Source organism: Sesamum indicum, linkage group LG11 (assembly GCF_026168435.1).
Source record: "Sesamum indicum cultivar Baizhima isolate 11 linkage group LG11, ASM2616843v1, whole genome shotgun sequence".
Taxonomy (NCBI): domain Eukaryota; kingdom Viridiplantae; phylum Streptophyta; class Magnoliopsida; order Lamiales; family Pedaliaceae; genus Sesamum; species Sesamum indicum.
In genome coordinates, this window is record NC_142667.1 from 7,973,645 (window position 1) to 8,026,996 (window position 53,352).

At 34.8% G+C, this 53,352-nt stretch overlaps 5 protein-coding genes and 1 pseudogene across 10 annotated transcripts; 3 read left to right on the plus strand and 3 right to left on the minus strand.

Moving 5' to 3' along the window:
* The first annotated feature begins 8,601 nt into the window (after positions 1-8,601).
* On the plus strand, positions 8,602-9,495 carry LOC105173390 (Bifunctional inhibitor/lipid-transfer protein/seed storage 2S albumin superfamily protein). Its single transcript, XM_011095103.3, has 2 exons — positions 8,602-9,012; positions 9,190-9,495. The coding sequence occupies exons 1-2, from the start codon at positions 8,669-8,671 to the stop codon at positions 9,197-9,199; spliced, it is 354 nt and encodes a 117-aa protein (XP_011093405.1). The 5' UTR covers positions 8,602-8,668; the 3' UTR covers positions 9,200-9,495.
* Positions 9,496-14,479: 4,984 nt separating this feature from the next.
* Positions 14,480-15,287, minus strand: LOC148785071 (uncharacterized; annotated as a pseudogene).
* Positions 15,288-15,609: 322 nt separating this feature from the next.
* LOC148785072 (uncharacterized) lies at positions 15,610-16,051 on the minus strand. Its single transcript, XM_088875217.1, has 2 exons — positions 15,903-16,051; positions 15,610-15,715 (listed from the first exon to the last, which is right to left on the minus strand). Exons 1-2 carry the CDS (start codon positions 16,043-16,045, stop codon positions 15,610-15,612), a joined length of 249 nt encoding a protein of 82 aa, XP_088731343.1. The 5' UTR covers positions 16,046-16,051.
* Positions 16,052-30,968: 14,917 nt separating this feature from the next.
* Positions 30,969-33,260, plus strand: LOC105173391 (large ribosomal subunit protein uL3c). Its single transcript, XM_011095104.3, has 2 exons — positions 30,969-31,631; positions 32,885-33,260. Exons 1-2 carry the CDS (start codon positions 31,100-31,102, stop codon positions 33,172-33,174), a joined length of 822 nt encoding a protein of 273 aa, XP_011093406.1. The 5' UTR covers positions 30,969-31,099; the 3' UTR covers positions 33,175-33,260.
* A 688-nt stretch (positions 33,261-33,948) lies between these two features.
* Positions 33,949-37,979, minus strand: LOC105173392 (chromo domain protein LHP1). 6 transcript variants are annotated; one of them, XM_020698138.2, is made up of 6 exons: positions 37,583-37,979; positions 37,387-37,400; positions 37,165-37,251; positions 36,237-36,998; positions 34,430-34,490; positions 33,949-34,300 (listed from the first exon to the last, which is right to left on the minus strand). In XM_020698138.2, the coding sequence occupies exons 1-6, from the start codon at positions 37,919-37,921 to the stop codon at positions 34,256-34,258; spliced, it is 1,308 nt and encodes a 435-aa protein (XP_020553797.1). In that variant the 5' UTR covers positions 37,922-37,979; the 3' UTR covers positions 33,949-34,255. The 6 variants fall into 6 exon arrangements, with proteins under 6 accessions (XP_020553797.1, XP_088731996.1, XP_011093410.1 ...); XM_088875870.1 differs by having other exon boundaries at positions 37,144-37,251; XM_011095108.3 differs by having other exon boundaries at positions 37,387-37,412.
* An 8,149-nt stretch (positions 37,980-46,128) lies between these two features.
* Positions 46,129-49,096, plus strand: LOC105173394 (tRNA (guanine-N-7) methyltransferase). The gene is made up of 9 exons (XM_011095111.3): positions 46,129-46,410; positions 46,532-46,588; positions 46,779-46,854; positions 47,215-47,294; positions 47,420-47,469; positions 47,547-47,631; positions 47,782-47,880; positions 48,310-48,530; positions 48,634-49,096. Exons 1-9 carry the CDS (start codon positions 46,195-46,197, stop codon positions 48,635-48,637), a joined length of 888 nt encoding a protein of 295 aa, XP_011093413.1. The 5' UTR covers positions 46,129-46,194; the 3' UTR covers positions 48,638-49,096.
* The last annotated feature ends 4,256 nt before the right edge of the window (positions 49,097-53,352 follow it).

The following is a 53,352-nucleotide window of genomic DNA, read 5'->3' on the forward strand; positions in this document are numbered from 1 at the left end:
ATTTTGATGACCCCTGTATATGACATTCTGTTAAATGAAAATGAACTTTTGTCAGCTCGCTTCCTTTGCTATATTTGCACATTGTGTTCTTTCAATTCGCCTTTTTGCTTGAGTGCGTCTTTTTCAGATCGCATATTGGACGCGTCTTTTTCAGTTCGCGTATTGCTTGAGTGCGTCTTTTTCAGATCGCATATTGGACGCGTCTTTTTCAGTTCGCGTATTGCTTGAGTGCGTCTTTTTCAGATCGCATATTGGACGCGTCTTTTTCAGTTCGCGTATTGCTTGAGTGCGTCTTTTTCAGATCGCATATTGGACGCGTCTTTTTCAGTTCGCGTATTGCTTGTGTGCAAGTGGTGATAATAACGTACGCACGAATCATAAGCACAAAACAAGTATAAGCCCAAAAACAAAGAAACTTTGATAAATATCGTCGCGTAAATTACAAGAGTGGTAACTATCCAGTAATACAATGTTTAAAACGGATGCGATCTTCCTAACCTTTGAGAATATACAATTAACAATCTGCTAGAACTCTCCCCGTGTATTTTTGTTCGATCAGTCACCTTGTTCGACCCTCTGGGTGATGGCCTTTCACAGGCTCCTTGCTCGATCTGTTGACGGCCTTCCACAGGCTCCTTGTTCAATTTGTTGATGGCCTTTCACAGGCTCCTTGTTCGATCCTTCGGTTGATGGCCTTTCACAGGCTCCTTGTTCGATTTGTTGATGGCCTTTCACAGGCTCCTTGTTCGATCCTTCGGTTGATGGCCTTTCACAGGCTCCTTGTTCGATTTGTTGATGGCCTTTCACAGGCTCCTTGTTCGATCCTTCGATTGATGGCCTTTCACAGGCTCCTAGCTTCAGGCGTAGAACTTCTTCAGGTTTTGTATATTCCAAGGGCGTGGTAGATCGCGACCTTGCATGTCTTGCAACCTGTATGTACCCTTCTTTCTGATTTCGGTCACTTTGTAAGGGCCTTCCCAGGGTGGCTCTAGCTTACCCACATGTTTTGACGCCTCCACCTTCTTCAGAACGAGATCCCCTACCTGCAGCTGGCGCGGTCGAATTCTACGATCATGGCTCTTCATCATTAGACCCTTGTGATGCAGGATTCGGGCATATGCAGCTTCTCTTTTTTCTTCGATGACAGTGAGGTCGAAGTTTCGCTCGGCTTGATTCGCCTCGGGTTCATATTGCATAACTCTTTGCGATTCCTCCCCTATTTCGGCAGGAATGATGGCCTCAGTTCCATACACCAGACAGAAAGGGGTTTCACCCGTGGCGGTCCGCGGTGTTGTTCGGTAAGCCCACAAGACGCCGGGCAGCTCGTCGACCCACGACCCCTTGGTCTCGAGACGAGTCTTCAAATGTTGCAGGATCGTCCGGTTCGTCACTTCGGTCTGCCCATTCGCTTGAGGATTTGCGACTGCTGTGAAGTGTTGCGCGATCTTCAACTCCTTGCACCATTCTGTAATTTTTTTGCCCTGGAACTGCGTGCCGTTGTCAGATATTAATATCCGTGGTATACCAAATCTGCATATGATATTCTTCCAAATGAAATTGATGACTTCCCTCTCCGAGATTTTGGCTACCGCTTCTGCTTCGACCCACTTTGAGAAATATTCGACCGCTACAATGATGAATTTCTTTTGGGCTTGTGCGGGTGGAAATGGTCCTACGATGTCAATTCCCCACTGGTCGAACGGGCATGCTATCTTGATCGGCTCCATCGGTGTCGCCGGTTGATGTATCAAAGAAGCGTACTTCTGGCAACTCTCGCATTTCCTGACCAAGTTCTTGGAATCTTCGACCAAGGTAGGCCAGAAATAACCTTGCCGCATCACCTTCTGAGCCAGCGACCTCGCTCCCGAATGATTACCGCAGCTTCCTTCGTGTATTTCCCGCATCACGTACAGGGCTCTCTCTCCCTCCAAGCATTTTAGGAGGGGGCCATCCACTGTTCGTTTGTAGAGTTGACCATCCAACAACGTGAATCGGGTCGCGCGAAATTTGACTCTTTTTGCTGCTTGCGGGTCGTTGGGCAGGATGCCCTCTCCAAGGTACCGTATGATCTCACTCGTCCACGATTCGGCCTCTGATACGACCTGAATTTCTGTTCCCCTCGTGAGTGCCGACCGGTCGCGCACTACTGCAGTGATTTTGCGATCTCGGATTCCATCCATTGCTGCCCCAAATTTTGACAGAGCATCTGCTTTGTCATTTTCTGCTCGAGGAACTTGTGAAACAGTACATCCGTTAAACTTTCCCATCAATTGCTGCGCGATCTCTTTGTACTGTGTCATGGTTCTTTCTCTTGTCTCGTATGCCCCTTCAATTTGCATAGCGATCAGCTGAGAGTCGGTGAAAACCTCTAGATCGCGAGCGCCTGCCTCATACGCTAGCTCCAGCCCTAATACCAATGCCTCATATTCCGCCTCATTGTTCGTTACCGGGAACGATAGTCGAGCAGCTACTTCTATCACGATGCCCTCGGGTCCTTGGATCAATATGCCCGCTCCTCCGTTATTCGCATTCGAAGACCCATCTACATGCAGCATCCACTTCGAACAGGTATGGTCGGGAGCCTCAGATTCTTTCGGATCGCTGGATAACTCTGTGATGAAATCCGCGAGCACCTGTGCCTTCTGGGCCGTCCTGGGCTGGTACTCGATATCATGTTGCCCCAATTCAACCGCCCATTTGATTAATCTTCCGGAGGCCTCCGGTCGAGACATCACATGCTTGAGGGGGTGGTTCGTCAGCACTACTATTTTATGCGACTGGAAATATGGCCGCAGCTTCCGGGCAGTCACCACTAATGCCAGAGCGAGCTTCTCCATCTCTGAATATCGCAATTCCGCCCCTTGGAGCATTTTACTGACATAGTAGACTGGATTCTGATTGTTAGCCTCTTCCCTTATCAGCACGGAGCTAACCGCGTTTTCGGACACTCCAAGATACAAGAATAGTGTCTCGCCCTCTTTAGGATTTGCGAGCAGAGGGGGTTTGGTGAGGTACTCCTTCAATTCTTGCAAAGCCTGTTCGCACTCTTGAGTCCACGCGAAACTCTTGGGTTTCCTTAAAGCTTTGAAAAATGGTAGGCTTCTATCTGCCGATCGCGATATGAACCTGCCCAAAGATGCAATTTTTCCGGTAAGCTTCTGCATGTCTTTGATCGAACTCGGCGACCTCAGGCCCATAATGGCTTGTATCTTTTCTGGATTCGCTTCTATCCCTCTTTCGCTGATCATATACCCCAAGAATTTTCCACCTGTCACCCCAAATGTGCATTTGTCCGGGTTGAGTTTCATTCCATGCGACCTCATTATGCTGAATGCTTGAGAGAGATCTTCAATGTGGTCCTGCGACCTCTTACTCTTGACCAACATGTCGTCAACATATACTTCCATGGTTCTTCCGAGCAGGTCCCCGAACATCTTATTAACCAATCGCTGGTAGGTTGCCCCTGCATTCTTCAGTCCAAAGGGCATCATGTTGTAGCAATAAATCCCTTTATCTGTGACGAAGGAGGTTTTGTCTCTATCCTCTTCTGCCAGTTGGATCTGGTGATATCCCTGATATGCGTCCATCATTGAAAAGAGTTCGAACCCAGCGGTCGAATCCACCATGGTGTCGATCCGGGGCAGCGGGTACGGGTCTTTAGGGCACGCCTTGTTCAGATCCGTGAAATCCACACACATTCGCCATTTTCCTGAAGATTTCGGGACGAGCACTACATTGGAGAGCCAGCTCGTGTATTGGATTTCCGATATATATCCAGCTTTCAGCAGCTTCTCGACCTCTTGCCGTATAGCATCGTTCTTTTCCTTACTGAAATTTCTTTTCCTCTGCTGCACAGGTCGAGCAGTGGGGTCTACATTCAACCGATGTACGATCACCTCCGGGTCGATCCCGGTGAAATCCGACGGGTTCCACGCGAACATATCCGCATTTTTTCTTAGAAAATCTATCATGGCCATCTCCCCTTCTTTCATGCTGGACCCTATCCTGGTCGTCTTGCTGGGGTCCTCTGTGGCGAGCTGAATAGCCTTGTATTCCTCGCTGGGTTTCAGGTGTTCGGCTTCATACGGTCGGGGCTCCGCGTCCTCCCTGACCTTCTGTTTCTTCGACCTCGGCTCTCCCTTTATCGACAAGTTGTAGCATTTGCGAGCCTCCTTCTGGTCGCATGATACCTCCCCGATTCCATATTCGGTGGGGAATTTCATCTTCATATGGTATGTGGAGATAACCGCCCTGAACGAATTTAACCCCGGCCGACCCAGTATGACATTGTACGTAAATGGGGTATCAACCACTAGAAATTTGACCATCAGCGTTTTTCTCTTCGGCTCCTCGCCCATGGACACCGGCAGCTCTATCGTCCCCAGCGAGGCCACTTCACTTCCTCCGAATCCGACCAGCGGGGTTTTCACGGGCTCGAGCCTCGCATTCTCCAGCCCCATCCGATCCACGACATTTTTGAAAATGATGTCTGCCGAGCTCCCACTGTCTATCAACACTTTATGGACGGTGAAGTTCGCGATGTCAAGCTTGATGACCATGGGGTCGTTCTCTCCTCCTCCGTCCTCCAACCGATCCGAGCTATTGAATGAGATGGCCTCTTCACCCTCCACCTTCAGCACGAATTCTTTCTGTCGCACCGATCCGGCTGTTCGGGCGCATCTTTTCCGTGTTCGACTCGAATCGCCCGCAGTTGATCCTCCCGCGATGGTGTATATGATGCCTTTAGTGGGTGCGTTGTTTCCACCCATCGGGGGTTTGTCTGTCCTGGATGGGCCCGGATTTCTGTCTCGGTCCGGGCTTCTCGATCTGCTTCTCCTTCCTCCCCCACCAATTTTACAGTTTGGGGGCACGCGATCTCGGAAATGCCCCTGCCGAACGAGCCTTTCGATCTCGTCTTTTAGTTGGTAGCATTCTTCTGTGCTGTGTCCTCTCTCCCGATGGAAGCGGCAGTACTTGTTAGATATCTTCTTGGTGGGAGTGTACCTCGTATGTCTAGGCCATTTCAGCACATCAGCATTTTCTACCATCATCAGAGCCTTCTCCCGGGACATGGCTAAGGGAGTGTAGTTGTGATATTTTGGCACGTACTTAGGCTCCTTCCGTTTCTCCATTTTTGGTTTGTCATTTCCTCCCCCTCTTCCTTCGTGAGGTCGTCTGGGAACATACTCACGCTCCCTTCGCTCCGAATCTTTCATCGCGTTCATCTCCTCCTCGTCAATATATTTCTGTGCTATCGCCATCAATTGCTCAACATCGTAGGGCGGGTCGCGCGCGAGGGCGGAGGCGAAAGATCCCTTCCTAAGTCCATGTATGAGGATACTCACAAGCATGTCAATCCTCAGTTCTTGCACCTCCAGGGTCTCATTGTTGAATCGGCCCATGAAATTTTTCAGCGTTTCATCTTCTCTTTGTCGGATGTTGAACAGATGAGTAGCCGACCTCTTCTGTTTCTTCTTGCTTGCAAAATGAAAATTAAACTTTTGCACGAGTTGTTCGTAGGACTCGATGCTTCCACGGGGTAGGTTCGTGAACCATTCCTGGGCTTTCCCCGTCAGTGTGGTCGCGAACAATTTTGCCATTATCGGGGCAGATTGTCCGTAAAGATTCATCACCATCTCAAAGGCAGCCACATGCTCCTGGGGGTCTCTCATCCCATCATACCTCCTCAGATCGGGTACTCTGAATCCGGGCTCAACGGTCTGAACGAGGATTTCGTTACAGAAAGGGGAGTTCTTGTTTTGCGCTACGATCTCCCCTCGTTTCTTCAACTCGTCTATCTGTTTGTTCAAGCTATGTATCTGTTTGCCCACGCTCTCCACTTCGGCCCTGGATATGACCGGCTCTCTTCTTTTTGCGCGTCCATGGCTGCTGGAACCTGCATCGGATGATGCCGGTCGCTTACTGCGGTGCTCATGTTCTCCCTGGACTCTAGACTCTCTTATTGGCTCCACGTTTTCAAATAACTGCCTTCTAGCAGTTTCTTTAACCAGGGGGGTTGCTGTTCTCCGTTCATATTCTACTATAGCCTTTCTGCTTGCCTCGTCTATCATCCTCTACAGCTCATCCTGTGTGATTTGGATGGTTGCACCTGCTCCTCTCCTGGGTGTTTCTTCCTCGGCGGCATTTCTCCTCGATGAACCCTCCATAACGGTAGAATTCTCAGAATGTTCCCACAGACGGCGCCAACTGATCCGGGTCGAATTATTCTATCTCCTGCAACGATCTCACAGCTGTTCGACTAATTCTTCCGGAACAGGTTTTGGGTCCCCTGAGAATAAAACAAGAACCGTGAGCTCGTCGGGTATGTCCCCGACAATGACCCTCCGACGCTCAAGTTAGGTTGATCGAGAGAAATGTATTCTATCTCAAAGTTCGATCTCAATAAATGTATAGCAGTCACCTTATTTATGGCGTATCGGGGTCTATTTATAGTACACAGTTGTACGGAAAGTACTGGGCTACGTGGCCTCATCTGGTTGATCCCATTCTAATCGAACGACCGTCATTGTCCGGGTCTTCTGTCAACTCCTTTGACTCGGGTCGGGTCCTCTGCGACCCGACCGTTGTGAAGTACGCGGATCCGGTCGCGGAAATGACCATGCTACCCTTAATGAAGGGCTTTTCAGTCTTTTTGCGGGGGGGATTATTCATATACCCATCAAAAATACTTTTCAACTTTTATTATTAGACAAAAAAAGTATTTTTTAAGTGTTTGAAATACTAACTTTCGATTTTGAAACTGCTTTTAGATTTTTTCCAAATATATAATAAATGACAAAATATTGACAGAAATTAAATATGAGATATACTAATTGGAATAAAAATTATTATTTTATGATAAAATAGTTATTATTATTAACAAAAGACAAGCGCAAAAATTAAGCAAAAATAGTATTTGTTTAACAAATTGGACAAAATAGTTTTTAATTAATTAAGTTTGTTTCAGAAGTGATTTTTTCCAAACACTATTCAATTCAGTTTTTATCGACTTCACGTATTCTTTTTACAAACACTACCCACTTTTTGTTCTGCTACAAGTTCCATCATTTTCTACAAAAACCACTAGTACAAAAGTAAAAATCTTTTCATCTTCTAACTTCAGACAAACACTTTCAAAGTGTTTGGGATGCCGACTGTTTCAAATCGTAAATTGAATTTGACTTCCTCCTAGACTACTTTTTACCTTATTATATTAATCTTAATTCGATTTTATTTTTTTTAATTTATTTTAAAAATTATTCTTTAAAAGTTGATGTTAGAATTTTGTGCAGTAGTGATTCTGTGATAAAGTAGCAGTTAATTAGTCTCATGGTCATTGTACAGTGAAACACTTTTCTTGTCTACTTTGTCAGAAATGGCAAGAAACCAACTTTGCATAACAGCTGGGCAAATATGCATGTTTAATTACAACACATACATAAGCCTCTACCCCTTACTTTGTTTACTCAAATCAATATTTCATTTTAATGTTGATGATGTTGGACAATGTTGTTTCTCATCTTGTATTAATTGCAAATAAGAAATGTCTGTAGTTTATAAGCTTTTCAAATTTTTTCGTTTTTTGTAATAAAATCATGGGTTCTGATCGAAATGAATAGTACTTCGATAGAAGCTCCAGTTATGATGTACGAGTATATGTTAGGTCATTTGGTGCAATTCGTAGAAATAATGCCATGTCTGCTTCTGAAGCACCTGGCATGGAAGGTTGATAATATTGGAAAGTGCTATATCCGGTTCTATGTCATTAGCAAACGAGGGATTTGTGCAGTTTATAGAATAAGCCCAAAGCTACGTCTCCCTTGGGAGATGCCATTTTCAAGATAAAACCATGTGGCTCCAACTAGTGCATACAATACCTTGCACACCGGCTTCGATCACAATGAACGAGTACACACCAAATCAATTTCATAATTGTGACATATTATTTTTTAAATAAAAGACATGTGAACATACGTTCGATGTCACTTGATCTCCAATCTGCAACCATAGAATGCAATAATGAGTCATCTGATTTAGCCCAAAAAACGATCTTTCGATGCTCAAATTAGTGAATTCATATACATAAAAAGTATAATTCAAAAAGCTAATAAGAATTTCATACCTATTAGACTATTTGTACGAGTCATCCACTTGGATTGATCGTATCAAAATGACGTATAAAGACCTCGCTCCATCAATCAATATACAAATCCACGAGTAGATGGGCTTGTCGGCTTTCCTCCAACCCCATCCGATAAAATTGCGCAGATCCTGTGGCCTATTAGGGTATTTTCTCGATTACTAGGGGCCTTTTTGTAATTATGAATAAATATCACAACAATTAATTGAAGGTGGAGTAGGTTTATGCCCAGTGCTGCAAGTTAAGCAGCACAGCTGCATTAGCTTAAGCTTCCAAACTTTCCACTCTGTCCTTAAACTACACTGGAATTTGACTTTATGATCATTCACTTGAACACCAAATTCAAGAAACCACAAAATTCAACTTTCTTGCACTCAACCACTTCACATTGCCTTAAAATATTCTCCCCAATTATTTTTCCCTCAAAATTTACCTCTCCAACTACCCTATAAAAGCCACAATCAGTTCAAACACTACACCACCCTAAAATTCCATCTGCAGCTTTCAACAAACTCTTCAATTTTGATCATGGCATACTCGACCCCAGCAATCCGCCTTCTGGCGACAACTCTTGTTGTCGTCCTTTTAATCGCACCGGCAACCGCTATCACATGCAGCGACGTGATCAAGGACCTGCAGCCTTGCGTTAACTATCTGAAGAGCGGGAGCGGAGCGCCACCAGCCGCATGCTGTGCTGGGGCCTCAAACCTAGCGTCGTCCGCCACGACCACGGCCGATAAGCAGACTGCTTGCAGCTGCCTCAAGACTGCTGCAAAGAACATCAGTCTCAAGCCTGAGTTGGCAAAGTCTCTGCCTGGGAATTGTGGGATCTCCCTCCCATTTGAAGTCTCACCCAATGTTGATTGCTCCAAGTATTGATACACTACTCTTATTTTCGAATCTTATAAGCTCGTCATATGCATAAAAAAATACAAACTTCTTATAAGCTCTCAAACATTCAATTATAAGACGTTTCGAAGTCTTTATAAGCTCACCCCAACACATTTCTAATCAACTCTTACATTTCCATTGTTTCTAATTCCTTGCAGGATCAGTTAAACTGCTGGACAATGAGAACGTCGGGTGTACGCGTTTCTACGGTATGATCATCGAGGCAGGACGACCAACACATATAATAACCTCGGATGTTACTTATCCTGAGTTTAATTGTATTTGTTTCATATTCGAGTTTCTACTATGTCTGGTGTTTTGTGTTGAATAAATTGCAGCTTCTCCTCTGTGGGGAGAATTTGTTCGGAGATACCTTATGTTGTCGTATGTGTTATTTCTGCTGGTTGAGTACTATTACTATATTGTCTATGTACTATGAAAAGAAATGTCTGAGGTTTCTTCTATTCGTCGTCAGCATTGATTCACAGGCCAAACCAATGTGCACATGATTAACAATTCAAGAATTCAGACACTGAAAATTGCGTGTTGAATCTTCTATTTCGAATCCCGTTATATTTTTTATTTCAATTAATATATACACGTCACGAGTACAAATAATACGCCACACACGATTAATAATCCAATTAAGAAGACTGAAAATTGTGTGATTGAAAATGGCTCTATTGAATTCATAGAGGATATGTATAACTAGAGAAAATTACATCGACATCTAGATCCAGAATTGGGTATCAAGACAAATTTCTTTCTTGTTTGAAAAATTTTTAACGCAAAGAAAATTGTGAAAATTAAAAAGATAAAAATGAGCAGAGTCTCTTTAATGTTCTGATTCTTCTATTCAAATATAAGAAATTTGATAACTCGGCCATTTAAAAGTTTTAATAGATCTCTTGCTACGGTTTCTCGTGTGTTTGCGAACTTCGAGTGGATTTGGATTCATTAATTAGAAATAAGTTAAAAATAATTAGTTGAACTAATTATATTTGATTGGGCTTAATAATTAAGTGGATTACATTTATTTAATTAATTAATTGCATTGTGGACTTATAAGTATTTAATTGGATTAAATATTCACTTGAACTGTCTTTTTTGGGTGTTTTAGTTAATTAGGTTAAATAATGAGCTCAATAGAATAAGTTGTTCGGCTCAATTTAATTTGTTGGGGCAAATTAATCGAGTCGGATCCAAGTTCACCAAGCCTAGCCCACGTTGACCTTTCTAGGTTAATTCACTTTGCATGAACGAAGAAAATCAGCCACTAAGTTTATATTAGGGGCTGAATTTCGAATTCCAGACGGAGAAGAGAGTTTTACGGAAAGTTGATAGAGATAGGGAAGTGATCTAGTTGACTAGGTCTTCCCTCTTTTACTCGCAACTTCATACCAACTCTTCCATAAATCTAATACACAAAATCTAGATGTTTTTCTCTCTCCAAGTGCTGAAAATTTGGTGCTCCATCCCTCTCCATCTCTCATAAATGATTGGATAATTTATGTAAAATTTCATGGGTTGAATTTTTTAAAAGTTAATTAATTGAATTAATTAATTTTAAATTTGACCTTTTTAATTGATTTGACTAATTTAAAATGGGCTCAGTTTAATTTATAAATTAAGAGAGAGATTGGGCTTGGATTTTTAATTAGATTAAAAGACGTGAATTTATTTTATGGGCCTAGAATTATATTAGTTTTGATTTAAGTCCATTTTATATTGGCTTGATTTATTTAAATCAAGCCTAATCTGTTTAAAATAAGCCCATAACCCGTTTGACCTAGTATAGGTCAAAAGAGAAGGTGACTCCTCTTGAAAGATATGAAGGCTGGTCTGTTGACTTAAAATGTGTGAAATTTTCGATCATTATGTGTAGGTATTTGAGGTGTTTAAGGTACCACCTTGAATAAGATCAAGTGAATACAAAAGACTAGGTCTTTTGATGTACTTGTATATCTATCCTAACAAAAGTACAACACGTTTCTTCTCCTCTCTCCAAGAGTGAATTTAGTCATCTCCCCCATTCTCTCTCTCTCTCTTTGTCGAAAATTCTCTCTAAGAACCCTAGTTCTTTCTTGATTTTGAATCAAGGAAAGAGCAAGAAGGATCAATCTGTTAATTCAATAATATGGTTTTGATCTTTCATTCTTTTCATTTCTTTTCTTGCTAGCATGAGGAAGAGACAACCTCGTAATCGTGTGGACGATTTTTAGAGGGTCTCTCTATTGAGATCTCGGTGAATGGTTGGAGAATTGGAACAACATAATACGCCGATTGAAGAGAACTACGAGACTAAGGATTTTGTTTAAATTGTGCACCTCATTTTCTCTTTGATCTTGGCCTATGAATTTGCTTTACGTCTGGGATAGATCAAGGGTACACCACTTGATCAGACTTTATCTTGCTTGATTTGATTGAATTTTGATCTTCGCGTTTTCGCTGCGCTTACCTGTTTGATCCACATCCAAGGTTACCTGCCACAAGGTCTTTTTTCATGTGAATTGTAAAAGTTGGGCATGAAAAATTGCATTTGTAGCCCACTAAAAAAAGGTTTTCCAGAATCCCATTTGAGAGTTATGGGTTTTCGTAAAAATAGTGAGAGGAGTTAATGACTAAATACCAAGTCTTAATTTGAATACAGTATTATAAATCTCGTTGTTTTTCCTTTTTAATTACAGATGTCTAAGAATCCACTAACCATAATACATGAGGCAAATAAATTTGATGGAACCAACTGTAATAATTGACTGAGAAATCTCTGGATAGTCTTTGATTTCAAGAACTAGACCTATATTCTGGATAGGTCTCTTCCTCGAACTTTGCCGGAGAGGTTCGCACGTGAAGAATGTTTGAGGTCTCTTCCTCTTACTTTTACCCATTAAAACGACGGAGTTCACATCCTAAGATTTTCATAGAAGCAGGAATCACTAGATTCGGACCAGTATATCTTAAGATAATCATGATTTACAGAGGTTGATCGAAAACAGAGCCTCTCCTAATGCCTTCCTTCCATCTTTATTAGTTTATCTTCCACAATTTCAATTCACACCCAGCTTCTGCACGAATTTGATCAAGAAGATGAAAAAGACTTATCTAATAAGCTGTAGAAATTTATTGATCTTGATGGTAGTGAAAACAAATACCAAAGTTCCTCCTCCTCTCTTCTCTTTCCTTCTCTTCTTTCTCTTCTCTTTCCTTCTCCTCTTTCTCTCCTCTTTGCATCGCCTCTCTCTTTTGTTTTCTTCTCTTTTCTTTTCTCTTTTTTTTCTCTTCCTCTTTCTCCCCTATCACCACCGTCTCTCTCTCTTTTGTCTTTTCTTTTCTTTTGATTCTCTACACTCTTTTGGAAGTTCATCTATGTATATATGTATGTATATGTAGTTAATTATATATGTATATGTTAGTAGGTGTATATATATATATATATATTATTATTAATATAGTATTAGATATATTACACATTGTCCTTATTTCACCACTTCATCCCCTTTTTCATCTTATTTGTTCTTTGTTTTACTAATTTAGTGTATAGGATGTAGATATATATATTAAAAGAAAATGGTATATTTATTTTTTCTTCATCTTTACAAATTTACACTTTGATCCCAAATTCTTATTGTTCAAATTTTCATTCACTTTCAAGAATTTATCATGTCCAATAAAATTTTAATTGACACAAAATATTATTTATTATCATACCACTCATCCATATTATTATATTAATAAATGATAATTATGTATTAATGTGAGAGGATGGTACAACAAGAGTATTTTAAGAATAAGTGATTTTCAAAATATAAGTGTATCTGGTGTTTAGTATAGAGAACCCTTTTATTGGGAGGTGAAAATAGGAGTTATAGTTTTTGTAACATCCATACCAATGGATTTTAATTTTGTAACAACAATCAAAATTATTATATTGTAACCTATATATTTATAACAATAATGAGAATTATATTTTTTTTTTGTAACATACGTATTATTGTAGGGGAAGTTAAGGTATTATAACATCCATATAAATATGAGGGCTCTAGGGGAGACTTTCATCAGGGGTATATCTAATTAAAGTCTCCTTAAAGACCCACTTATAAGAATATAATATTTTGAATACGTAAGGTATCTAGTGGAGACCTCCATACTTTCCTCAGGAGACTTGAGATTCATCATTTTATATTGTTGTTAAGGACTCTCGAGAGACCTTTTGGAGAAAGTACTCAAGGCCTGGATATTGGATCCTAAGTTACTGAAAAACTACCTTTATGTATCAAGGTCTTTGGAAGACCTTCATACTTAGTGAAAAAGACATTCGTCCTATCTGATATAAAGGTTCGTACTATCTGCACGGACCACATTTTCATTATCTTGTGCCTAATATGTATGACCCACATTGACCGTCACATCATTTTAACATCTACAACATATGTGAAATCGTACAATTAGAATCCCATATATACATTGATCCTCCATATTGTAGGTACAGGTTAATTCTCCCACTCTTTCTATTTCTCTTCTTCATCTTTTCCAACCATGGTTGTTGGGGTTCCCTCAGTTCTAATGACTGTATATTTTGCAGATCTTATATTGGAAGGCATACCCATTTAAGTGGGGGTACCGATTAATTATATTTTTCGGAACAACATTGGCGCCATCTATGGTAAAAAAATTAAGATTTTTCTCTTAAGTGCGAGAAATCTCACTGAAAACCCAAATAAGAAGACACACACACACCAAAAAAAAAAAAAAAAAACAAAAACTAATATATGACCATTAGTAATTAATGGCCTAATACGGCGCTGAAGACTCCTGGAGCCATAGGGTACGGTGTGGCGCACGCCTTTTTGAAGGATGGAGCAAATGTAAAAGATAATCTAAAGATTAATATAATTAGTATTTCCTGGTTAGAACAATGCAAAAGAAGTTAAATAAGACTATTAAACAACCAATTCAATATAAAAAGAATAAAAAAAATTAAACTTCATATAATTAAAAACGACTAATGTTAAAGAATTAAAGAATAGAAAAAAGGCCAAAAGATTCAAATAAATACAAAATAGTTTATCAAAAAACAAGGATAAAACCTAATCATCTGATTCTACTTGGAAATCTTCACTTGCCTCTCCATCATCTTCATCTCCATCTCCATGTTCGTTAGATTTATACCCAGCCTCTTCTTCATCAGTGTCATTAAACTTTTCTTCTTCTTCCTCTTCTTCTTCTTCGTCAACAAGATTTAGATGTCCACTAGATCTAGATGAAGTAGATGTTTTTTTTGCTTTTGAGTAAGATGCGTATGATGTGCCCCCTAGTTCCCCGAGATCGAAAATTATAAATATTTTCATCAACCCTAGGAGCACGAACAATATCACCCTAAGTCAACTCGTCATCCCCAAATACAATAGCATTCTCTTCGTTACTATCAATAGTCAATCTCCCTAACAATCATTCATTACTCTCTTCTAGTTCATTTAAGAGAATTGGATTTATTGCATCACGTGCATCATATCGCCTCCTCAAAGCTGTATTATGCTTAATAAAACTAAATCATTTAGGCGCTTTTACTCCAATTTATTTCTTTTCTTAGAATTAAGCTGCATAAATTTAAATTATTAAATTAGTAATATTAATATAAAAATTATATCTACCAACTACCAATATATAAATTATGGAGTATACTTAAATATGAATTACTTACATGTTCAAAAACACTCCAATTTCATACAGACAGACGAACTGCACTTAAGGCTCAAAATTTTGATGGCAAAAAGTTTGCAAATTTGGAGTTGATCCTCCAAAAGAAGACCACCATTCAACTAGTAATTTCAAAAATTAAAAAACTTAATATAAGTATAATTAAAAAAATCAACATATTTGATTTGAAAAATAATTTTCATTACCTGGTGCTTTTGTAGCTCTATATAATTGCAAAAACCATCCCAAAAAGTCTTTCCGCTTTCTTGTACTTTGGGAACTCATAAACAATCTTATTTTGCAAGTTAGTACTTGGAACCAATCTCAAAATGCAAGCATATAACCCTTGCATAACTTCTTCATCTTATTCTACATTAGGATTTGCATAGTTGAACTCCGGGTTCAAGTAGTAACCAACTGCATGTAAGGGCCTATGAAGTTGAACGTTCCATCTAGCATCAATCAACTTAAATACACCTTTGTACTTCTCTTGAATATTGGAAAATGAAGCAGCAATAACTTCCTTGGTTCTATCCAAGGCTTCATAAATGTAACGCATTGGTGGTTTTGTTTCACCATCTATCAATTGGGGCACTTTGACTAGTGGACCAGCAAATTTAATTATGTAAAGAACATAATTCCAAAGGAAGGCATCAAAATGTAGCTTGCTACTAGTTTGTGCTTCTCTCGCATATCTACTCTCAGTCCACCTTTCAAAAATAAACATCTTCTTTAAATTCCCCTTCTGAACCTGGATTCGCTTCAACGTCAAGAATACAATTGCAAAGCGAAGTTTTGCTGGTCGACCATCTCTCTATTCTTAGTAAAATCTCTCATTATGCCTATAAGAGGTGGCATATTATAAATGTAGGCATTAATCATCACACCACGCTAATATGTCTTTTCAAATTAGGAAGTTCGAAGATATCTTCAAACATCAGATCTATACAATGAGCTGCACAAGGCGACCAATATAAACGGGGGTATTTTGTTTCCAATAATGATCAATGTCATTAAATAATAATTAATTAATTAAAATAATAAGTAAAAGATGCTCTGAGTTTATGACTATAAATTATTTTTAGAAGAACTCTTCTCACCAGCTAAAATGTTTGCACTTGCACTATTTATGACCACTTGAATCACATCTTTCTTCCCAACAAGCTACACATACTTATCCACCAACTCAAATATTTTTTCGCCAGTGTGAGTATATGATGATCCATCCATGGATTTTATGAATTTGCTTCCTTTTGGGTTATTCACCAGAAAATTAATGAGTCTCATTTGTCTTGTATCAGACCAACCATCTGCCATCAGTGAGCAACCGTATTTAGCCTTAATTTCTTCATGTTCTCTCAAAATTAGACATGTATGTTCCAATTTCTTCTTCAGATACGTGACCTTAACCTCATAATAGCTAGGAGGTTTCATACCAGTGTCGTGCTAGCCAAAGGCTTCGACTGCTGGTCCAAAACTATCAGCTCTTACAGTATTGAATGAGATGCCCGTATCACACATCCACTGACAAAACTTTTGTACGACCTACTCCCTCGTTTTCTTCCTGTTCTCACCAAACAATTTCCCACCATCCTTATTTTTTATTTGTTTCACTACCTCATCAGCATCTTGCATGAAGTACAGGTCCTTAGGACCTATTGATCTTGGCTTTTTTTGTTACTTTCTTTGTGCAACAAATTCAAATGAGCCTCCAAGCTAGACATTAGATGGACGCTTGCCATGACAAATCTCTTTTTTAGCTGAGATTCCCACTGCTCTTGTTCTTCAGCAATATCATCAAAATGTGGGATCGCATCCATATGTTCTTTCAGTTTCTTTTTCGCCACATATTCTTTAATCTCAACCCTCACATGCTCTGAACATTTAGGACACGATTTGGAATTATGAAAACCACCAATAAGACGTTGTCTGTGTCTTGTAATCCCACCTTTATGTACGTTCCCACAAAATTTACACATGATATTGTTTGGAATTATGAAAACCACCAATAAGACGTTGTCTGTGCCTTGTAATTCCTCCTTTATGTACGTTCCCACAAAATTTCCACTTAATATTGTTTGTGTTGATAGGATCATGCAAGGATGCGTAATTCCATCTTGGATGCTTTCGGTTTGAAATTTCAGACATTCTTAATTGAATAAAGATTAATCTGAAAATAAAATAAAAAAAAATAAATTTGGATATATTATATGATAAAAGAATAATTTAATTTACCAGAAATAAAAAGATATAGATAGATTATAGTCTGAAAATACATATATTATTATCAAAAAAAAATTCAGAACTTAAAATAAATAAATAGTACTTATATTTTTTTTCCTTGCAAAAATTAGAGAAGCGATTTCAAAAATTAAAATTTAAAAAATACATAGTAATTATATATATGATATTTATACTAAACTAAACATATAGCTGAATTATTAATTACTTTAATAATTAAAACATATGAAAAGTGATAATTTTAATTTATATTTATACTTAATTAAAGAAGTGAAGAACATAAAGTCATAAATTACAAACAATTACATAGACATAGTTACATAAACATCAGATAAGTACTGAATAGAAAGAAAAACCAGAAAAAAAAAATAGGGGCAGTCAGTGGCATAAGAGACGAACAGTCGTGTTGGAGTTGGAATATCATGCATGCAATCAGCCGAGTATTTATTTCTGTTGAGGCTGACTTTCTTCCTTAATTAATTTTTTTTTTTAGTTCACAAAGGCAGACCTTTGAAGCCAATCCCAAAAAGAAATTATGATATTTTGCTATTGTCTCGCTTTCTCTCCTGTCCTGATAATCATTATTGAACTTTATTATGGGGCTCCTCATTCTCAGCCTTCATTATCGGGTGAATAGCAATTTAGTTCCCTGTGATATTAAAAATGAGCACGTTACTCCAATATAAAAAAAATATAACAATTTACCCCCCTATACTTTTTAAAATGAAGCAATTTACCTCCTTATGTAGGGAGGTAAATTGCTTCATTTTTAAAAATATAGGGAGGTAAATCACTATTTATTTTTTCATGAGAGGGTAATTTACTTATTTGTTATATCACAAAAGGGTTGCTTGCATTTTCCACTTCATTATCTAAAAAGATCATTCCTAAGGCTATTGAAATCATGGTTGAATGAGTTTCTGGTGAGGTGCATGACTTCATCTTTTTTCAGAATTACTATTTGGTGAGAATCAGTTTACTTAAAATTTAGAATGTGCCATCCACATAGACATTCTGTTAAAAATCATGGTGTGCATATATTTTTTATTTCCACAAATTATTTGCCTATTTTAACAACTGTTACCTTATATTTTTATCATATTTTGTTCTCATCATGTGTCTTAAGCTATAGAACGTGCTAGCCCGGAACTGTAATTGGTCATCAAGAATGGCAATGACATGCCCAATTAATTGGACGTGAGTAGAAGGGGTGCTACCAAGATAGTTTCCATAAGCAAACCCCGGGAAAACTCCCCAAAAGATCTCTCCCATGAATTTAAGGTAAATTCTACCCTTGATTTATTTGAAAAACTTATACGCGTATCACTTCTGCATGCACTGTAAGTTATATTTCAAATATTATTTTATGGATACAGTTTAACGTAGATTTTCATGGTAAATTCTACTAAAGATTTATTCCTTTTGAAGGTCCGCCCTTCCATAAAATTCATTAAAACTGTTGAAGGTTCATTGTTGCGAAACGACTGAAGTTCCATGCTTTCTTCAAATTTTTATTGCTGGAGGTCTGAAAAAAACCTCCAAGGCTGATTCAAGGTTTGGAAAATGCCTCCAAAACTTCATCCGAATTTCAAAAAGTCTTCCAAAGATTAAATTCTTTACATCTGAAAAAGACCTCCAAAAGTTGAGGAATTTTCGACATGGTCATCATTATTTTCCTCCAAAGGTTACTATTAAATCGGGTTTCATTATTATTTTTCTCCAAGGCTCTCAACATATTAAACCTGAGGTTATTATTAAATTGGATTTCATCATTGTGGATAATGAAATTAAGTATGAAGCTCTTATGTCTGGAATATGACTAGTTCTAAGATTGGAAGAATTGGATAGCCTACTCTAGCTGTCAGTAGTTAAGTTATTTGAAGAGGGTGAAAGAGCTCCAACAACAATTTATGAGGTTTCTCCAACAACAGTTTATGATGTTTCTCCGACAAAAATGTATGAGGTTTCTTCCAATCAACAAGTATGAAAAAGACAGAGGTCGTAAAAAAGACCTCAAATCTTAAAATGTCTAAAAAATATTATGTCTAAAAAAGACCTCCAATATGGAAATATTTGAAACATACATCTAGTTTTAAAGGTCTAAAAAGACCTCTAGTTCAGAAGGTCTAGAAAAAGTCTGAAAAAGACCTCCGGAATTAGAGAACGGTGAAGGTCCAAAAACTACCTCTAAACTTAAGCTGAGAAAGATGAAGGTATGAAAAGACCTCTGAAATTAGAGATTTGTTTGAAAAAAAAAAAACCCTGAAAAGATCCTCAAAACTATTGAAATGAGATAAAGGTTCTAAAAAACGCCTTCAATACTTCATCTAAAACTAACTTTTGGTATCACCATCTGCAAAGTATGCAAGATACAAATAATGGTTGGAACTTTCGTTCACTCACCATCATCACTTGGGACTTTCCTTATACATTCAACTGAGTTCTCGTCGATGACTGCTTCAAGTTCAACACTAGAGGTCCTATCCTCAGTGGCATCTTATTGTTTATTCTTTAGCACATCAATAATTTTATCCACTATTAGATTCAGCTATTTCAAGCCTAATTCAGTTGTGATTCAGCAACTTTATCTCACTCAATTGTTTGGGTCATATCTACCTTGAGAATTAGCAAAGTACTGTGTTAATAATTTTGCAGCTTCATTAAACACTTCTAATAACTTGTACATAATCATCTAAAGGAACTTTAGAAAGAGTGAAATTTTTCTAAGGCATTATTTACTCTGAAAGCAAGGGCCTTCCAAATTCCTATAATATTGAAACAGGTACTTGCTTCACATATTTTGAAACGTTTTATAAGTTTTGGCCTTTTGATATCTGCTTATAGACACAGACAAATTCCAAGACAAGAATAAACATTAGAGAATATGAAGCAGCTACATCTTTATATGTCAAAGCTAATCCACTATCTTCGTGTATTAAATCACTTTTAGAATATTATTCCCTATGAACGTCATAATAGGGGACTTTCGATGAGAAAATTATCTTGGTTTTTTCAGATTTTTCGACAATCCCTAAATTATTTATTAAGGCTAGAAATTATCTCCGGTCTACTTACCAAGCTTTGTCTCTTCTAAAACTTGATAAGTAGGGGACTTCTGATGTGGGATACTCGTAACAGTCATTAGAGACCTTCAACAACAGTCGAAACTCTAATTGTACAAGTATTTAAAAGGGTGCCCTAGGGGAGACATTTGTCAGGTGTGTATCTAATTATGCTCTTCCCAAAGACCCGCTTATAAGAACATTATATTATGAGTAGCCAACATATCCAACGGAGACCTCCGTACTTCCCTGTGGAGACTTGAGACATTCATCCGTTCATATTATTGTTAGGGGCTCCCAAGAAACCTTTTACAGAAATTACTCAAGGTCTAGATATTGGATCTTAAGTTATTGAAAAAAATACCTATGTACCGAGATCTGTGGGAGACCTCTGTACTTAGTGAAAAGGACATTAGTCCTTATCTAACATAAAGGTACGTACTGTCAGTCCGAATCATATTTTTCACTATCTTGGGCTTGATATGTACAACCCATAGTGAGTTTTCGATTAATTTAACAATTACGGCATATGTAAAATCGTATAATTAGGATCCCCTATTGACCCTCCATACTCCTCCCAACTCTTTCTATTTCAATTCTTCATCTTCTCAAACCAAGTTTGTACGAAAAATATGGTGTATTTTCATCCACATACGTATGCATATAATTATGAGTATGATCTAAGGTTAATTATAAAAATATAAAATTATATATGTATCTTTTTAAAAATTTAAAATTATACTTACAACTTTTACAAAAAATTTACCGTTTACATTTAGTCTTCTTTCATTATAATTTGAATAAGAAATACTAACGACGGTAAATAAAATATATAAATTTTTAATTTTACCACATATTTGAAATTCCTATGTAATAATATTATATTTATTTTTAAAAATATAATTATGTTCAACACTTTCTATATATATTATATTTATTTTTTAATAAATACAAAAGTATTAAATTAGGTGTAAAATTAACATTTTAGGTAAATTTTTCTTTGTTGACGGTAATATTTTTCATCCAAACTCTAATAAAAATATAATGTATAGAAGAAGAATTCTTGGAGGATTGCATAAGTATAATTTTAAATTTTCTTTAGGGTATATTTGGATTTGAATAAAAGGAATTCGAAATCCACACATATTTATGAAAATCTTAATTCAAAATTAAAATAATAAGAATTTAAAATTCTTTATATTTAGAATTATCCAAACATATTAAGAAATTTGAAATAATCCAAATACAATTTTAAGATATATTTGGATTAATGAATTTGGATTTAAAGAAATGATTTTAAATGTATATCCATCTCAAATTAATTTGAAATCTATTTATATGTATCAAAATTTAATTTAAAATAAAAAATTTTCACATTATCTAAACTATTTAAAAAATTGGTCAAGACGATTTCAAATCGTTGTATCGAAATGAGAAATATAATTTCACATACTTAAAATATGTATATGTATGAACTAACATGAGATGATATGGTATTTTGTTGTTAGGAGAAAGAAGTACTGTACAGGGGAGGGGGAGAGAGAGGAGAGGAGAGGAGAGGAGAGGAGAGAGAGAATACGCATCCTCTGTCCTCACGTCTCCTTTTTTTAATTGAGAAAAAGAGATACAATAAAACAGTATATAATAGAGAGAAAAAAGTAAGATAAGCAAACAACAAAAGGGGGATACGCTCGAAAAACTCGAACGACCGAAGGAAACGTAGAGGAATTTACAGCGAAATAATATACTATGCTGCAATCACTCAGAACCCACCCTCTATTCTTCATTCGGGTTTTCTCCTCAGAAAAAAATAATTTAATTTACCAGAAATAAAGAGATATAGATAGATTATAGTCTGAAAATACATATATTATTATCAAAAAGAAATTCAGAACTTAAAATAAATAAATAATACTCATTTTTTTTTTCCTTGCCAAAATTAGAGAAGCGATTTCAAAAATTAAAATTTAAAAAATACATAGTAATTATATATATGATATTTATACTAAACTAAACATATAACTGAATTATTAATTACTTTAATAATTAAAACATATGAAAAGTGATCATTTTAATTTATATTTATACTAAATTAAAGAAGTAAAGAACATAAAGTCTTAAACTACAAACAATTACATAGACATAGTTACATAAACATCACATAAGTACTGTAGATTGCAGAAGAAATCAGAAATAGAAAGAGAAACCAGAAAAAAAATAGGGGCAGTCAGTGGCATAAGAGACGAACAGTCGTGTTGGAGTTGGAATATCATGCATGCAATCGGCAGAGTATTTATTTCTGTTGAGGCTGACTTACTTCCTTAATTAGTTTTTTTTTTTAGTTCACAAAGGCAGACCTTTGAAGTCAATCCCAAAAAGAAATTATGATATTTTGCTATTGTCTCGCTTTCTCTCCTGTCCTGATAATCATTATTGAACTTTATTATGGGGCTCTTCATTCTCAGCCTTCATTATCGGGTGAATAGCAATTTAGTTCCCTGTGATATTAAAAATGAGCACGTTACTCCAATATAAAAAAAATATAACAATTTACCCCCCTATACTTTTTAAAATGAAGCAATTTACCTCCTTATGTAGGGAGGTAAATTGCTTCATTTTTAAAAATATAGGGAGGTAAATCACTATTTATTTTTTCATGAGAGGGTAATTTACTTATTTGTTATATCACAAAAGGGTTGCTTGCATTTTCCCCTTCATTATCTAAAAAGATCATTCCTAAGGCTATTGAAATCATGGTTGAATGAGTTTCTGGTGAGGTGCATGACTTCATCTTTTTTCAGAATTACTATTTGGTGAGAATCAGTTTACTTAAAATTTAGAACGTGCCATCCACAGAGACGTTCTATTAAAAATCATGGTGTGCATATATTTTTTATTTTCATAAATTATTTGCCTATTTGAACAACTACTACCTTATGTTTTTATCATATTTTGTTCTCATCATGTGTCTTAAGCTATAGAACGTGCTAGCCCGGAACTGTAATTGGTCATCAAGAATGGCAATGACATGCCCAATTAATTGGACGTGAGTAGAAGGGGTGCTACCAAGATAGTTTCCATAGGCAACCCCCGGGAAAACTCCCCAAAAGATCTCTCCCATGAATTTATGGTAAATTCTACCCTTGATTTATTTGAAAAACTTATACGCGTATCACTTCTGCATGCACTGTAAGTTATATTTCAAATATTATTTTATGGATACAGTTTAACGTAGATTTTCATGGTAAATTCTACTAAAGATTTATTGCTTTTGAAGGTTCGCCCTTCCATAAAATTCATTAAAACTGTTGAAGGTTCATTGTTGTGAAACGACTGAAGTTCCATGCTTTCTTCAAATTTTTATTGTTGGAGGTCTGAAAAAACCTCCAAGGCTGATTCAAGGTTTGGAAAATGCCTCCAAAACTTTATCCGAATTTCAAAAAGTCTTCCAAAGATTAAATTCTTTACATCTGAAAAAGACCTCCAAAAGTTGACGAATTTTCGACATGGTCATCATTATTTTCCTCCGAGGCCACCTAGGTATAAAATCAAAGGTTACTATTAAATCGGGTTTCATTATTATTTTTCTCCAAGGCTCTCAACATATTAAACCTGAGGTTATTATTAAATTGGATTTCATCATTGTGGATAACGAAATTAAGTATGAAGCTCTTATGTCTGGAATATGACTAGTTCTAAGATTGGAAGAATTGGATAGCTTACTCTAGCTGTCACTAGTTAAGTTATTTGGAAAGGGTGAAAGAGCTCCAACAACAATTTATGAGGTTTCTGCAACAACAGTTTATGATGTTTCTCCGATAAAAATGTATGAGGTTTCTTCCAATCAACAAGTATGAAAAAGACAGAGGTCGTAAAAAAGACCTCCAATCTTAAAATGTCTAAAAAATATTATGTCTAAAAAAGACCTCAAATATGGAAATATTTGGAAAAGACATCTAGTTTTAAAGGTCTAAAAAGACCTCTAGTTCAGAAGGTCTAGAAAAAGTCTAAAAAAGACCTTCGGACTTAGAGAAAGGTGAAGGTCCAAAAACTACCTCTAAACTTAAGCTGAGAAAGATGAAGGTATGAAAAGACCTCTGAAATTAGAGATTTGTTTGAAAAAAAAAAAAAAACCCTGAAAAGATCCTCAAAACTATTGAAATGAGATAAAGGTTCTAAAAAACGCCTTCAATACTTCATCTATAACTAACTTTTGGTATCACCATCTGCAAAGTATGCAAGATACAAATAATGGTTGGGACTTTCGTTCACTCACCATCATCACTTGGGACTTTCTTTATACATTCAACTCAGTTCTCGTCGATGACTGCTTCAAGTTCAACACTAGAGGTCCTATCCTCAGTGGCATCTTATTGTTTATTCTTTAGCACATCAATAATTTTATCTACTATTAGATTCTGCTATTTCAAGCCTAATTCATTGTGATTCAGCAACTTTATCTCACTCAATTATTTGGGTCATATCTACCTTGAGAATTAGCAAAGTACTGTGTTAATAATTTTGCAGCTTCATTAAACACTTCTAATAACTTATACATAATGATCTAAAGGAACTTTAGAAAGAGTGGAATTTTTCTAAGGCATTATTTACTCAGAAAGCAAGGCCTTCCAAATTCCTAAAATATTGAAACAGGTACTTGCTTCACATATTTTGAAACATTTTATAAGTTTTGGCCTTTTGATATCTGCTTATAGACACAGACAAATCCCAAGACAAGAATTAACATTAGAGAATATGAAGGAGCTACATCTTTATATGTCAAAGCTAATCCACTATCTTCGTGTATTAAATCACTTTTAGAATATTATTCCCTATGCACTTGATAATAGGGGACTTTCGATGAGAAAATTATCTTGGTTTTTTCAGATCTTTCGACAATCCCTAAATTATAGAAATTATCTCCAGTCTAATTATCAAGCTTTGTCTCTTCTAAAACTTGATAAGTAGGGGACTTCTAATGTGGGATACTTGTAACAGTCATTAGAGACCTTCAACAACAGTCGAAACCCTAATTGTACAAGTATTTAAAAGAGTGCCCTAGGGGAGACATTTGTCAGGTGTGTATCTAATTAAGTTCTTCCCAAAGACCCGCTTATAAGAACATTATATTATGAGTAGCCAACATATCCAACGGAGACCTCCGTACTTCCCTTTGGAGACTTGAGTCATTTATCCGTTCATATTATTGTTAAGGGCTCCCAAGAAACCTTTTGCATAAATTACTCAAGGTCTAGATATTGGATCTTAAGTTATTGAAAAAAATACCTATGTACCGAGGTCTGTGGGAGACCTCTGTACTTAGTGAAAAGAACATTAGTCCTTATCTAACATAAAGGTACGAACTGTCAGTCCGAATCATATTTTTCACTATCTTGGGCTTGATATGTACAACCCCTAGTGAGTTTTTGATTATTTTAATAATTACGGCATATGTAAAATCGTATAATTAGGATCCCCTATTGGCCCTCCATACTCCTCCCAACTCTTTCTATTTCAATTCTTCATCTTCTCAAACCAAGTTCGTACGAAAAATACGGTGTATTTACATCCACATGCGTATGCATATATTGATGAGTATGATCTAAGGTTAATTATAAAAATATAAAATTATATATGTATCTTTTTAAAAATTTAAAATTATACTTACAACTTTTACAAAAAAATTACCGTTTAGATTTAGTCTTCTTTCATTATAATTTGAATAAGAAATACTAACGACGGTAAATAAAATACATAAATTTTTAATTTTACCACATATTTGAAATTCCTATGTAATAATATTATATTTATTTTTAAAAATATAATTATGTTCAACTCTTTCTATATATATTATATTTATTTTTTAATAAATACAAAAGTATTAAATTAGGTGTAAAATTAACATTTTAGGTAAATTTTTCTTTGTTGACGGTAATATTTTTCATCCAAACTCTAATAAAAATATAATGTATAGAAGAAGAATTCTTGAGGATTGCGTAAGTATAATTTTAAATTTTCATTAGGGTATATTTGGATTTGAATAAAAGGAATTCGAGATCCACACATATTTATGAAAATCTTAATTCAAAATTAAAATAATAAGAATTTAAAATTCTTTATATTTAGAATTATCCAAACATATTAAGAAATTTGAAATAATCCAAATACAATTTTAAGATATATTTGGATTAATGAATTTGGATTTAAAGAAATAATTTTAAATGTATATCCATCTCAAATTAATTTGAAATATATTTATATGTATCAAAATTTAATTAAAAATAAAAACTTTTCACATTATCTAAACGTATCTAAAAAATTGGTCAAGACGATTTCAAATCGTTGTATCGAAATGAGAAATATAATTTCACATACTTAAAATATGTATATGTATGAACTAACATGAGATGATATGGTATTTTGTTGTTAGGAGAAAGAAGTACTGTACAGGGGAGAGGGAGAGAGCGAGGAGAGGAGAGGAGAGGAGAGAGAGAATACGCATCCTCTGTCCTCACGTCTCCTTTTTTTAATTGAGAAAAAGAGATACAAGAAAACAGTATATAATAGAGAGAAAAAAGTAAGATAAGCAAACAACAAAAGGGGGATACGCTCGGAAAACTCGAACGACCAAAGGAAACGTAGAGGAATTTACAGCGAAATAATATACTGTGCTGCAATCACTCAGAACCCACCCTCTATTCTTCATTCGGGTTTTCTCCTCAGAAAAAAATAATTTAATTTACCAGAAATAAAGAGATATGGATAGATTATAGTCTGAAAATACATATACTATTATCAAAAAAAAATTCAAAACTTAAAATAAAAAAATAATACTTATATTTTTTTTCCTTGCAAAAATTAGAGAAGCGATTTCAAAAATTAAAATTTAAAAAATACATAGTAATTATATATATGATATTTATACTAAACTAAACATATAGCTGAATTATTAATTACTTTAATAATTAAAACATATGAAAAGTGATGATTTTAATTTATATTTATACTTAATTAAAGAAGTAAAGAACATAAAGTCATAAACTACAAACAATTACATAGACATAGTTACATAAACATCACATAAGTACTGTAGATTGCAGAAGAAATCATAAATAGAAAGAAAAACCAGAAAAAAAATAGGGGCAGTCAGTGGCATAAGAGACGAACAATCGTGTTGGAGTTGGAATATCATGCATGCAATCGGTAGAGTATTTATTTCTGTTGAGGCTGACTTCCTTCCTTAATTAGTTTTTTTTTTTAGTTCACAAAGGCAGACCTTTGAAGTCAATCCCAAAAAGAAATTATGATATTTTGCTATTGGCTCGCTTTCTCTCCTGTCCTGATAATCATTATTGAACTTTATCATGGGGCTCCTCATTCTCAGCCTTCATTATCGGGTGAATAGCAATTTCTTTTCCTGTGATATTAAAAATGAGCACGTTACTCCCATATGAAAAAAAAATATAACAATTTACCCTCCTATACTTTTTAAAATGAAGCAATTTACCTCCTTATGTAGGGAGGTAAATTGCTTCATTTTTAAAAATATAGGGAGGTAAATCACTATTTATTTTTTCATGAGAGGGTAATTTACTTATTTGTTATATCACAAAAGGGTTGCTTGCATTTTTCCCTTCATTATCTAAAGAGATCATTTCTAAAGCTATTGAAATCATGGTTGAATGAGTTTCTAGTGAGGTGCATGACTTCATCTTTTTTCAGAATTACTATTTGTGAGAATCAGTTTACTTAAAATTTAGAACGTGCCATCCACAGAGACGTTCTATTAAAAATCATGGTGTGCATATATTTTTTATTTTCATAAATTATTTGCCTATTTGAACAACTACTACCTTATATTTTTATCATATTTTGTTCTCATCATGTGTCTTAAGCTATAGAACGTGCTAGCCCGGAACTGTAATTGGTCATCAAGAATGGCAATGACATGCCCAATTAATTGGACGTGAGTAGAAGGGGTGCTACCGAGATAGTTTCCATAAGCAACCCCCGGGAAAACTCCCCAAAAGATCTCTCCCATGAATTTATGGTAAATTCTACCCTTGATTTATTTGAAAAACTTATACGCGTATCACTTCTGCATGCACAGTAAGTTATATTTCAAATATTATTTTATGGATACAGTTTAACGTAGATTTTCATGGTAAATTCTACTAAAGATTTATTGCTTTTGAAGGTCCGCCCTTCCATAAAATTCATTAAAACTGTTGAAGGGTCATTGTTGCGAAACGACTGAAGTTCCATGCTTTCTTCAAATTTTTATTGCTGGAGGTCTGAAAAAAACCTCCAAGGCTGATTCAAGGTTTGGTAAATGCCTCGAAAACTTCATCCAAAAATATGATTATTTCAAAAAGTCTTCCAAAGATTAAATTCTTTACATCTGAAAAAGGCCTCCAAAAGTTGACGAATTTTCGACATGGTCATCATTATTTTCCTCCGAGGCCCCCTAGGTATAAAATCAAAGGTTACTATTAAATCGGGTTTCATTATTATTTTTCTCCAAGGCTCTCAACATATTAAACCTGAGGTTATTATTAAATTGGATTTCATCATTGTGGATAATGAAATTAAGTATGAAGCTCTTATGTCTGGAATATGACTAGTTCTAAGATTGGAAGAATTGGATAGCTTACTCTAGCTGTCACTAGTTAAGTTATTTGGAGAGGGTGAAACAGCTCCAACAACAATTTATGAGGTTTCTCCAACAGCAGTTTATGATGTTTCTCCGACAAAAATGTATGAGGTTTCTTCCAATCAACAAGTATGAAAAAGACAGAGGTCGTAAAAAAGACCTCCAATCTTAAAATGTCTAAAAAATATTATGTCTAAAAAAGACCTCCAATATGGAAATATTTGAAAAAGACATCTAGTTTTAAAGGTCTAAAAAGACCTCTAGTTCAGAATAGAAAAAGTCTGAAAAAGACCTCCGGACTTAGAGAAAGGTGAAGGTCCGAAAACTACCTCTAAACTTAAGCTGAGAAAGATGAAGGTATGAAAAGACCTCTGAAATTAGAGATTTGTTTGAAAAAAAAAAAAAAACCTTAAAAGATTTTCGAAACTATTGAAATGAGATAAAGGTTCTAAAAACCACCTTCAATACTTCATCTAAAACTAACTTTTGGTATCACCATCTGCAAAGTATGCAAGATACAAATAATGGTTGGGACTTTTGTTCACTCACCATCATCACTTGGGACTTTCCTTATACATTCAACTCAATTCTCGTCGATGACTGCTTCAAGTTCAACACTAGAGGTCCTATCCTCAGTGGCATCTTATTGTTTATTCTTTAGCACATCAATAATTTTATCCACTATTAGATTCTGCTATTTCAAGCCTAATTCAGTTGTGATTCAGCAACTTTATCTCACTCAATTGTTTGGGTCATATCTACCTTGAGAATTAGCAAAGTACTGTGTTAATAATTTTGCAGCTTCATTAAACACTTCTAATAACTTATACATAATCATCTAAAGGAACTTTAGAAAGAGTGAAATTTTTCTAAGGCATTATTTACTCTGAAAGCAAGGCCTTCCAAATTCCTATAATATTGAAACAGGTACTTGCTTCACATATTTTGAAACATTTTATAAGTTTTGGCCTTTTGATATCTGCTTATAGACACAGACAAATCCCAAGACAAGAATTAACATTAGAGAATACGAAGGAGCTACATCTTTATATGTCAAACCTAATCCACTATCTTCGTGTATTAAATCACTTTTAGAATATTATTCCCTATGAACTTGATAATAGGGGACTTTCGATGAGAAAATTATTTTGGTTTTTTCAGATCTTTCGACAATCCCTAAATTATTTATTAAGGCTAGAAATTATCTCCGGTCTACTTATCAAGCTTTGTCTCTTCTAAAACTTGATAAGTAGGGGACTTCTGATGTGGGATACTCGTAACAGTCATTAGAAACCTTCAATAACAGTCGAAACCCTAATTGTACAAGTATTTAAAAGGGTGCTCTAAGGGAGACCTTTGTCAGGTGTGTATCTAATTAAGCTCTTCCCAAAGACCCGCTTATAAGAACATTATATTATGAGTAGCCAACATATCCAACGGAGACCTCCATACTTTCCTGTGGAATCTTGAGACATTCATCCGTTCATATCATTGTTAAGGGCTCCCAAGAAACCTTTTGCAGAAATTACTCAAGGTCTAGATATTGAATCTTAAGTTATTGAAAAAAATACCTATGTACCGAGGTCTGTGGGAGACCTCTGTACTTAGTGAAAAGGACATTAGTCCTTATCTAATATAAAAGTACGTACTGTCAGTCCGGATCATATTTTTCACTATCTTGGGCTTGATATGTACAACCCATAGTAAGTTTTAGATTATTTTAACAATTACGACATATGTGAAATCGTATAATTAGGATCCCTGATTGGCCCTCCATACTCCTCCCAACTCTTTTTATTTCTCTTCTTCATCTTCTCAAACCATTGAATAACTACAAGACATCATATTATGCGAAAAAACCAGATCTTTTCAGGACATATTTTGTTAGTTTTTAGTTGTTTAAAAGGAGTGTTATGTGAAGTGAATTGGGAAGGAGCAATGATGGCTGGCATTTGGCCCAACCCAGTCATGTTGGTGATTTCATTCCTCAACATTAGAACACAGTGTTGGGCTATCACCCAGCTTGTTTCTTATGTTGTTGGTTGTAAATGTGTTCACCCATATCACACACAACACCGCAGAACATGTTTTGGCCTTACTATCCAATGTTGTCGTGTTCTTCAACCTCTTTTGTTTTAACTTTAATTTTAATGATGGGACAAAAAAATATTAATTTATAAAAAATAAAAATAAAAGTTATTAATTTATAAAAATTAGAAATCAAAATTAATTTTGGATCAAAACCGTTAAAAAAATTGCATCAACCTTCTTTCAACTCAAGTTGCTCAACAATAGGTCGAGAGCAGTACACTGTAAGCAGTGGATCACAGCTCCTGTTATCGTCTTCGTCCGGAGGATAAGATTAACCATAATCCAACACTCTTTCTCCCTCCCATTCTTACAGAAACCACCACCATGTCTCTCTCCTCCGCCTCCGCCACCATTCCCACCACCAAGCCCTTCTCCACCTCCGCCGCTCTCTCCTCCTCCTTCCTCCTTCGCCTTCCTGTCAAACGCTTTTCTGCTCTCTCCCTCAATGCTTCCTCCTCCAGACCTACGGTCGTCTCAGCCTCAATGGAGGCCGGAATAGGCGTCATGGGCACAAAACTAGGAATGATGTCATACTTTGATTCCTCCGGCACCGTTATCCCCGTCACCGTAGTCGGCTTCCGCGAGGGCAACATTGTCACGCAGGTGAAAACGGAGGCCACCGACGGGTACGATGCGGTTCAGGTTGGGTACCGGAGGGTACGAGACCGGAAACTGACGAAACCAGAGCTAGGGCACTTGGAGAAGTCCGGAATTATTCCCCTGCGCCACTTGCAGGAGTTCAGGCTGCAGTCGGTGGAAGGGTTTGAGCCGAATCAGCGGATACTGATGCAGGAGCTGTTTAACGAAGGAGATTTGGTTGATGTTTCAGGGACCACCATCGGGAAGGGGTTCCAAGGTATGAGTTTCCTATTTGTAAATGTCTTATATTGGTGTTGTATGCCTATGCTATTACTGGTAGTACTTTGTGCATTGATTCTTTTGAGTTTCTGGAAATTTGTGTTGAGATTGAGTGAGACTAGACTGGCCAATCAAATAAAAAGTGATTTACAGTTTAGGGAGATGAATTAGTGTGCAAGTGATTGGTTAGGTGTAATCAAGCTTAATCCTATCTATAAAATATAAATTACTGCATTGATGGCATATTGACTTCTATAATTATTTTGTTGTTGATGTGGGATAAAATATGCGGGAATTGATAATTCCATAAACCCCGAAGGATTTATTGCACATAATTCAAAACCTTGGGTGTTTTTTCGCTTTAATTTCTTAAAATTTTGTCATCTAGATAAGATGTGTGCAAACATCCTAGAAAAGGGAGAAAGGAGGAACAATCAAGTTGGAGGGGGGCCAAATTGGGCATTAGGTGGGTGATTCTTAGAAGGTTTCACAACTTTGAGTTCCAAACAATCATAACAATTCATGTAAACAGATTCTATATTGATCGGTTCATGTGGATTATTGTGATTGACTTGGGACTAAAAGTCATGGGACCTCTTAAGAATGATCTTTTATTAGGTTGAATGAGTCTATATGTGAAAATTCTTGAATCTCTAAGTGTATCATTAGTTATGTAAATGTGGTCTTCAGTGTGTAATACGATTGAGAAAAAACTCAATGGAAATGCACCTTTCTGGGCCAGCATTGATACCAGTGGACTCATTGATTACGGAATAGATAACAATTTTTTGTGTTACCCTGTTAATGAGTTACTAGGTTTTATGTTTGTTGCTCTAATTTCTGAAGAAATTTTCATTAAATAACGTAAGACATTATGTGCGGGCATCCTAAAGAAGAGGAGAAATCTTGAGTTTATTACGGAAACAAGGTTATTAGGCCAAGTGGCTTCACAAAAATTCTGGATTCATAAACCGTCATTCTTTATGTAATTGTGGTCTTTTGCGTCTGGTAATGCAATTGCGACAAACCTGGTTGTACATGCAGCTTTCTGAGTCGGAAATGATGCCTGTTGCTTCATTACTAGTTCAGTAAACGGATCAGTTTTTCTACTTTAGCCTGTATAATGTTCTGTATTTCCTTTTTCGCTGCAAAACACTGCTATGAATTTGTACCTAATCTGGTGAATCAGCGCCAAACATGTAAATCTGTCTCGTTGAAGTGCACTTGAAGCTCAATGGCATGTTTAACCAGGTGGTATCAAGAGACATAATTTCAAGAGAGGGCTTATGAGTCACGGGTCGAAGAGCCACAGACAGCTTGGATCCATTGGTGCCGGCACTACTCCTGGACGTGTGTACAAGGGCAAGAAAATGCCCGGGAGAATGGGAGGCACCAAGACCAAGATTCGAAAGCTGAAGATCGTCAAGATTGACAATGAACTCAACGTCGTGATGATCAAGGGGGCTGTACCTGGTAAGCCTGGAAACCTTCTGCGTATTACTCCCGCAAAGATTGTGGGCAAAAACATACCAAAAAATTAGATTTTGGCTGTTGTAGTTCTCTCCTGTATGGTCTTGATTCTTTTGTAATTCAAGTTTGCAATCAATAGTATTTCAATTCATATTCAGTTGGTATCTGATTGTCTTCTTTTTGTTCTTTTCTTATTGGGAAAAATGTAAGTTTGTGAAAACTTATAAATACCTCCTTCAATTGAAAAATATGTAGTACTAAATAGTGAAGTGAACATTACTACTTTGCCCTTACTGAAATTTTAAAAATAAGTAAATAAATAAAGTTTGAAAAAATGGAAAAAATTTGAGGATGAAAAAAATAAATAATGCATAAAAAATATTAGTCTATAAAAATATAATTTCATAATTAAAAAGAATATTTTGATCAATTTATCACAAAATAAATAAAAACCTAACAAAAGCTATCAAAATGAGTATGTGATTTGATGAATGATAAAATTAAGAAAGTATATGTAATTTCTTGAATAATAAAGACCCATTTGTAATTATATCAAACCGCAAAGGGTGGATTGTAATTGACCTTTTAATTTTTAGATCCGGACTCAAACCTGGATCCAGCTAGATTAAAATACTGTGTATATTGATCTATTATGTACCTTGATAAATATGTGACAAAAATGTAAGAATTTTCACATCAAAATAACATTATAGCTAGAATTTAATAAACATGGTTTATTATGCCCACACAAAATAGTAAATACCCCAATCAAGCCTGCATATTTATCTACTCCTGCATGTACAAAGGAAACCTAGAAAACCAGTTTCACCAACTATAGAAAGGAATTGGTTAAAAAAATGGCATTCCTTAATCAAATTCATCTGGTCCACAGCAGTACAAGAAAGGGATGAGTCCAGAAAAATGCGGGTTCATCGTTTTCACCATACTCGTTCCGTAGTAACTCAATTATATGAAGGTAAAATTGATACATAAAAGTTCTACAATCCAGCTTAACACTATTTACCAGCGTTCTTATGGATATTTTGCTACATGGCCTGCGTGCGACCTTCAGCTACAACAAACTATAACACTGTACATCAAGGATACAATATGCTGCTACTACTGCTTTTGGGCGCCAGATTAGTCAGTTTGTCATGTCGGGCTGTACCGTAAATGTTTCTCATAAAAGTCTATCAGCTGCATCACAATCAAGCAAAATAGCTGTAAGTTAGGAAATGCATTGACAACTCATTGAATTGTAGGGAAGTGAATAGTTTAAAAAACCAAAATGAAAAGCCAGAAGAACATGAAGATTGGGACGCTTACCAAAAGTGGATTGTTAGCCTTCAAAAATTTGTTATCCACTGTGACTTTGGTTCCATCAGACCTGCACGCATAACGAAGTTCGTACAATTATAACAAACAGAAAAATTTCTTGTCGTGAACTTGTTAACAACCAAAAGCATGGCAGAATCAAGCAAATGCTTAAATAAATCCAAATATTAAAAACTAACTTTGGCTTTCTACACCCAGAACAAATAACGAAAAGGAATTTGAGACAAAATCGGCCAAATATATGATCCAAGAGTGTCATTATTTTTAACAGAACATTTAAAGTACGAGAGCTTCGGAATAATTTTTCAATGTAAAAAATGAAAACAGAATCTTGAATTACTGGAACACCTGAAACAGATAGGCCAAACTCTAGATCCTATAAGCAAAAATATCTATCTCCATAATGAAAAGTTTTGGTCTCTTGAACATTTTATTCATCTTAAATTTTGAAGACTGTTCTCATTTTGTATTATGTAATAATCCATTGATAATCAGGTTATGTTCCATTGATAATCAGGATATGGGTACAACCAAATAACAACAGATAAGATAATCAGGATCTGGGATACTTCTATGATCTAGAGTGGAGAACTACAAAGAGCTGTCGGGTCCAGAACATTCCCAAAAGCGCCAATTGACATTACCCTAAATTGTTTTCATCTTATTCCATACATTTAACATTAATATCAATATTTGAGGATAATATTATTTTAACGACACTCCAACCTTATCAATGTAAGATTGCATGCTCACAGGATCAATCTTCAAAAATAAAGTTCAAAATAAACAAATAATGCCCCAGATCTAGAATTGAAATTTAAAGTTTGTTTCTTGAACAACTGACTCTGGTTTTACACTATCTCCAATGTTATTAACGAGAAATTATAATCAGCTGCAAGTAGCCAAGCATTACTCTGTATACAGATAAAACAAAATCCCGATTCATGGAATCCTTGATAACTACAGCATGAAGTGAAGAAATACTAATATGTGACAATATAAAAGCAAAATGAAGAGTCTGTTGCATGTAAAGCTTCTTATATGAAATTCTTAGTAGAATACAAGAACACTCCTTGTACATGTAAGGATTCATCATTGTAAAGAACTGTCAGCATAGTTTTTCAGATTCCCCGTCAGGCCCATTTCCATGGGTCTAGTTTGACCTAATCTTACTTTAATGTAGAAAAAATGAAAATTATGCATATATTTCACATATTACCCTCAGAAGTAGAACTTAAATATCAGTTGGCCCACATCATTATTTTACTTAAAAGGTATTTGTTGGGGAGAATTATCCATCTTAGAAAAGCGATCCTTATTCTGGGACATCCCAACATGAGCTACTTGGGGATAGGAGAGCATGCATCAGATTAAGATAGTAGATGGATGTGCATTTCCACGGAACTTAAATATCTTTACTAAAACACAATTTAAGGAAGCTAGAAAATAGTGGATTCAAATGGAGAAATAGTGGCAAAAAACAAAGTTTCAAGCAACAATATAATATGTGGAACTGAATATTAGATGTCTGAAATCCTTCGAATTAATCTAAAACCCAAAGCTCGAGAACCAAGTTTTCCTAACAACATCAACAACATTGTAATGTAAGGTTTGCTGGTATGAGATAAACTACTACTCTACCAGATTATCATCTTCTCCAGAAAAGTATTTCTTTGCCAATCTATAGCCTCCACAGAATATAAGCTCTAACTGACATTAGAACCTCAGGTTCACACAAAATATTTACGTAATTGATTGGAAAAGGATGTAGTGTAAGTATTGATATTAGATCACGAACCTCACAGCCTCAAAGGCTACTAAGACTTCTTGAACATTGTTTGATACAGAAGCTTTATAGCTTATAGGCCTGACAATTTGGGTGATCGTGCACATGCTTTTTGAATCTTCATATGTATTCTTGCAATTCGAATTGTTCTCAAGAAAATCTGGATGTTGAATACTTATAGGTACAAGTGAAGCACATCCTGGATCTCCATTTAGTGCATCATCCACAGAGCATGATGTCGGATCTTTCATGAACCTCTTAACGGAACCAGATTTCCTCTTTTTAGCTCCTATACAACGACCTAATTGGTTTGGGTCAACACCATCAGTCTTCCTTAATCCATTTGCCAAAGCATCTTCTCCTGCCAGTTGGCTTTCTTGGGATGTTATAGCAAGCCTGTTAGCATTTTCAGTACTGACCACCATTGCTCCCTTCAATTCACAGATCTTCAGATCCAACTCATTTTGCTCCTTTTCATATTCCGTAATAACAGAAACCATCCTTGCACCATTCTCTATTACTTTCTTGGAGTTTTCTATACTGTTTATGCTGTTGACATTAGTCTCCCCACTCTCATTTGTACCACTCAAGTCATTTAGCCTGGGAAAGGATAATGGCTCCTCTGCAATCCTGATCACGTGTGAGGGCACGTTATAAGTAGCAGCTGCAGGGGATCGTTGCTGCTGGTGGTGCTGCTTTTTCTTGGTTTGAACATGAGTTACTCCAGTCTTGCGCTTTCTTTTGCGGGTCGACCTACTTTTCCCAGCTTTCAAACTTCAGATCCAACAAAACCAGAAGAATCCAAAACCAAAAAGGAGAAAGAGAAACAACACGATTAATACTCACAAATTACATAATTGTCATCGTAATCATTTGATTCACAGAAACACCAGCGCTAGAAAGGACAAAACATACTGACAATAGAAGCAGAAATAAAAACCTTTCTTCAAATGCATCAATAACATCCGAGCATTGCAACAGATTCTCCAGAGGCTCCCATGTGTTTGCCGCCTCCGACCAGCCTCGCCTTCCCAAAAAAGGCCCAGCGCATTAATCAGAAGAAAAATCGTATCCATCTTATCTAAACTCAAATCAATTTCCCACCATTTTCTCCAACAGATATCGAGCACTAATTAAGTACATTGAGTTCTGGATTACTCACCATTTGATGAGGTACTGCACTTGACCCTTTTATTTTTGCCGAATTTCAAATAATCCCCGAAAATAACGAAACAACAACAGAAAAAAGATCAAGTAAGCTTCAGTAAGACCCTCCATATACAATTCTCCTTTCAGAGTTTCTTCTGAAAGGGCCCAAAAGAAAAATAAAGAAAAAGAAAAAAAAGCAAGGAAATCACCTTCCTAACGCGCTTTCTGCGGACAGCCTCAATCTCGTAGTATCCTTCAGCAAGCTTAGTCCTCTCGCCCTCAGCCTCCTCTCCCTCCTGAATTTGTATGTTTTCAAACTGCTCGTACTCTTTCTCAGCTTCCGAATCCTCCTCCTCCCCTTCTTCCTCTTCATAAGCCTCATCTCCAGTCTCAAATCTCTCACTCTCCTCTGGATTTTTCCTCCGCTCCTCTCCCACCACATCGCCTCCGCCATTGACGGAGACCACGGCGGTGGAGGGTTCAGAAGGCGGAGGTCCGGATGGTTGTACTGGGTCAGCGTTGGTATTCCTCTTTTTCCCTCCTTTCATTTTCTCTCTCTTCAGTGTTCTCTCTCTCCCCCTCCCTCCCCCTCCCGTGTCTAGAGTCTACCCTGCGAGGCTGGAGCCGAGGGCTCAGGCTATTTCAATTTCTCAGGGACATTCTCGTCATTTCCCACGTTGTTTTTCTTTCCCACTCTCCCTATTAATATATACTCTTTTGGGTGAATTTTGCTTAATTTATTTAAAATATCTTATAAATTCTTACATCTTAAAAAAAAATCATATTAAATTTTATTTTAAAAATAAATTTTAAAAGTATTAAATAAAATTAGCAGTGACAAATAAGTCAATTCGATTCGCGAGCTAGACGAGCTGGCTCGACTAAAACTCAACTCGAGCTTGAAAGAGTCGAACCATCATATTTATGTTCGACAGTTGAAGAGCCGGCTCAATTTTTTATTTTTATTTTTTTTAATATTTTTTATTTTTAAATAATTTTATATATTTAACCACACGTATAATAGTATATTAGATTAATATAAAAAAAAATATTTGTAATGTATTAGAATTATATCCAATCAATATCTCATATTTTAATTTTATATCAACATATGGTATTTCAATCTCTATCTAAAAATAAAGCATAATACCAATTTAGTATTTTTTTATAAATGATTTTAGTATATATTTGAATTTTATTGTTATTTTTTAATATCAATTTATAATTTTCTAACAATTCGAAATATTTTGTATATTTTCTTGGGAGTATATACTTGAACCAAGATTATGTCTAAGTACTTGAATAATTTTATGTATATTTTTGTAAGTTTACTAATTATATTACTACTACACAAATATTAGATATATAATATAAAATTGTATATTACTAATATTAGATTAATTTAATGTAAACAATGCTTTGTGATTTTATAGTTAATTATATATTATCATCATCATTATTTGTTATTTTTTATTTTATATTAAGTATTGATCTTTTAAATTATCTAATATTTGAGAAATTTTGAGAGTATATTTTTATTAGATGCAAAATAAATTGTGATTGTCAATATACCATAATTATTATTTTAATTTTGATTTTAATTATTATTAAAAAGTATTTATTTTTTACAAGCTCACGCTCGAAATTATGTGCTCGAGCTTGAACCTTAATTTTTTGCCGATCTTGACTGAAACTCTACTCGTTTACACCTTAAACACGATGTTATGGTGTTTAGTATAATAAGTTCTTGATTGTAATAATGACCAAAAAGCTGTTTAGATATTTTTTCTTTTCAAAAAAAAAAAACCCCGTCTATTATATGAATGGTAATAATGAAATTCTAACAAAATTATGAGAGTATTTTCATTTTTTAGAGGTTGAGAATAAAGAGTTTAAAAATCTTATTAAAAAAAACGGGTTGAGCTTATTTTTTTTAAAGAGCATATAAAATTTTAAACATCTTATTTTAAGATATTATAGTCTTTTAATATAAAAATAAATAAATAAATAACCAAACAATTTTGAAAAGCTTATAAACTCTCAAAGATTTTATACGTTTTCAAAAACCTATAAACTCAGCCAAACATAAGAATGGCAATGGGGGTGGATCTATTCGAACTCAAGACGAGTCCCCAATAATGAACCTCATACCCATAACCTACCCCGGATCAAGCCCCGCCCTTCCCATCCCTTCAAAAACCCGGGCCCCAACCCGACCCCGCCTCGATTGGATAAAAAAAGAAAAGTTTCATATGATGTTTAATTACAATTTATTTAGTTTATTGTTTATCCTCCACGTAAATTCCTCGTATATTTATTTTACATTACAATCAATTAAATCATAAGAGTTATATTATATTTGTTTTATTTTCCCATTCATAATAATTTATGCAAAAAAATTTCAAGTTGATGAAAGGATATTAAAATTTTAAAAGCATTTTAATCAATTTTTCTCTTCATCTCCATCTTTTTCTTTTTATAGCCTTCAATTAAATTTCTTTTAATTCATTTATTGCTTTATTTTTTTATTTTCTTGAATAAATAATATCATTGTAGATTGATTTAGGTACTTTACCATACTTTTTTAATTTAAAATAAATTATATAATATAAATAATACATTCAATTATTTTTATTATTTTTCGTGTTCTTTTAAAATTGTATATATACAAAATTATTCAAGGATCTAATTTAATATAATATATTTTTTAATAATTAGTATTCTATATAAATATATTAAAAATTATAATTAATTAAAAAACTAATTGAGGAGGATCTGGGGCGGGTCGACGGTAAAACCTAGATCCGGACTGAACCTAGTGGGCCTCCAAATTACGGTTTGTCCAACCCTATTATCATCCATATTCAAACACCCTTTTAAGTTATTTGTTTTTATCAATAACATTTTATTCTTGTTTATTGTATCTTTATTCTCTTTTATTTAATTAAATAAGATAATAAAATTTTAAATTATATATATATATATATATCGGGTGTGCTTTAATTACTAATACTATTTATTTAGGGTGAATCCCACGTAATAATTAACGATATTATGGTAAAATATTTATTGAGAAAAACACCTTTAAATATATTTATTTATTCACAAGATATTTATTTCTTTGATCAATTAACTTTACTACATATTTAGTATCAATTTATTTGGTCAAATATAATCAATTAGTCATTTTATGTTCATTTTTTTTAAAAAAAAGCATAATATTAATGATGAAAGTTTGAGCCATAATTTTGAAAATCATCATAATTTTGTGCATTAAATGAAAAAAAATATTTTATTGAATTACCAATTTTTTTTAAATTTAAATACTTTTTTATTTTTAATATACTTTAGTCTAAATGGCATAAAATCCCTGCGTTTTGAAAAAGCTAAAAATCCCAAATTATTTTAAAAATAGGCGAAAACCCCCTTTGCTTTCTCAAACATAGCTCAATCGCTCATCTCTATTAAATATAACTAACGGTGCTAATATTTTATAAAATAACCATTATGCCCTTGCCTATTATATATTATTCTTTATATAATAGTTGTTGGATCCTTATTGAAAGATGGGAGTTGTCAAATCTAACCAATTAATTTAAACTATTAGATTTTAAATTTATAAAAAAGATCAAGTGTTCAAATTTATTAATTTACAATATATATAAAAAATTATTATTTTTAATAAAATATACTTCCCTCCCAAAGCCCCACTGCCCTTCCCTCGCGGTGATATTATTTTAAAATGCAAAAAAAGAAAAATAGCAAAATGGAGTGATTTTCAAATTGTTGAAATTTTAAAAAGCATCGCAATGTTAAAACGCGGTGTCACTAATTTAAAAAAAAAAAATTATTCAGTCGTCACGATAAGAAATCACGGTGACTGAATTTTATAAAAAAATAAATAAATTAATATTCAGTCACCACAATGACAAATCGCAGTGACTGAATTTGTTTTAAAAAAAATTACGTTGACTGTCACCGTGCTGTGTGATCGCTGTGACAGTCAACTTTTCAAACTTAGCAAATTATTTGCAGGTAGCTTTTTGGACACTGCTTCTAAATGCAGCGGTGTCACAGTTAAATTATTTACTAACACCGTGATTTTTTATCGCGATTTTTCGCCTATACACTGAAGCCAAATATTTTTCTTACGTTCGTCGCATTCTTCTCAAATTTCTTCACTTTTTATTTGAAGATTTACGATTGAAAATGCATATAGTAAGTTATTTATTAATTTTTTGTGTTATTTATTCCTTTCTTATTATAATATTATTAAAAAAAATTATTTTGATGTGAATTTTATTTTGTTGTGAAGATATGACGGAGCAAAATATCATTGATATTGTTATATATTTTGGAGGTCAACAAATTAATTCAAATGGTTCTGTGAGTTATGATCGTCCTCCGCTCAGATTTTGCAAATTTCTCGTAGTACTACTTTTGCTAAGTTAGAATTAATTTTGTATGAAGAAATTGAATTTGATAGGAATAATTTTTAAGTTGCATATATTTTTTAAATACATAACATTTAATTTTGGACAAAGGAGGGAGACGTTGTTGGCAGTTAAGAAGGATCGTGATATGCAATTTTTTTTAATCCGGTGAATAGATATGTGTCTATTGATATTTTTTACTGTACTAAATGACCCGACTGTTGGTGAGTGGGGAACGTATATGTCTATGATAATGCAAGATTTGCAGAATTTGCTAGTAGTAACTCAAGAAATGGGGCGATTTGGTATTAATGAAGATTATACAGGTCCATCTGCATATGCAAACTCATCGGATTATGCATGTCCATCAGATTATGCGGTCCATCTGCATATGCAAGTCCATCAAATTATGCGGGTCCATCTGAATATAATAAACAAAACGCCTAGTCTGAAGTCGAGAGTTTGTTAAACACTGAGCAAACAAATTCAGAACCAGATGAGGTTGAAGAGAGCCAGATTGATAATAATCATGATGATGATGGTGATGTAAGCATACCAATTATGATGGATGTTCTTGGTGATAATGTAGATGGCTCAACAAGGCGAGTACAAGACCAGTTTGATTTGAACATGCTCGCCGTCCCTGACCAAACAAATCTATATCCAGTTTTTCCATTTTTCAGCACAACAAATTCAGAAGTGCCTGCTGACTCGATCGATATCCCTACTGGTAACTGGGGTAATTTTTACGACTCAAATACTGGAGAGCTCGCTATTATGCACATGGCACATATACGTGCCTCCTGTAATACAGCCTCGAACAGGCTATTTTCATCACACGTATTTTCAAGTAAATATTCATGTAACACTGTCGGTTTTATTTTGGACCATCTGAAAGCATTTTCATCTAGCATAAAATCCAACCATTGATAGCAATAACTTTTCCACTACTGAGTACTATACATTGTATCTACTCCGGTAATAAGATTACCTTCCGCCGAGAGTGTCCAGATGATAGCGATGTCCTGCAATGTTACAGTAGCCTCGCCAACCAAGAAATAATAAGTATGCGTCTCGGGACGTCATCTCTCAACTAATGCAGTTATTAGGTGGGTGTCAATCTTAATATGCCCATACTGTAAAACACCCAAAAATCCCATATTTTGGAGCATTTGCAAAACACGAATGTGAGATGAGACTAGTTGAAAGACGCAGAAAAAAGGTATATCACTGCATCGTACGTATAAAATTGTATCTGGAGCTCCAAACACATCTTCAAATCGATGATTTAACTGTCCGTACAACACACTAGTATTAATAGGACCAAAGTTAGCCATAATAACTCATAATATAAATATTTGAAAGCTCAATTTTTTTCTCACTGCTCAAATTTCTTATTCTTCTCTACAAAATCTCACTGCTCAAATTTTTTCTTTTTTGCTGCAAGGAGGGGGAACAACAACATTGCATCACCGCTTGAACAACCAGCGGTGGCATAGTGTTGTTGACATTGCCTTAGGTGGTGTCAGGACACAAAGCTTTGGCCGGCCTTTTCTTTGTTTTGGATTTTCGTTTTTATTTCTTATTTTTTATAAAAATCAGTCACCACGATTTCTTATCGCGACGACTGAATTTTTTTTTTATTATAAAATTAGTGGCACCGCGTTTTAACATTGTGGTGCCGCTTAAAATCCAAAAACTTTCAAATTCACTCCATTTGTTAATTTTTTTTTTTTTTTGTATTTTTGAAATAATTACCCCTTCCCTCCCCCCCAACCTCCACCCTCACTTGCTGTCATGACATCACCTAATGCAGATCTGGGCAACGACAAAACCCTACCACTATGTTTGAATTAATATTTTGGATGTTTTTGTTTTGGTGTTTTGGAGATAGAGAGAGAAAAATAGAAATAAGTAAGTATATGTTTTGAGATAGATGATATGTTTGGATTTGTATTTTGATATAATATAAAATAATATAAAATAAGTGGTGTAGTTTTGATGTTGGGATTTGGGAGACAGGAGTTACTGTTCATTGTCAAATCATGTCTTTTAATATATATATTTAGTAATATATATGTGTATGTATATATAGTATTTTATTTGTTAGTGAAATATAATATATATATTTATGTTAAGAGAAGAATAAAAAATAATAAAAAAAAGTAATAAAAAAAATTAAATTACAATTGCACACCTAGTGGAGGTGTGCAAAACACAAAAACAAACAGGCTTTGTTTGGATTTCTTACTTCGCATTTCTTGAGATAAAATAAAACACACTCAATGCTTATTTTTGTATTTTTACACCTTATCTGTATGTTTTTCTATTTTTCAACTTTCTATATATAATATATATATACATTTATATATATAAATAATATAAAACAAACATGATTTGACAATAAACAATAATTTTTGTCTCCCAAAAGTACAACATTGAATATAAAATATTTATATATATACATATTTATATATAAAATATATGATTCGACAATGAACAGTGATTTTTGTCTTCCAAATCCCAATATCAAACCTACACTACTTATTTTAAAATATTTTAAATTTTCTCAAAACACAAATCCAAATATATCATCTATTTTCAACACACACTTACTTATCTTTATTTTTTTTCTCTCTATTTCCAAAACATAAAACAAAATAACTAAAACACAAATCCAAACATAATGATAAGGTTTTGTGCTTTTGGCCCATCTCTAAAATGGGCCAAAACACAAAACCAAACATTGTGTGCAGGGGTGACCGCGACAACCGCAGTCACCTTCAGATTGAGCAACCGTGACCAATTTTCTTTTTTAAATTATTTCTTTTACCTTTTTAAGTTCTAAATCTAAATTTAAAAATAATTAAATTTGAATAATTCATTTAAACATTTTCAAAAGCTTGAATATAATAGAAAAGTATCAAATTTTTATTTTCAATAGTTATAACATTAATTTAGATTTAAATATAATTTATTTAATATTTTTAATATAATAATTTAAATTAGTTAATAATATATAATTTTTTCAGTAATTAATATTCATATTTGTTAAAATAATAAGATACTTGTTAAAATATTAAAAAATTATATATTTTTAAATAAATATATTTAAAAAAAATTATTAAATTTTTAAAAAAGCTGAAAACGCAAAAAAAAAAAAAAACACTCAGACACGCTAAAAATAACTTAAAAATGCCCAAACACTATTGTATAGTCATAATAAGGGTATTTAGTCATAAAGGCCCCAAAAAATCGTACAAGTACATCAAAACACTCCTCTAACCGCACCACTCGTGCGGTTTCTAAACTTCCCATTAGCTGCTAAGTTGAAAACATTAGGGGTCTTTTAACTTTTTTAGAAATATAAGGGTAAACTGACATCTTAGAAGCTCCATAATGTAATTGTATCCAAATACTTCATCTAACATCTTACAAGATGTATGACCTTGTAAGATCTTTTAAATAAATTTAGACAAACACCCTTTAATTCAAAATTAATTCTATATTTAGGTCGATGGATTTCGAATTTGAAGGAATTATTTGAATTTGATAGAAAAAAAGTTAAATGACTCATAATTAAAAGAATTTAAAACTCCATTAATATTCAACAAAACATAATTCATACAATTACATAAAATTATACTAATTTATCTGTTCATCGCACGTTAATCTTTTATGCGTATATCAATTTAATTCTTGAAATTAATACAACTTGAAAATTCACATTGTAGTTATACACACACTTAATCTAAAGTTTAATAATTCATTTATTTTAATCTTATCTGTATTTTTTGTATTATATTATATTATAGTATTTATAAAGTGTTAGGGTGTTATTATAATTATTTTTTATATCCTATTTTAACATGTCACCAACCTTTGTTCATTTCTTCTTCATTTTTTCCTTCAACCTTTTTTTCCCTCTTAATTTATATATTAGTAAAATAAATCTAAATAAGCACAATAAAAAGTTATTGTATGGATAGTGAAAGGTTAAACTGTATTAGAATTTTCTGAATTTTTTTATAAATATTTTTCTATTAATTAAAAAATTACAAATATCTCACTAGGATTAACGGTCGTCTGACAAATATATCCTACAATGGAATGCCACTAGGGATAATTATTAGAGGATCGCTAGTTTTAGAAAGTATTTATAATTTTTTAAATAATAAAAGTATATTTTTAATTATGATAAATTTAAAGGAGTCCGTTGTAATTTACACTGAGTGAAAAAGTAATAAATATTTTAAAATTTTTGTATTAATTAAAAAAAGAAATTAAGCTAGTAGAAATTGGCAAGGTAATAGATATGGGATTTCCTTATAATTGTTCTAACCTGTAAGAGAAAAACTCATCTGAATTTGATTGCAGGGTTGGTTCCAATGGGGTGCATTTCATGCGCCATTCCCAGGTTTCTCCGACCGACCACCACCGTATCGCCGCCGCTCAAGTTTCAATTTTTTGCTTTCCGCTGCCGTACAGCGGCGGCGGCGGCAGTGTATCCTGCTCTATCCTTACCAGAAAGGGACGAAATAAGAAGCCCGGAACTCGTCGCCCGAGAATATGCTGACCTCAATCTCTCCGACAAATTCTGCCAGGTTGCTCAACTGGGCTTTACTGTTTTAGCTCTGATTACAGGATTTATTCTTTTCCAGAATCTCCAAACGATCTTGTTATTTCATTAGTTCTAGAGTTTTTTATTTCGAAGAGGTATTGCAGGAGGTGGGTCATGTTAGAATCCGGCAGCATGTTAATCCTCTCCGGTCATCTCTCATGGTAAATTCTTCATCACAGGGTTTTGGTTATGCCCTTTTGTATGTGCACGCACTGACTGCACTCTGTGTGTGTGAGAGAATACATAACCATAGAACAGGGTCAGTGTTTTAGAGAGTTTATCTTAGTCTATTGAAGAGTTCAAGAAAGCTCTGAGTCAAAAAGGAGTTGGTATTTCCATTCTTATATGTAGGTTCCAGTGGAAGTGCCAGATTGGGATGCTGTGTACAATGACACTACATTGCCGTTGATGGTTGATATTGGTAGTGGTAAGAGATGAGTTACTTTCTTTGATGGTTGATAGTGGTAGTGGTAAGAGATGAGTTACTTGGCATTTGAAGTGCTGTTTTTTGTTAGGCTTGTGCAATTTGGTGGAAATGTGCGATTTTGTGTTCTAGATTTGTTTATTGCATCTAAGTGGTGTGGTTTATGCAATGTAAAACCAGGTTATTCTAAGTTTCAATAAGAACTCAATTCTTGTTGGTGTACTTAAAGTTTGGATTGAAAACAGTATTATGTTATAGCGGGTTGAATTATGTGAAGCACATTTGGTTTTTCCATACTGTTGTATTTGGATATGGAATTTGAACTTGGACTGCTTTTGGTTGTTGAAATGCTGGAAAATGCAGGTAGTGGTCGATTTCTCTTGTGGCTTGCCAAAAGAAACACCGGTTCCAGGAACTATCTGGGATTGGAAATACGTCCAAAAGTATGCAACAAGTTCCCTGGTGCTATTCATATCTATGACGGAATATACAGACTGCTCTTTTCGTTGCTGGAAACTTGAACAAATGAGGACTCAGTCCTTGCTTACATTTTCTTTTTCTTCTGCAGTTAGTAAAACGTGCTGAATACTGGGTAAATGAGCTGGCATTGAAGAATATGTAAGGAGTTCAAAAGTTCAATGTATGTTGCTTTATGGAAGTCATTTGAATTGGGGTTGATATATTTCTTATTGCAGACATTTTGTTTTTGCCAATGCAACGGTCTCTTTCAAACAACTTGTGTCCACATATCCTGGTCCCTTGGTTTTAGTATCTATATTGGTGAGTACTTTGTTCTATCATAAAATTCAGTGAGCAAAGTCATTGTCTCTTCTAGATCTTTAGCAGGCAGACAAATTTCATGGAAAATATTACATGCTTCGTGTTTGTGGATTAGCTGCATCTAAAACAGAAAGTCACTTGTATCTGCAGTGCCCAGATCCTCATTTCAAGAAAAAGCATCACAAAAGGAGGGTAGTCCAGAAGCCTCTGGTTGAGTCAATTGTAGATGGCTTAGTTCCTGGAGGACAGGTATGGTTCATAACATCAGTTTTCTTGTACATATACTCTTGCTCCCTAAGGTTCTCTATGGTTTCTGCAAATGAACGGGCTACAAGTATGATCCTTACAATATGTTGTTTTATGATATACTTAAGTGAAATAAATCATAACTGAAACGCCTTGTTTTGCATTTGCTTCCTCACCCGCTTCACCTTTAAGTCACCCAATTCCAAAGTAATCACCTTGGTGGAAATCAATGGCATCTTCACATTGTAAGAGCTGTAAGCTCTATTATGTATATTTAAGGCATTGTTGATGGTGCATTTTATTGTTTGCAATGTATTATCATATTACTAATGCACACTGAAAATGACCTCAGGAAAAGACATTAAGGAATTTAGCTTAGGATTAAATATTTGTATGACTTCACGACTTTGAAGTTGATTATACACTGGGCAGATCTTCATACAATCTGATGTCCTGGATGTGGCACTTGACATGAGGGACTATTTTGATGCTGAGTCCAATAAACTTGCACATATTGACTGCATTAATCCTACTATCCCTTGTGATGACAAGGGATGGTTGCTGAATAACCCAATGGGAATACGGACAGAAAGAGAAATCCATGCTGAATTCGAAGGTGCTAGAATTTACCGAAGGATGTATCAGAAACAGTGGTAACTTTCATTTTTACGAGATCTACCCACCATTTAATCAGTACACATGATGTGTATCATTGAAACATGTCTTTGACAGGCCCTGCCTCTTTTGTATTTACAGTTGATCACCGACTCACTGATTGAATTGTCAGTCGTGTTCTTGGATCAGAAAGTGGCTTCTCAAATCTGCTGTGTTTGAGCTGACCAAATCATAGCCTGTCTTATGAAATCCTTCGCCCCATTTTGAGATGGGATTCTTGTACCAATCGTGACGGTTAAATCCCACAACTCAGGAAGACGAGATTCTACAGTTGTTTGAGCTTGTCTCTGATGTCTCCTTCATGGATCCATCAAAGCACCATTGATGCATGTCTGGGGTGAATGCCTATTCAAGTGCTGAAGTGCTCTCTGAGATGTATGATCTGTTTGAATTAAGTAATGGTGATATGATTTGCTCTCTTGTTTTATGAAAAAGAAAGCCAAAGAGCATTAGCAATTCAGGAGTTAGCTGTGTCTATATAAATGTCAATATCTGGTGCTTCACCTTTTAAATTATGATAATAATAACTAAATGTCGGACTATACTCGATGTGCGTATCTTAAATTTTATTATATTTATTTAATCAACTAATGAGAAAAATAAAACGAATATTTGATCAAAATTGATAAAATGATTTATTAAATTGGGGTAAATAAAAATTTATTAATAAAATCATTTTTTCAAAAGATGTAGTGATTTTGTAAAAAAATTAAGTGTATTTACAAATATTTTAGTTTACAATCATTCTGACAATCAAGAAAATTAATTTAGGATTTTTTTTCTTTAGTAAATAGCATGGGTTCAACAAGTTTGGACTTCAATACTGGATTTGGGCCAACGAATAAAAGAACTAAGGAACAAAATTTGCAAAACAACATGTTAGCACTTTGATATTCAAGTTAGTATAGAATTTAAGAGAAAATAATCGCAAAAAGTAAATAGTAATTAGGAATCAAAGTATGAACGAATTTGTGAGAGAGAATCATGTTCAGAATGCAAAGAGAGTGCAACGTGAGATTTGACAATAAGAGTTCAGATTTGGAAGGTATCCCCCACCTAGGGATCAAACTTGTATTTATAGAGAGGTATCCTTTTGATAGGAATCTACACGTGCACCCTATTCTTGGGCGGGATGGATTGATGTTGTTAAGATAAGCCACAATCCGTTCTTATTATTTGTTAATCTGGTCAATGCAAGTCAATCTCCATGTTGAATAGATCCTTCACCGATAAGGACTCCTAATCCGCAGGGAATCCTCCTTATCCAAAAACCTCCCTCGATATGTCTTCTATGTTGACTAGGAGATACATTTGGCGGTCCAGCTGTATGCCATGTGTGCTACGTGGGGGTATTTAGACATAAGTTGTGGGTTGATCACCACTTGTTGGTCTCAAGTTCTTGGGCTAAATTTGTGGATATCTTGGATAGCCACTCCCTTTATGGGGTGTTGAATTGACTATGGGGGTCCCTGGGCCGCCCTTTTACTCTTCCCAAAATATAATTTTAATTAATTAACTCATATCAATCTATTATAAAATTTAACTAATCCAACCCAACCCAAAATTAATTGAATTTGGTTTAACCCATGAATATCAAACCATCTGGACACTCCTAATACATAATGGTTCTTACATGGATTTCATACAAATAAAAGAATTTACATACACAATGTTCTAGAGCTCGAGTTTCAAAAGCTCAAGAAAGTTGATGTTGTCTAAGCGAATTGATATCCACATGAGTCCGTACCATTCAATGATTCAACAAAGCACACCTTACATAATTACAAACCCACGTCGTCAACATAAAAGCTCCATGAGAACAACCCTTAGGACTGATACTTTTGATGGTAAGCACAACTTTCTGCATATTCAAGGAAGTGGTGATTTTCATTATTCATTTATTTGGGCAGATTGGTTTTAATAAAATTAATTATATAGATTAGCAGACCCTTTACTTTAAGAAATGGGGGTTCAGCGTTCCGACTTGAAGGCTTATTCAGTATTAATTACTATTCAAATTATTCAACTCAATAGACCCAATCGAATAAAGAGTAAAATTACCTCCTTTGCCTTGCTTTCTTCCCCGTCTTCTCCCATTCTTTCTTCCTTCCCTGCCGCCCTCCACCTCCCGCTCGCCCCCTCCTTCTGTCGGTCACCCTTCCTTCTTCTTCCTCCACCGCCCATGCCTCCCCCTCCCCCTCCGTCCCCATAATCAAAATTAGTAAACTATCTAAAACGAATATCAATTTTTATTTATTATTTCAATAATAATTTATCCTATTAGCCAAGTAGCTCATACAACAAAATAAATATGGCATAAAATAAAAAAGACAATAGTAACAAACAAATTACTACAATTCACATTCATTTATAAAGTTGGTCCACGTCAAAATATGTCTTTTTGACGACTTTATAGCGTTTATGCACGATGGCTCTTTGTCTTAAAAATCCTTCTCAACCAACACTCTCTTTTTCCTATCTACCTATATATATATATATATATAAGCTATTTTATGGTCATCCCTATGAAATTTGATATAATTACAATCATATTACTTTTTAAAAAATTCTAAATACTTTCCTTATTTTAAAGTGTATCTAATAACGAGCTCATTCTATTAGCATTCATCAAGTTTTCTCTCAATTTTTATGGTGAACTGACCAAAATATCCTTTTAGATTATGGATTATAAAATATTATACATTTTTTAGAATTTTCTAAATATTATTATGAGTTAATATGTCATATGAATTATTTACTTTTTATCCACCCTCATTTTTTAAATATTTTTCTAAGAAAGAATTCCGTAAGAGTATAGTAGTAATCTTTTACCCACCGTCTAGGGATTATATAATTATTTTTTGTCGAAAAATATTTATAATTAAATAATGAGAGCATATTCATAATTATACTAAATTTTAGGACATGGATGTTATTCCCACAATCCACCAACTATTATTTTTAAGAAGATTATCCAAAAATACATGTCCTTCTATTTTTTTATTTTATCTAAAATTCTATAATGAATCTTCTAAAAGAAAAAGAAAAAGAAAAATAAAACTAATTTTCTTTGTTCTTTTCCTAATTCGGGTAGAAATTCATTGCCATTCATATGTAATCGTATACGGTCACTTAATCGTAGGATGCATTCTGTGCCTTTGATTCGATTCATACTAGGAATACATCTACAAGATAGACAGTCAGATCATTGGCCAGCCCTCAAGGATAGTGGTTTACTCAAAACAGTAATAAATATTAATAGATACTATTGACAACTTACCAAATGAATAGTCACTAGAAAAAAATGATTATTGACTATAATTTTAATAGTTATCGATTAAAAACTGTGGTAAATAATTTTTAATCATAATTAAATAAAACCGATACAAAAATATAGATTTTCTATCAATAAAAAGTTATTTGTCATGATTAAGAGCCACGGTAAATGTTTTAGCCACCCTCGCAGATGCCATGCTAACAACCATTGTATGGCCGTGGTCAATGACTATTTGCTATGGCTAGGTTGTTATTAACCATTGCAAGTAGCCATGATTAGATGTTGCATTTTTTATAGTGAGTGAAGTGGGGGTATTTATAGTGCTTCCACCATTGTACATTCATATGTGGGCTCTTCCAAATGTAGCCACGTATCAAGCAATTCATGATTGTACTTCCAAATATAGCCTCGTGTCAAAAAAAACCCCGATTGCAACTTAAGGTTACCCAGGCCGACCTTCTAGAAAGAATTGAACCTTCGGCCACTCAACTAATATGCTTTTGTTCGAGCAATTTATTTGTCTTTTACCTTTTTTTTCATATTGCCGTTTTTATAAAACCTGCATTATTTAATCAATATATTATAATATTATTATAACTGATCTAACAATACATATATATATAGGTATAATTTCACATGGACAGCAACGTCCACATCTCCTTTTTAAGTGTTGAATTTGGTTAAAGACGTTGGTTTGGGGCTTTGGGATTGTCTCACGCCTATTGTGAAGGCATGTGTTGTTGGGTGACAAATTCGCTGTTTCGAGGCCCAAATATGCTGGTACTTCACACACATTTTCGCTTTCACTCTGTAAAACCCTCGAGTTCAAAAGAGCAAATAACATCTCCATTATAAACAATTTGGAGAAGAAGACAAAACTTTCATAAAAGTCGAAAATCGAGAGGAAATACAGGATGGTCAGCTACCTATATATACAAAGCTGAAGGATGAAAATCTGATAACTAACCATATCCAAATCTAACTGAAAGTGTAACAAATTGTGCAACTGACTCAACGGCCTAACTAACCTAACTCTACAGTAAAATAAAAAAGATAAATACAAAATATGTGTGAACAGTTGTCTCCATATAGCGAACTCCAAGACAGCGATCTGCACATACGACCTCCACACAGCAACCCGACCAAGCCTCTGCACTGGTGGTGCAGAAGTGATCTCACTGTGCGGAAGCAATGCGACCTCACTCTACTCACAGCCCCCCCTCAAGATGAAACTGAGGAAGAGAGGCCAAGCTTGGGCAAGGAATGAGCAAAGTCAGCAGCAGGGAGAGATTTGGTGAAGAGGTCGGCCACCTGAGCAGAACTAGGACGTGAGAGGGAGCAACAAAGCCAAGTTTGAATTGATCACGGACAAGGTGGCAATTGATCTCTAGATGTTTGGTGCGCTCATGGAAGACGGGGTTGGCAGTGATGTGTAGGGCAGTCATGTTATCGCACCAGAACGGGATAGGAAGCGAGACAGGGACATGGAGGTCGTGGAGCAAGAAATAAATCCAACGAAGCTC

Bases quoted from the DNA above. Each gene is read 5' to 3' on its own strand.
- LOC105173392 (XM_088875869.1), bottom strand. From the start codon at position 37,921: ATGAAAGGAGGGAAAAAGAGGAATACCAACGCTGACCCAGTACAACCA. The intron at 37,252-37,386 runs GTGAGTAATCCA...TTTTTTGGGAAG, and splicing joins GTGCAGTACCTCATCAAATG to GCGAGGCTGGTCGGAGGCGG. The intron at 34,301-34,429 runs GTAAGCGTCCCA...ATTGTGATGCAG, and splicing joins AGGCTAACAATCCACTTTTG to CTGATAGACTTTTATGAGAA.
- LOC105173390 (XM_011095103.3), top strand. From the start codon at position 8,669: ATGGCATACTCGACCCCAGCAATCCGCCTTCTGGCGACAACTCTTGTT.
- LOC105173394 (XM_011095111.3), top strand. From the start codon at position 46,195: ATGGGGTGCATTTCATGCGCCATTCCCAGGTTTCTCCGACCGACCACC. The intron at 46,589-46,778 runs GTAAATTCTTCA...TCTTATATGTAG, and splicing joins CTCTCCGGTCATCTCTCATG to GTTCCAGTGGAAGTGCCAGA. The intron at 46,855-47,214 runs GTAAGAGATGAG...TGGAAAATGCAG, and splicing joins GATGGTTGATATTGGTAGTG to GTAGTGGTCGATTTCTCTTG.
- LOC148785072 (XM_088875217.1), bottom strand. From the start codon at position 16,045: ATGGCAGATGGTTGGTCTGATACAAGACAAATGAGACTCATTAATTTT. The intron at 15,716-15,902 runs GTATGTGTAGCT...ATTGGAAACAAA, and splicing joins ATATTTGAGTTGGTGGATAA to ATACCCCCGTTTATATTGGT.
- LOC105173391 (XM_011095104.3), top strand. From the start codon at position 31,100: ATGTCTCTCTCCTCCGCCTCCGCCACCATTCCCACCACCAAGCCCTTC. The intron at 31,632-32,884 runs GTATGAGTTTCC...ATGTTTAACCAG, and splicing joins CATCGGGAAGGGGTTCCAAG to GTGGTATCAAGAGACATAAT.